Source organism: Lolium rigidum, chromosome 1 (genome assembly GCF_022539505.1).
Source record: "Lolium rigidum isolate FL_2022 chromosome 1, APGP_CSIRO_Lrig_0.1, whole genome shotgun sequence".
NCBI classification, from domain to species: Eukaryota; Viridiplantae; Streptophyta; class Magnoliopsida; order Poales; family Poaceae; genus Lolium; species Lolium rigidum.
In genome coordinates, this window is record NC_061508.1 from 32,073,564 (window position 1) to 32,145,652 (window position 72,089).

At 43.6% G+C, this 72,089-nt stretch overlaps 2 protein-coding genes across 2 annotated transcripts; one reads left to right on the top strand and one right to left on the bottom strand.

The window, feature by feature from the left end:
• Nucleotides 1-52,941: 52,941 nt before the first annotated feature.
• LOC124706372 (protein CDI-like) lies at nucleotides 52,942-53,766 on the top strand. The gene has a single exon (XM_047238042.1). It carries the CDS (start codon nucleotides 52,942-52,944, stop codon nucleotides 53,764-53,766), a length of 825 nt encoding a protein of 274 aa, XP_047093998.1.
• A 14,634-nt stretch (nucleotides 53,767-68,400) lies between these two features.
• LOC124706382 (NADPH-dependent aldehyde reductase-like protein, chloroplastic) lies at nucleotides 68,401-69,222 on the bottom strand. The gene has a single exon (XM_047238054.1). The coding sequence runs from the start codon at nucleotides 69,220-69,222 to the stop codon at nucleotides 68,401-68,403; it is 822 nt and encodes a 273-aa protein (XP_047094010.1).
• Between the last annotated feature and the right edge of the window lie 2,867 nt (nucleotides 69,223-72,089).

The window sequence follows — 72,089 nt, forward strand, 5'->3', positions numbered from 1 at the left end:
TTGTTGACTGCCAAAACCCACCGGCGGGCAGCGGCCTTGTCAACACTGTAGAGCCGGGGGGAGCCTAGAGCTGCGGCTGGCTGAGACCCCTCCGAGCGACGGCCCGCAATGCTCTTCTGGTCACACGCGGCGTTGCGAAGTGCAAGGGCGTGCCACCTGACCTATACCTGGTCGGGAAGGTGATGAGATTGCCTCGCTTAGTTTCTGCAGGGCATACATGTAAACGTTAAATACGAGCCTCGATCGGCTCTCAGGTTATCTCGTGAATCGGCTCAAAGAGCCGATCCACCCATGATCCGTACGGGGTGTACGAATACTTGGTGGTCCTGCTTGATCAAGATGAAGCTAATGAGATCTACGACGATTTAGGGTTTTCACCACATAATCGGATCATCCTACTCCGAGGTTGGGCCGGATGGCCACGCACGGTGCTCGTAAGCCGATCCTAAACAAGGCCAAAAAACCAACATGAAGTTGATCCTAGGAACATCCCGTTTAGGACTTGCGAACGCCACCCTACGTGCCACAGGATCCTCCCCCCTTTGTAAGGCCAAACTATTGCGGATATTAAACTAATCCTTGTAGAACAAGGAGCAATCGTAACGGATCAGATCTACTAAATAATGATCAAGCGGGGTGCCGCCCCCACACCTGAGATAGGCGTGAGGACGGCTAGATATGCAAGGGTTGCACTACGTAAGCATGCTTAAACGAAGAACAATGCTAACCCTAACACATCTAATGATAACTACGTTGCTCGCCATCAAAAGCGCTTCGAGTACGAGCAACGCATGAACAACGTGGGGCTTGTGCTGCCTAGATCGCAAGATGCGATCTAGGCAGCATGTCGCTTACCCGATAGAAACCCTCGAGACGAAGGAGTTGGCGATGCGCCGAGATTGGTTTGTTTTTGGGGTTGAACGTGAGTTGTTGTTTATTCCATAAACCCTAGGTACATATTTATAGTCCAGGGGACTTTCTAATGTGGGCGTGCACTAAACCGTGCACGACTAAGATTCTATCTCTTATAATAAACTACTAAGTAAAGATACACGGGCAATTCAGCCCAAGACCCTTCGTGCCAGGCCGCTTCATACTTCTTCCATATGTAATCTCCCAAGCCCATCTCGATCGCGGCCCACCTCCTGATTTAGCCAAAATCTGGTGATAACACATGCCCCCCTGGTTTTGGTGATGATAATTCCAAAACCACTCGTTTTTCCCCGGAGGGGTCGTGTCACGACGAGAGCGGAACCGTCGCAGCACGCCTTATCATGACGACTTGCCTTCCCAACTTCTCTCGCACGATTTGACAGTTTTGGCACCATGTCCTCGAGAACTCGCTCGGAAATTAAAACCCCCACCTCCTTTTATTTAGCCACAACGAACAGTTCTCTTCTTTACCCCTTCCGCAGTAGTGCTCCAAAAAACCCTCCCCGCAACCATGTCCTCTTCCTCTTCCTCTTCTTCTTCGTCGGATCCTTCCCACGTGTCTTCTCCCATCCGAGAGTCGACGCCCTCGTGGGGTACACAAGCGGCGTATGACATCCTTGCCCCGACGAAGTGGGACAAAGAGGACCATGACTCCTCCGTCTGGTCCGAGGATGACAAATCCCAAACCGACGGGGAGAGCGACCTCCGCTTCCTTGCTGACGAGGAAGTAGTGGAGGAGAGCGAAGACGACCGTCTCTCCTGGGCGGACTTCACCACCTCCGAGGAGGTGAAGGAAGAGGGAGAGGAGGAGGAGGATGAAGACAGCTCCTCCGACGAGCCGCCGGCCAAACGCCGCCACCTCTGGCCCGGGAACTTCAGCGACGTCGACAGTGACGACGACGCCGACGAAGAGGACGAAGACGACGAGGGTCCTATCGGCGGCCGCCGGAGCAGCGACGACGAGCCGGCGGGGAGTAGCACCGGCGGTGGCGGCGACGGTGACGACGACGACGACGAGTGCAGCAGCGGCCCCTAGATAGGGTCTTAGCATAGGACTAGCGATGATGAGACGGGGCAATGTATCCCCTGGTCTTCTCTTTTGAGGGCAATCAGCTCTTCTCTGTAAGAAATCTGGCTCATCAATGAAGAAATTCCCCAACTCGATTTTGCCGATTCCATTTATGATAATTTAGCCGATTGTCTCCCCTCCCGATTCCGCCGATTGCCACACTAGACCATGCCCAACAAGCCGATGGCATCGCACCGGCCTCCCACACTAGATTTCGAGATAGATCCATCTAGACCCAAACTCCTTGCCACACAAGTCCAAGCCTTATTCGCGCGAATCCACAGATCTCATTCAAGATGACATGTTGGACCTATCGGCAAGACTCCTGAAATAATGTCAGGTCTCCTCTTCCTTATTCTCTCCGAATTCTGCTCGTCCAGCTCCGACAGCTTCCCTCTACAATAAACACCGTCTTTTGAACGAGCCGACACGAAGAGCGGGCCCATTTTAACAGAGTTGGTTAGACCTCGAGGGCGAGCTGCCCCCCGAGCCTTAGCCACGGCGAGGGTAAAGGATGGATCATCACCATTGAGATTTCGGGGCGGGCCCAACCCTGTCCAAAAGAGTTATCCCGCGGGGCCACCAGCCGATCACCTCCCTTCCGTTGAGGGTCCATACAGCCGATCCAGCAAGCTATGATAATTTTGCAACATAGGCACCGTTCTTCAGGTAACTTGCGGTGCAGAGTTCGGCCGATCCCAACGAGATCGGCTCCCGGAGCAGAGACCTTCAAAGTGAGCTGCCCCCGGGCCTTCAAGGTGAGAATAGCAACGAGCTGATTACGTCAATCATCCTTGGTTTCTAACTCACAACGCCGTATCAACCGATTTAGAACAAATCGGCTCCTTTAGAATGGGGGAATTCCAGGACGAGCCGCCCTCCCCCGAGCTTCTTTAGTCCAAACCTTGCGCCTTGCTAATCAGATCAGCTCATCATCTTCGGCAGGCTGAAGCGACTTCCGGTGAGAACGTTTTCGTGTTTCTGACGCTCTCCAGACTCTTGGAGGGAACTACCCCCTCTGCTCTTAAGTCGATGCCTGCTGCATCGGCTATGCCTGAAATTTTTCGAACCCCCCTTTTTTTTTTTTATTTTTTCCGGCCGACTTGTATATCGGCCCCCCCCATGTTCCAATACCCATCAACAGAAGATGAAATGGTTCTGTTGCACACCCTCGTATTTTATATACCTGGGTGCCCCCCCGAGCCGATTCTGTCAAGAGAATTGATGGTATCGGCTCTGTTGGATAACATGTTGAACCCAGGCAGAATGGTGGGCGAGGATATTCCCGGCCGATTACTGGAATCGGCCTCCACGTTGTTTGCTCAGTGAAGGTCTTGTAATGCTCCTTCACAGATCCTTGGGGCCGATCACAAGGATCAGCCTCACCGACTTGCACATTGCTTGGCTTATACTACATGGTCAGGCCAGTGGATAAAACTAGCTTAACCCTTCCCTTCGTCACATCGATGCGCTCGCAGTCGTCCAATTTGATGCCTGAAAGGGGTTCTTGGCCTGCTGCTTCCCATGCGTTCATGCCAGCCGTTGAAACTTCGGCCGAGTCGTCGGCTTGGACGACCTCTACCTCATCCCCATCCCACTGTATTATGCATTGGTGCATCGTGGAGGGAATGCAGCGGTTGGCGTGGATCCAATCTCTTCCTAGCAAAACAGCATAACGCTCGTGCTATCAACGATAAAGAACGCCGTGGGGATGGTTTTTCTTCCTACGGTCGGATCCACATTCAGAACTCCTTGTGCTTCGGATGCTTGGCCGTTGAAGTCGCTCAACGTTACGTTGGTCTTGATTAGATCCGAACTCGAGCGTCCCGGCCGACGTAGCATAGAATACGGCATGATGTTAACCGCCGCTCCGGTGTCCACCGAGCATCCCGTTTACGGGCCTCCCATCAATATACCCTCGTAAGTACAGGGCCTTCGGATGCCTCGTAGCTCCTGTCTCGTGGCTTCTCAAAGATAACCGGCCGTGGGCCGCAGATCAAGTTGTGCCACGGAGGTCTCGTCTAACCCCGGGGCATTGAACTCCGAAGGGAGGATAAACACCATATTTGTGCCGGCCGATGTTTCATCATCGGCTTTTCTCTGTTCGGGGCGCCACTCTTTCCTTCGTGGCTGACCTTCCTCGTCCAAGGTTCGCAGAATTTTGGCGGCCAGATCGGGCCGTGCCCTCCTTAGCGTGCGCGGATATAATCTTTCGGTTTCTTTCAACCCTTGCGGACGCTGGACTCTTTGCTTCGGGAATGGCTGAGCCCATCGGGGTACCATCCGGATCGACGATATTTGTATTCTTCACTATCGTCCTCTAGCTCCTCGAGATCTTCCATCTGAGGGGACTCGGCACGCTTGTCCCGATGCGGGAAAGGCCCTAGCCGGCTGAACGCAGACACGTTAGCGGCACCCTTCTTTCTTTGTTTGCATTCTGGGCAGTCTTCGATTGTTGGCAATCGGCTCATCCCTGAGTCCCGGCAATGTTTGAAAAACGGGCAGTTCCGGTGCTTATCCATGTCACTCCGTCCCCTTGGCCTCCCTTCGGCGCGACGGCCGTACCTTTTGTTGCTTCTACCATGTTGGCGGTACCTTCCGACCTCGGCATCAGACCGGACATTCCTCTCATCGTCGGCGTCGTAGCTCCGACGTCGGTCTTGGTGTTGCTCGTATTTGCTGGGAGGGTGCTTGGAGTGTGGGCGTTGATACCGCATGCTTCTTATTCCCTTCCTTGCCAGGTAACGCATGTCCTCACCTCGGGGTTGGCCGCGCGGATCGGCCCCCTCTTCATCCTTGCCACGGGAGTGGCTGCTTCTGTTTCCCTTTGTCATGGCGGCTTGCGGATCCTGCCACATTGACACCAAAGGAACACTTTGGCCGATCTATGGGGTGGCTGAGATCCACCGTGTCGACGCCGGGCCCCGGCGTGGGTTCCTACCAAGCCCGATACCGTGCGGCCGGGTCTTCTCGGTGGAGCCGATGAGTTCGGCTCCAAGGGTTGCCTTGATCCCGTCATGTTCCCTTCGAGCTCCTTGGGTAGATCCCCATGCTTCAAAGACCCGGCGCGCTCCTCCAACGGGGTGGAGAGATCCCTCTCCTCAAGCGCGCCTTCGGGCGTGGAGCCCCTCCCCCGACGCCATGGGAGTGGGTTCGGTGGGAGGAGCCGAAGAGTGCGGCTTCGAGGATGGCTTTGATCTCGTCGCATGTGACCGGCGTGCCGTCCGCCATCTCGGATGTAGATGGCGATGTGGTTGATGTAGACGATAGTCCCACCGGGCGTGCCGGAATGTGTTGACTCGCCAAAACCCACCGGCGGGCAGCGGCCTTGTCAACACCGTAGAGCCGGGGGAGCCTAGAGCTGCGGCTGGCTGAGACCCCTCCGAGCGACGGCCCGCAATGCTCTTCGGTCACACGCGGCGTTGCGAAGTGCAAGGGCGTGCCACCTGACCTATACCCGGTCGGGAAGGTGATGAGATTGCCTCGCTTAGTTTCCTGCAGGGCATACATGTAAACGTTAAATACGAGCCTCGATCGGCTCTCGAGTTATCTCGTGAATCGGCTCAAAGAGCCGATCCACCCATGATCCGTACGGGGTGTACGAATACTTGGTGGTCCTGCTTGATCAAGATGAAGCTAATGAGATCTACGACGATTTAGGGTTTTCACCACATAATCGGATCATCCTACTCCGAGGTTGGGCCGGATGGCCACGCACGGTGCTCGTAAGCCGATCCTAAACAAGGCCAAAAAACCAACATGAAGTTGATCCTAGGAACATCCCGTTTAGGACTTGCGAACGCCACCCTACGTGCCACAGGATCCTCCCCCTTTGTAAGGCCAAACTATTGCGAGATATTAAACTAATCCTTGTAGAACAAGGAGCAATCGTAACGGATCGGATCTACTAAATAATGATCAAGCGGGTGCCGCCCCCACACCCGAGATAGGCGTGAGGACGGCTAGATATGCAAGGGTTGCACTACGTAAGCATGCTTAAACGAAGAACAATGCTAACCCTAACACATCTAATGATAACTACGTTGCTCGCCATCAAAAGCGCTTCGGTACGAGCAACGCATGAACAACGTGGGGCTTGTGCTGCCTAGATCGCAAGATGCGATCTAGGCAGACATGTCGCTACTCGATAGAAACCCTCGAGACGAAGGAGTTGGCGATGCGCCGAGATTGGTTTGTTTTTGGGGTTGAACGTGAGTTGTTGTTTATTCCATAAACCCTAGGTACATATTTATAGTCCGGGGACTTTCTAATGTGGGCGTGCACTAAACCGTGCACGACTAAGATTCTATCTCTTATAATAAACTACTAAGTAAAGATACACGGGCAATTCAGCCCAAGACCCTTCGTGCCAGGCCGCTTCATACTTCTTCCATATGTAATCTCCCAAGCCCATCTCGATCGCGGCCCACCTCCTGATTTAGCCAAAATCTGGTGATAACACTGCTATCTTATGGGAGAGACACCGCTAGTGAACTGTGGACCCCGGTCCTATTCTTTACATCTGAAATACAAACTGCTGCAATTGTTCTTTACTGTTCTTCGCAAACAACCATCATCATCCACACTATACATCTAATCCTTTGTTTACGAGCAAGCCGGTGAGATTGACAACCTCGCCGTTACGTTGGGGCAAAGTTCCGTGATTGTGTTGTGCAGGTTCCACGTTGGCGCCGGAATCCCTGGTGTTGCGCCGCGAGACACTCCTCCGCCATCAACCTTCAACGTGCTTCTTGGCTCCTCCTGGTTCGATAAACCTTGGTTTCTTTCTGAGGGAAAACTTTCTACTGTACGCATCACACCTTCCTCTTGGGGTTCCCAACGGACGTGTCGACTACACTCATCACCGCACTACACTCCTTCACCAACAACCTTCACGTGGCCTTCATCTCCTGCTGGTTCGATAACCTTGGTTTCTTACTGAGGGAAAACTTGCTGCTGTACGCATCACACCTTCCTCTTGGGGTTCCCAACGGACATGTGCTTCACGCGCTATCAGTGGCGGAGGAAGAGGAGGGCGCGGCGGCGGGTGGCGGAGCGGCTCGACCGGGAGGGACGGCGGCTGTGCGGGGGGGTGGGGGTGGGGGTGGGGATGAGTGGTGGATGAGGGCGCGCGTGTGTGGGTCTGACCATTATGGTCGACCCACATGTGCCGACGGTGACCGTCGGCACAAGTATTTTTTTTTTCCTTTTTTTATTTTTTATTTTTGAAATAAACATTGTCTCTATTTACTGCAAATAATAAGAATAGATTATCACACATGAGAATATTTTTTAAGTTCTATATTCCCGTCCTTTCCTGCTCCTTCTCTCCCGCCCACCCTTTCCCGCTCCTTCTCTCCCGCCATTGCTTTCCCGACCACCCTTTCCCGCTCCTTCTCCTCCCGCCCTTTTTTTCCCGCCATGATTTCCCGCCATTCTTCTCGCGCCCATTCTCCCCCGCTAAGTTTTCCCGGTGTTTCAGCCACTCCTCGTCCTATATATAGCCATGTCTTCTCCACTTACAGCACTAGCAATATTACTCCCCTCATCACTTTTCTCATCCAACAGCATCACAGAATCCTCTGAGCTCAGCTGCCGTTGAGATGGCTCCTCGTCACCGTAGCAACATGGGCTTCATCGGCGTTCGCCAACGGGCTGCGGGCAATTTCGCGACTAAAATCACCGCCGGTGGTGCGCGTGTGTGGCTTGTCACCTTCTACACGAAGGAGGCTGCTGCCTACTCATACGACGTTGTGGCTTGGAGGTTTGGCCAGTCGCGCCACGAAATGAACATCCCGGAGGTCACGTCTCTGACGGAAGCCCATAGTATCTCTACTGAGCCGCTACTTCGCTCATAGGGTGAATCGCGGTGGTACAGAGATGGTCAGCGGTGGATTGATACCACCGAGGCGGACGAGCAGTTCATGGCACAGTGGCACAGAGACCATCCCGGAGATGTCCAGGCCATGTGCGCATTCTGGAAGGAGAAGCAGTCGTATAGGAGAGATAGGAGGGCGGGAAAGCGGCAGAGCAGGGCCGAATATGAAGCGGAGTGCGCCAAAGGAGAGGCGTCGACATGGGGGGGAGGATGATGAATGGTGGTTGTGGAACCTCTGAAGTACCGCTTTAGAGGACACCCCCAGCGAGGACGAAGATTTCGACAACTGATTAGTATGTGTGTGTGTCGAGTCCGTGTGTCTAGCGGGTCATGTGTCGACCCAGTATTAAGTGCTTTGTTCGTGTGTGGGTGTAGTTATTTAAATATTTTGGTTCGTGTGTGGGTGTAGTTCTTTAAGTGTTTTGGTTCGTGTGTGGGTGTAGTTCTTTAAGTGTTTCGGTTCGTGTGTGGGTCTAGTTCTTTAAGTGCTTTGGTATGTGTGTGGGTCTAGTTATTTATGTGTTTTGTATCGTGTGTGGGCCTCAAGTTCTTAAGTGTATCATTATTTTGGGCATGCCATGTGGACACACATAAGTTTTGGGGCCATTCACACCCTCCGAGGCTCGATTTCTGACGAAACCCTACTTATGTTGACCGCGCGGTCTACCCCTTTGACTACATCCCAGCGGGGGACCGCCGGTGGGAATATGACTCCATTTGATATTGGTTAGGTTATAGGTACATGTGGTAACAAATATCATCCCATATGATCTCAAGGTCCCCTCCAGTTCACCGCCCAGGGAGTTAACCCCTACACGTCTAGAATCTGCCTAATTGTCGGAACCCCATGTCCGACAAGCCAGACACAACTAAGGGTAAGCTTGGATATAAAGCCATCTCAAATAATTTTTTTTGCATGCCATGTGGACACACACAAGTTTTTGGGTCCATTCACACCCTCCGAGGCTCGATTTCTAGGAAACCCTACATTAGTTGACCACGCGGTCTACCCCTTTGATTACATCCCAGCGAGGGTCCCCCGGTGGACATATTCCTCCATTTGAGCTTGGTTAGGTCATAGGTACATGTGGTAACAAGCATCATCCCATATGATCTCAAGGTCCCCTCCGGTTCACCGCCCAGGGTGTTCCCCCTATACATCCAGAATCTACCAAATTCTAGGAACCCCATGTCCGACAAGCCAGACACACCTGGTGGTAGCCTTTGATATAAAACCATCTCAAATAAATTTTGTGCATGCCATGTGGACACACACAAGTTTTGGGGCCATTCACACCTTCTGAGGCTCGATTTTTGGGGAAACCCTACTTATGTTGACCGCGCGGTCTACCTCTTTGAGTACATCCCAGCAGGGCCCCCCGGTGGGAATATGCCTCCATTTGAGCTTGGTTAGGTCATATGTACATGTGGTAACAAGGATCATCCCATATGATCTCAAGGTTCTCCCCGGTTCACCGCCCAGGGTGTTCCCCCTATACATCCAGAATCTGCCTAAGTGTCGGAACCCCATGTCCGAGAAGGTAGACACACCTGGGGGGTAGCCTTGGATATAAAACCATCTCAAATCACTTTTGTGCATGCCATGTGGAAACACACAAGTTTTGGGGCCATTCACACCCTCCGAGGCTCGATTTCTGATGAAACCCTAGTTCTGTTGACCGCGCGGTCTACCCTTTGACTACATCCCAGCGGGGGTCCCCCGGTGGGAATATGCCTCCATTTGAGCTTGGTTAGGTCATAGGTACATGTGGTAACAAGGATCATCCCATATGATCTCAAGGTCCCCTCCGGTTCACCGCCCAGGGAGTTCCCCCCTACACGTCTAGAATCTGCCTAAGTGTTGGAACCCCATGTCCGAGAAGCCAGACACACCTGGGGGGTTGCCTTGGATATAAAACCATCTCAAATCAGTTTTGTGCATGCCATGTGGACACACACAAGTTTTGGGGCCACTCACACCCTCCGAGGCTCGATTTCTGGGAAAACCCTACTTCTGTTGACCGTGCGGTCTACCCCTTTGACTACATCCCAGCGGGGGTCCCCCGGTGGGCATATGCTTCCATTTGAGCTTGGTTTGGTCATAGGTACATGTGGTAAGAACGATCATCACATATGATCTCAAGGCCCCCTCCGGTTCACCGCCCAGGGTGTTCCCCCTATACATCCAGAATCTGCCTAAGTGTAGGAACCCCATGTCCGAGAAGGCAGACACACCTGGAGGGTAGCCTTGGATATAAAACCATCTCAAATCAATTTTGTGCATGCCCTGTGGAGACACATAAGTTTTGGGGCCATTCACACCCTCTGAGGCTCGATTTCTAGGGAAACCCTAGACCGGGGTCCCGGGGATCTATACCGCCCTTATACATAGGTTTCCGCAAATGGGTTCGCCAAAATAGTACTGAGGAAGAAATAAACAAATAAAAATGATTGGGATTAACAAATTATATGGGTAAAAATTATCTTTATATTTAAACAAAGTGTAAAAGTAAAAAAGGTACATAAGTTGTGCCGACGGCCAGGTTCTATGCCGTGGGTAGCCGTCGGCACAACAAGAGGGGGCCCAGCAATCAGTTGTTGTGCCGACGGCCGTGTATGTGTCGTGGGCCACCATCGGCACAGCCTGAACGGCGCCGTGACGGAGTAACGGCTGGGCCCGCCTGTCAATCGGTGTGCCGACGGCTGCCGTTGTGCTGACGGTGGCCTTCGTTCACCACCTTGTTGTGCCGATGGCCGAAGTTGCGCCGAGGGTGGCTGTCAGTGTACCATGCGGTGTGACGACCGGCCTGTGCCGACGGTCAGCTCCGTCGCCGGTCGACGAGGGCCTCTGTGCCGACGGCCCCGACATTTGGCCGTCGGCACATCGGCTGGCCGTCGGCACACGCGAACTCTCCCGTAGTGATACTAATCTGTATGGGCCTATATATATTAATTTTATTTTTAGACCCTATTGGTAACTCGCTTCCTATACTTAGCTAGTGTCTAGTTATTATTTCCTTTGAACTAACCTTTTTTGACGGACATAGCTCATGTATTTTTTTTTATAAACATAGCTCGTTCCCTATAGGGTAGGGTTTTTTTAACTGTCCTTTTTAATGGACATAACAGGATAAACATTTAAAAATCTGATAGAGGTGATCTAATTGCATGTGTACGTATATTTTCTAGGACTCTTTTCTTGTATTGTATTGGCACATGACACTGCTGCATGTGTCCGTTTCTTTCCTTTCGTTGATGATGTCTGTTAATGTATTCTGTCAATGAGCTAACGCTAGTTAGCGTGTCCAAAAAACTCAGGAGACTTAACTATTCGTTTAATCAGTACATGATTCCATGTCCAAACCATAATTGGATCGCCTCATTGCTTACCACCTCTTCATCCCGTGTGCTCCTCGATGGCATCGCCGGTAAGCGCATTGTGCATGGATGTGGCCTTTGCCAAGGAGATCCGTTGTCCCTGCTACTCTTCGTCCTCGCCATCGACCCGCTCACCCAAGTCCTTGATGGGGCTACCTCCCACGGCCTTCTTCACAAGCTAAGTGGCCACGGAAACATCCTTAGAACCTCACTCAATGCGGATGATTCGGCGATCATTGTCGCCCCGATCAAAGAGGATATCCACAACTTGGCAAACATTCTTCAGAGCTTTGGGGAGGCCACCGAGTTGTGTACAAATTTCCAAAAGAGCACAGTGGTTGTAATGTCCCAGGTTTAGAGACGATCGAGGGGTAGATTTTAGAAAGGGATGTGCATTGCATTGAAAATTACGGGGAAATTTTGGGCTTTTATAACAAAACTGCATCGAAGGGGGACAGGTTTCTCTCTCGACACCTTACAGGGTTAGGGTTTCGAGAGTGCGACAAACTTGTTCCTACTCAACTACATTAGGGTTTTTGAGAAGAGAGATGAGATATTACATCACAATCTTAAGTTGCATGATTGAATTCTAAATTAAGTTGTATGATTGAATTCAAACCAAATTTGAATTTGAATTTCAAATTCAAACATCAAATGGATATCACATAATTCAAACTTGAGATAATTTAATAAACAATTATCATTAATCAAGATTATAAATAATACAACAATTATGTAAAGCTCATTAAGGAAAACTTGAGCTTTATTGATAATCACACATAATACATTGTCAATTACAATATCCAGAATAATAATATGAAATGTTACAACTCATTACATAAATGGGCAGAATAGAAGAAAGAAAATAAAGGAAAATTACAAGGTAAGATTCTATCCTAATTACTACAAAGTAGTCGACATTTGATCTTGGACTTGGTAATCTTCAGGTCCATCTTGATCAATTGCTTGATCCCTGCACACAAACAAAACCAACACAACATTATGCCAAGTGGCAATGCCACTTGGCAGGTTAGCAAAAATAATGAATCAGGAGAGGATATGAACAAGGCTGCCGAGCTGATCCATCTCACCACCAAGTTCCAAGCCAAGTGCATAGTATCAGGTTACACACACACACACAACCTGCTCACAAGGCTGTGTGCATGGAGCACAACACACACACACACAGCTAGTGAGTCACCCAAGTATGCCAGGCTCAGCTGTCGACCATGTGAGCAAAGCAAAGATGGTATAAAACATTTTCCACCGCCAGAACCCACAGATCATCGGCAGAATTCACTGGGTAAGTCCACCAGAAACCAAGAACTAGCAAGAACAGCTCAAGAACACCAAGAACAGGTGAACAGCTAGAGCTGTTCCACCTATTCCCCAATCACCAGAAAGTAAACCAAGATATCAAGCTTGCAAGGAGGAGCAGGGCAAGCCAAGAACTCAATCAGCAGCTGAACCTCTACACCAACACCCATTTCTAGGAGCTGGAGTGAGGTATACACAAAGAATCATGAGCAAGCATCTGTCTTGCTCATAAATAAGTATGAGCATCAATCACACACAAGCAAAAGGGTGTGAGTACCCAGTTTGTATCATCATCTGGCTACTAAGCCTTTTGGTGCAAGCAAACTAAAGGACAGTCAGAAGGAAATTACCAAGGGAACAGTGGTATGTCAACATGGTGACATACCAGAGAAATCTAACCTGGATAAATCCCTAACTAGCCATTCAAAAACATCTAGCACCTAAAGCCAAGCAAGCCATCAGACAGATAGACAGACTATGTCTATTCTTGTTGTCAACAGCAAAGGTAACTGGAAAAGCAACAAGGTTTCTTCCAGTGAGATATTCACCAAATCACAGCAAGCCAACAAAGGTGGGAGCTACCCTAACAGCAAGGAATTGCTGTCAGGGCCACCTCAACCACTTTACCAAACCCAACAGAGAAGCCATGCACAGATATCATTACCCAGATGGGTTCAAATGGAGCTAGGGTTCCCAACAGATGTTGGCATCCCTCTAGCTCAATCAATTTAACTGTAAGATGATCACAACTGCCAGCCAGTTCACATCATTTATCCACTTAGCCAAGCAAGGAATTACAGATAAATGAAACAGATAAGTAACCCAAAGCACTAACATCTTGTCAGTGACTCAATAGCTCACTGCAAGCATCAGATGATGCCTGAGCAAGCATCAACACACACCAGCACAGGTATGTGTGTCACACAGACACCAGGATGAGCCCCAGATAGGCACAGGCACTAGATAGTGAGCAAACAACATACAACTGATGATCACTGGATCATCAGTGCTTGACAAATTATGCAAGTGCTTGTCAGAGACAAGCCTGGCATCAATTCATGAATTACAAAAATGAAATAGCCCAATTAAACAATAGATGCTTCACAGATAATCACATAATAACTCATGATTGTATCCAGAGCACATCAAAGGCTTGATGAACCACTGGATCTTGCTAAACAAATAAAGCACATATCACTATTCACTGAATCATACAGTTAAGCCAACAGCAATGCTCAATTGAGCATGCTCATGAATTTGAGCACAAGGAACAGCACACCATTGCTCTGGCACTTGCAAATTTGCAAGTAATACACACAGAACTCAAGCCAGAGCAACATACATGAATACACTTGATATCTGGCAAGCTTATTAACAAGAACAGAGGCACAGAGATAGAGCTAGACAAGGAATGCAATCATAGCCAGCACTAAAACTAGAAATTCTTGCACAGAGGCATGGCAGGGCTGCACACAGCAGTAACATAAGCTTGGCATGGTCCTGGCAGCAATGGCCAAGATCATCAGATACAGCAGCAGCTCATGAACAGGCAAGCAAGGCACAGCAGCAGAGCATGAGCACGGCAGGCCTCTCCACAAGGAGGAGAAGCCGTGACCAGAGCTAAGGGAGGAGGAAGAAGAACAGGCACAAGAGAGAGAGGGAAAGGTGGCGAACGTACCCGGGGTCGAGCAGGCAGACACAACCATGGCGGCCACGGCAGCACACGCCAGGGCGTGGCGGCGCCAGGCCAAGCCAAGCCATGGCGGCGCCACATCACCACCCACACCACGGTAGCGCAGCCACGGCGGCGCCATCACGCCAGGAGCTCTGGGAGCAGCGGGATCACGCGGATCCCGTAACCCTAGCCATGGCGAAGGGGGTCGAGGACGAGCGGGAGCAGCGTCTGCTCCAGATCGACGCGGATGGAAAGGATCGCCGTCACATGGCGGTTCGATTGTGCCCCATGGCGAGGGCCATGGCGGCCGGAGACCGCCGGAATCGACCGGCGAGGGCGACGCAGGTCGCCAGAGAGAAAGGGGATTAGGGTTTCGTCGAGTCGGCGCGGGGTGGGGAGTGAGTGAGCGACCGCTCGGGTCGGTTGGACCCGAGCTGGTCTAACCCAACCCGCTGGGCCGCACTGACATGTGGGCCCAGGGGCAAATGTGCCATTTCATAATTCCTTAAAATGCTGAATCTTTGAAAATACATAATAAATGTATAATACCTCTAAAAAATAATTAAAAATATGAAAACCACTCAGTATAAAAAACTCTATCATAATAAAATATGAAATAGAATTTTTGAAGACAAATAAGAATAAGTCTTAATTTGATGATTTAAATAATCATTTAAATCACACATATTATTTTCAATAATGAAAATAAGTCCATAAATGTCTTTGGATTTTAAAAACACCTTGACAATATTTCAAGGTTGTATATTACCTAAATAGGGTATCTCCAAATCAATCTTAGTATTAACCTCTTACATGAAATAATAATGTCATCGGAAGGGGGGAACAAACCCTAAAACTGAATCATGCATAATTGCTTCTTTAACCATTGCCCTTATCGGACAATGATGCTATTTTTCAGAACCAGAGGACAAGGGTCAGTCCACACCATCCAACTGCAAAACTTTGCAGTGTTCAGGCAAGTTCATCGCTTGCTCATGTCATTTGAGTATCTTTATCAAATTACTTGCAAAGTACTATGATTACCACTATTGCATAAAAACCAAAACCACTACTTTCATAACTATGAATATGACTATGTGGTTGGCAATGAAACCATGGATTGTGTTGATATGGTGGAGGTTCCATTGCAAGGGTTTATATCCATCTAGGATTAAACAACAAATGTCGTCCAGTGATTCTTGTGCCGTAATACCCGTGTTAACCATAAGATCTGGAGTGGGACGGAATAATCAATCGTATTTCCACCTCTTGTACATCAACGGATGCGCTTGCCGTAGACACTTGTATCCTGAGGGAAAAGCGGTAGGCTGGGGAAGCCTAAAGTCCCCACGGTAATGCGGTCTATGATGGATTGTAAGGTGTCCGGAACGGTCTATCTATGGTTGATAGGGCAGGGCATATAAAAATTGTTCGGAACGGTCTACCTTAATTGGTATAGGGGAGAACAAATGCCTGGGTCGGTCTCACCATAGATATAGGGGAAGACAATCTTACAAAAGGGTGGGTGTACAAGGTAGCGGAGGAATATGATTGACTATGACCTTATACCGGGCCTCACACCGAAGGAAGTGTGGACGGAAAAGCTGCCCGGTTGGCACCAAGGTTAAGATCTCTTATGGGTAAAGCAACACACCTCTGCAGAGTGTAAAGAACCGTGACCTGTCACTCCCTGTTCCGGGATATGGAAGTGCGAACGCGGCCGGAAAGGAGCTCCATGAAGTTCTAGTAAACCGGTGAAGGCTGACGGACATAGCTCTTTGAAATAAAAGCAATCTCTTGAAGAAATGTTTATCGCATTGGTATTAGACTTTCTGGTCTAATATCGTAGTTAGTGCATTAAACACCTCTTATCTATAATGAACTTGTTGAGTACGCTCGTACTCATCCCACTCTTAAATCCCTTGCTTAGATTGTCTGAATCGTCTGGAGGAGGACTACGACAGCCCTGAAGGAGCCGAGATCATCGGCTATGAAGAACCAGACCTCTCTGGAGGTATTGAAGGCGTAGACTACCTCATAGTCTACGGAACCGGGGAGGCTTCAGGAGGAAATCAAGCTTAGAAGTATCGAGTAGTAGTAGTAGTAGCCGAGCAGCACGAACTCTTAATACTTAGCTGCTCGAGAGAATAAATGTATAACTTAATGAGACTTCTTTATTGTAAGCTAAGTCGGGTTCGTCTCGAACCCAGGAGCATCCCTCTTAGGACCCAAGAGGAGCTCCGAGACGATATGTGTATTATGCTTGTAATAATAAATGAATGAGTTATGGACCTGCTATGTTCTGTTGTACTACTCTGAGGGATGTAATATTTGCGGAATGGTACTTCGTGAATGTTATATCAACGACTGGCATACTACAACATGCAGTGGTATGCAGGGTCACCACAGTGGTCCCCATTCGGTGTGGTGGAATGAACCTCGATGACATCCTCCATGGCATCCCAGCTAAGAAGTATACCTTCCCTTTCAAATAACCCAGGCTTCCTCTTTCGGTGTGGCAACTACTAAAGGCGATTGATTTTCAACACCTTGGAGCCAAATGTGCTAGCAAGCTTCCATCTTGGAATGGCAAGCATGTGACCACGGCCGGCCGCACGACCCTTGTGAACTCTGACATCTCCTCACAAGCCACCTATTGTCTCACCCCTTTTGTCGTGCCTCCGGCAGTGGTGGCGCCAGGAAAATGCTGGTGGGTATTCCCACCAGCCAAAAAATGTTCTCAAAGCAAAGAAAAACACTAGCAAACGCCTATAATTTTCACAAACTTAGAAAAACACAAACAAAAGCCTATATAGGCTATATTTTGAGTAGGACAATAATTTCAGTAGGACTATAACAATTATTCCAGTACAATACATAATACAAAAGTGCATAAATCCATACAAATCGAAGTACAACAACAAATTTCAATGGAAAGAGGCAGTACCTCTTACAATATAACTTTGCGGGCACCCTTTTGGAAGAGATTGATGACGTCCTCATCCTTCACTTGATTGAATAATTCTCTCTCAACAAATGTAACCATGCAATTGTTCAAGTAATCATCAGTCATCTTGTTTCTTAGCTTATTCTTCACATAATTCATGGAGGAGAATACCCTTTCAACACTGGCAGTAGCTACTGGCAAAATCAGTTCCAACTTGAGAAGCTTGTAAACAATAAAATAATGTGCATGCATATTTGTCTCCACAAGAATAACTGAAAGCTCAACTATATTCTTCAAGTTTTTGAACCTTTCATCTCTGCGCACATGAGTAATATACATGTCTAGTTGCCATGGAAGTCTTACCAATTCATCAATTGCAAAATCAGTAGCATAAAATTGTGAAGCAAGCAGCAAATGAGCGAACGGGAGATGATGGCGTGTATTTCACACGTTCGTTGGGCAACCCCAAGAGGAAGGTATGATGAGCACAGCAGCAAGTTTTCCCTCAGAAAGAAACCAAGGTTTATCGAACCAGGAGGAGCCAAGAAGCACGTTGAAGGTTGATGGCGGCGGGATGTAGTGCGGCGCAACACCAGAGATTCCGGCGCCAACGTGGAACCTGCACAACACAACCAAGCTACTTTGCCCCAACGAAACAGTGAGGTTGTCAATCTCACCGGCTTGCCGTAACAAAGGATTAACCGTATTGTGTGGAAGATGATTGTTTGCAGAGAAAACAGTAGAAACAAGTATTGCAGTAGATTGTATTTCAGTAAAGAGAATTGGACCGGGGTCCACAGTTCACTAGAGGTGTCTCTCCCATAAGACGAACAGAATGTTGGGTGAACAAATTACAGTTGGGCAATTGACAAATAAAGAGAGCATGACCATGCACATACATATCATGATGAGTATAGTGAGATTTAATTGGGCATTACGACAAAGTACATAGACCGCCATCCAACTCGCATCTATGCCTAAAAAGTCCACCTTCGGGTTATCATCCGAACCCCTCCAGTATTAAGTTGCAAGCAACGTGACAATTGCATTAAGTATGGTGCGTAATGTAATCAACAACTACATCCTTAGACATAGCATCAATGTTTTATCCCTAGTGGGAACAAGACAACACAACCTTAGAACTTTCTCGTCACTCGTCCCGGTGTCAATGCAGGCATGAACCCACTATCGAGCATAAGTACTCCCTCTTGGAGTTAAAAGCATCTACTTGGCCAGAGCATCTACTAATAACGGAGAGCATGCAAGATCATAAACAACACATAAGCATAACTTTGATAATCAACATAACAAGTATTCTCTATTCATCGGATCCCAACAAACGCAACATATAGAATTACATATAGATGATCTTGATCATGATAGGCAGCTCACAAGATCCGACAATGATAGCACAATGGGGAGAAGACAACCATCTAGCTACTGCTATGGACCCATAGTCCAGGGGTAGACTACTCACTCATCACTCCGGAGGCGACCATGGCGGTGTAGAGTCCTCCGGGAGATGATTCCCCTCTCCGGCAGGGTGCCGGAGGCGATCTCCGGGATCCCCCGAGATGGGATCGGCGGCGACGGCGTCTCGCAATGTTTTCCGTATCGTGGCTTTTGGTACCGGGGGTTTCGTCACGGAGGCTATTTGTAGGCGGAAGGGCAAGTCAAGAGGCGGCACGGGGGCCCACACCACGGGCCGCGCGGCCAAGGGGGGCCGCGCCGCCCTAGGGTTTGGCCACCCCGTGGCCCCTCTTCGTCTCTCCTTCGGACTTCCGGAAGCTTCGTGAGAAAATAGGCCTCCGGGCTTTTATTTCGTCCAATTCCGAGAATATTTCTTTACTAGGATTTCTGAAACCAAAAACAGCAGAAAACAAAGAATCGGCACTTCGGCATCTTGTTAATAGGTTAGTTCCGGAAAATGCACGAATATGATATAAAGTGTGCATAAAACATGTAGATAACATCAATAATGTGGCATGGAACACAAGAAATTATCGATACGTTGGAGACGTATCAGCATCCCTAAGCTTAGTTCTGCTCGTCCCGAGCAGGTAAAACGATAACAAAGATAATTTCTGGAGTGACATGCCATCATAAACTTGATCATACTATTTGTAAAGCATATGTAGAGAATGCAGCGATCAAAACAATGTGTATGACATGAGTAAACAAGTGAATCATAAAGCAAAGACTTTTCATGAATAGTACTTCAAGACAAGCATCAATAAGTCTTGCATAAGAGTTAACTCATAAAGCAATAATTCAAAGTAAAGGTATTGAAGCAACACAAAAGAAGATTAAGTTTCAGCGGTTGCTTTCAACTTGTAACATGTATATCTCATGGATATTGTCAACATAGAGTAATATAATAAGTGCAATAAGCAAGTATGCAAGAATCAATGCACAGTTCACACAAGTGTTTGCTTCTTGAGGTGGAGAGAAATAGGTGAACTGACTCAACATTGAAAGTAAAAGAATGGTCCTCATAGAGGAAAAGCATCGATTGCTATATTTGTGCTAGAGCTTTAATTTTGAAAACATGAAACAATTTTGTCAACGGTAGTAATAAAGCATATGCATCATGTAAATTATATCTTATAAGTTGCAAGCCTCATGCATAGTGTACTAATAGTGCTCGCACCTTGTCCTAATTAGCTTGGACTACCTGGATTATCACCGCAATACATATGCTTTAACCAAGTTTCACAAAGGGGTACCTCTATGCCGCCTGTACAAAGGTCTAAGGAGAAAGCTCGCATTTGGATTTCTCGCTTTTGATTATTCTCAACTTAGACATCCATACCGGGACAACATAGACAACAGATAATGGACTCCTCTTTTAATGCTTTAAGCATTCAACAACAATTAATTCTTTTCTCATTAGAGATTTGAGGATGTTTGTCCAAAACTGAAACTTCCACCATGGAACATGGCTTTAGTTAGCGGCCCAATGTTCTTCTCTCACAATATGCATGCTCAAACCATTCAACTCGGTGTAGATCGCCCTTACTTCGGACAAGACGAACATGCATAGCAACTCACATGAAATTCAACAATGAGTTGATGGCGTTCCCCAGTAAACATGGTTATCGCACAACAAGCAACTTAATAAGAGATAAAGTGCATAATTACATATTCAATACCACAATAGTTTTTAAGCTATTTGTCCCATGAGCTATATATTGCAAAGGTGAATGATGGAATTTTAAAGGTAGCACTCAAGCAATTTACTTTGGAATGGCGGAAAATACCATGTAGTAGGTAGGTATGGTGGACACAAATGGCATAGTGGTTGGCTCAAGTATTTTGGATGCATGAGAAGTATTCCCTCTCGATACAAGGTTTAGGCTAGCAAGGTTGTTTGAGGCAAACACAAGGATGAACTAGTACAGCAAAACTCACATAAAAGACATATTGAAAGCATTATAATACTCTATACCGTCTTCCTTGTTGTTCAAACTCAAAACTAGAAATTATCTAGACCTTAGAGAAACCAAATATGCAAACCAAATTTTAGCATGCTCTATGTATTTCTTCATTAATGGGTGCAAAGCATATGATGCAAGAGCTTAAACATGAACACAACAATTGCCAAGTATCACATTACCCAAAACATTTATAGCAATTACTACATGTATCATTTTCCAATTCCAACCATATAACAATTTAACGAAGGAGAAACTTCGCCATGAATACTATGAGTAGAAACCAAGGACATATTTGTCCATATGCTACAGCGGAGTGTGTATCTCTCCCATAAAGTGAATGCTAGGATCCATTTTATTCAAACAAAACAAAAACAACAATAAACCGACGCTCCAAGAAAAAGCACATAAGATGTGGCCGAATAAAAATGTAGTTTCAGGGGAGGAACCTGATAATTTGTTGATGAAGAAGGGGATGCCTTGGGCATCCCCAAGCTTAGACGCTTGAGTCTTCTTGATATATGCAGGGGTGAACCACCGGGTGCATCCCCAAGCTTAGAGCTTTCACTCTCCTTGATCATGTTGCATCATACTCCTCTCTTGATCCTTGAAAACTTCCTCCACACCAAACTCGAAACAACTCATTAGAGGGTTAGTGCACAATATAAATTGACATATTCAGAGGTGACACACTCATTCTTAACACTTCTGGACATTGCATAATGCTACTGGACATTAGTGGATCAAAGAAATTCATCCAACATAGCGAAAGAGGCAATGCGAAATAAAAGGCAGAATCTGTCAAAACAGAACAGTTCGTATTGACGAATTTTAAAATGGCACCAGACTTGCTCAAATGAAAATGCTCAAATTGAATGAAAGTTGCGTACATATCTGAGGATCATGCACGTAAATTGGCATAATTTTCTGAGCTTCCTGCAGGGCAGTGGACTCAGATTCGTGACAGCAAAGGAATCTGGAACTGCGCAGTAATCCAAATCTAGTACTTACTTTTCTATCAACGGCTTAACTTGGCACAACAAAACTCAAAACTAAGATAAGGAGCGGTTGCTACAGTAGTAAACAACTTCCAAGACACAAAATAAAAACAAAGTACTGTAGGTAAAAACATGGGTTGTCTCCCATAAGCGCTTTTCTTTAACGCCTTTCAGCTAGGCGCATAAAGTGTGTATCAAGTATTATCGAAGGGTGGTGCATTCTCAGCGAGGTGTGGAGTTTTCTCAACTAGGCATATTATATTAGATACATAAGTTTTAACATCTCCCTTTTCATTAGTCTTAGGTGTGCTACTCTCATCAAACAAATTTTCAGGAACAAGCCAAGCATAATTATTTTCTAGTGCATCATTCATAGCTAGGAGCTTGCATGGTATTGGTGCTTTGATCTCCTCACCATCATCAATATTATTAGTGTATCTTATTCTATCCATATCCATCTTTTCAAGGAGACTAGCAAAATTAGTAGGAGAACCAAGCATATTGAATTTAGCAAACACCTTTCTAGCTTCTCTTGCTAGACCACCAAATTCTCTAAGAAGGGTTTCTAAAACAAAATCTTTCTTTTCCCCTTCTTCCATATCACCAAGCGTGAAAAACATGTGTTGGATTATAGGATTAAGATTAACAAATTTAGTTTCCAACAAGCGAACTAAATGCGCAGCAGCAATTTCATAAGTAGGCGCAAGATCTATCAAGTGTCTATCTTCAAAATTTTCAATGGTACTAACATGGTTGAAGAATTCTTCTATATTATTTCTCCCAACTATAGACCCACGTCCTACCGGTATGTTCTTTGTGGTAAAATTAAAAGGAAACATGATGAAATAAGTAAAGTGAATGCAAGTAAACTAATTTTTTTGTGTTTTTGATATAGCAAACAAGATAGCAAATAAAGTAAAACTAGCAACTAATTTTTTTGTATTTTGATATAGTGCAGCAAACAAAGTAGTAAATAAAATAAAGCAAGACAAAAACAAAGTAAAGAGATTGAGAAGTGGAGACTCCCCTTGCAGCGTGTCTTGATCTCCCCGGCAACGGCGCCGTGAAAATATGCTTGATGGCGTGTATTTCACACGTTCGTTGGGCAACCCCAAGAGGAAGGTATGATGAGCACAGCAGCAAGTTTTCCCTCGGAAAGAAACCAAGGTTTATCGAACCAGGAGGAGCCAAGAAGCACGTTGAAGGTTGATGGCGGCGGGATGTAGTGCGGCGCAACACCGGAGATTCCGGCGCCAACGTGGAACCTGCACAACACAACCAAGCTACTTTGCCCCAACGAAACAAGTGAGGTTGTCAATCTCACCGGCTTGCTGTAACAAAGGATTAACCGTATTGTGTGGAAGATGATTGTTTGCAGAGAAAACAAGTAGAAACAAGTATTGCAGTAGATTGTATTTCAGTAAAGAGAATTGGACCGGGGTCCACAGCTCACTAGAGGTGTCTCTCCCATAAGACGAACAAGCATGTTGGGTGAACAAATTACAGTTGGGCAATTGACAAATAAAGAGAGCATGACCATGCACATACATATCATGATGAGTATAGTGAGATTTAATTGGGCATTACGACAAAGTACATAGACCGCCATCCAACCGCATCTATGCCTAAAAAGTCCACCTTCGAGGTTATCATCCGAACCCCTCCGAGTATTAAGTTGCAAGCAACGGACAATTGCATTAAGTATGGTGCGTAATGTAATCAACAACTACATCCTTAGACATAGCATCAATGTTTTATCCCTAGTGGCAACAAGCACAACACAACCTTAGAACTTTCGTCACTCTGTCCCGGTGTCAATGCGAGCATGAACCCACTATCGAGCATAAGTACTCCCTCTTGGAGTTAAAAGCATCTACTTGGCCGAGCATCTACTAATAACGGAGAGCATGCAAGATCATAAACAACACATAAGCATAACTTTGATAATCAACATAACAAGTATTCTCTATTCATCGGATCCCAACAAACGCAACATATAGAATTACATATAGATGATCTTGATCATGATAGGCAGCTCACAAGATCCGACAATGATAGCACAATGGGGAGAAGACAACCATCTAGCTACTGCTATGGACCCATAGTCCAGGGGTAGACTACTCACTCATCACTCCGGAGGCGACCATGGCGGTGTAGAGTCCTCCGGGAGATGATTCCCCTCTCCGGCAGGGTGCCGGAGGCGATCTCCGGGATCCCCCGAGATGGGATCGGCGGCGACGGCGTCTCGGCAATGTTTTCCGTATCGTGGCTTTTGGTACCGGGGGTTTCGTCACGGAGGCTATTTGTAGGCGGAAGGGCAAGTCAAGAGGCGGCACGGGGGCCCACACCACGGGGCCGCGCGGCCAAGGGGGGCCGCGCCGCCCTAGGGTTTGGCCACCCCGTGGCCCCTCTTCGTCTCTCCTTCGGACTTCCGGAAGCTTCGTGAGAAAATAGGCCTCCGGGCTTTTATTTCGTCCAATTCCGAGAATATTTCTTTACTAGGATTTCGAAACCAAAAACAGCAGAAAACAAAGAATCGGCACTTCGGCATCTTGTTAATAGGTTAGTTCCAGAAAATGCACGAATATGATATAAAGTGTGCATAAAACATGTAGATAACATCAATAATGTGGCATGGAACACAAGAAATTATCGATACGTTGGAGACGTATCAGGAGAGAATGCTACCATGCAAGTAAGTAGTTCTGTGTTTACCTCATCAAATCTGCCATTTAGTTCTGAAAGTTGCCTATCAATGACACTCACAAACATATCAACATGGAAGCGATGGTAATTATCTGCACCATTAAAGAGATCACCTCTTCTAGGTCGACCAACAGGATAGTAACGCGCCTTCATATCAACCACTTTGATCATGTGTGCTTTGTACAGAAAGGTGTTATCTTAATGAAGAAATCGTCCCATCCAGGATCAGACCTCAAGCCCGCCAAGTGATACTTCATATTCTCAAGTAGCTGAATAGCATGAACAATATGGTCTTTTGTTTGCAAATTAAGCTCTGCTCAAGTCATATGTGTATCCAAATATTTCTTGCAACAAGTGTGCCATGAAAACAAACTCAAATGACAAAATTGATGTCTCCACTGATAGAGCAGCTTGAGTCTCTACACCATGGTACTCTTTTCCAATCTTATTTAGGACTCTCTTTATTGCAGCATACAGAGAGAGGACACGGTTCACTATCCTGAAGTGTGAGCCCCAACGTGTATCACATGGCCTTCCCAAACCCATTTCCTGATTTTGCCCAGTCCCTGTTTGTACTTCTTCCAAATCCAATGCATCACTCAGTTCCTCGGCTTGAGCAATCCGAAGCATCCTCATCTTTTTGCAAGACATACCAAGAGCAGTTAACAAGTGTGCAAGCTACTAAAAGAACCAAGTACAATCTCCACTCTCCTTAGCAACAACTACAAGAGTTAGCTGTAGTTGATGAGAAAAGCAGTGCACATAATAGGCTGAAGGAGACTCATCCATAATTAATTTTTTCAGGCCATTGGCATTACCTTTCATGTTGCTAGCTCCGTCATATCCTTGCCCACAGGCCATGGCAAATGTCAAGTTGTACTCCACGAGAATTTCTTGAATTGCAGCTTTAAGTGCCAAAGAGGTAGTATCCTTAACTGCCCTTCCTTTCTTATCAACATAGCGCAAGCAAACAGCCAACTGCTCATTCTGATACACATCACTAGATTCATCTGCAAGTATTGCAAACTGACCACCATCAAGTTCTTCAATGAGTAGTTTAGTAGTATCCCGCGCACAACATTTGATCAGCTCATGTTGTATGTCATGGTGAGTCATCGTGCAATTCTGTGGAGCATTGTTGAGAACCACCTTGTTAACCTCTTCAAAATTTCCTGCAAGCCAATTTACGAGCTCAAGGAAATTTCCTTAATTTAGTGAATCTTCACTTTCAACGTGTCCTCTAAATGCCAAGCCTTGATGCAATAGAAACCTCAAACACTTGAGTGTCCATGTCAAACGCTGTGATGCGTGCAGTTGACACACGTCCGTTGGGAACCCCAAGAGGAAGGTGTGATGCAGACAGTAGCAAGTTTTCCCTCAGAAAGAAACCAAGATTTATCGAACCAGGAGGAGCCAAGAAGCACGTTGAAGGTTGATGGTGACAGAATGTAATGCGGCGCAACACCAGGGATTCCGGCGCCAACGTGGAACCTGCACAACACAACCAAAGTACTTTGCCCCAACGAAACAGTGAGGTTGTCAATCTCACCGGCTTGCTGTAACAAAGGATTAACCGTATTGTGTGGAAGATGATTGTTTGCAGAAAACAAGTAAAACAAGTATTGCGATAGATTGTATGCGATGTAAAGAATAGGACCGGGGTCCACAGTTCACTAGAGGTGTCTCTCCCATAAGATAAAAGCATGTTGGGTGAACAAATTACAGTCGGGCAATTGACAAATAGAGAGGCATAACAATGCACATACATGACATGATAAATATAGTGAGATTTAATTGGGCATTACGACAAAGTACATAGACCGCTATCCAGCATGCATCTATGCCTAAAAAGTCCACCTTCAGGTTATCATCCGAACCCCTTCCAGTATTAAGTTGCAAAACAACGGACAATTGCATTAAGTATGGTGCGTAATGTAATCAATAACTACATCCTTAGACATAGCATCAATGTTTTATCCCTAGTGGCAACAAGCACATCCACAACCTTAGAACTTTCCGTCACTCGTCCCAGATTTAATGGAGGCATGAACCCACTATCGAGCATAAATACTCCCTCTTGGAGTTAAGAGCAAAAACTTGGCCAGAGCCTCTACTAATAACGGAGAGCATGCAAGATCATAAACAACACATAGGTAATAACTTTATAATTAACATAACATAGTATTCTCTATCCATCGGATCCCGACAAACACAACATATAGAACTACAGATAGATGATCTTGATCATGTTAGGCAGCTCACAAGATCCAACAATGAAGCACAATGAGGAGAAGACAACCATCTAGCTACTGCTATGGACCCATAGTCCAGGGGTGAACTACTCACTCATCACTCCGGAGGCGACCATGGCGGTGAAGAGTCCTCCGGGAGATGAATCCCCTCTCCGGCAGGGTGCCGGAGGAGATCTCCAGAATCCCCCGAGATGGGATTGGCGGCGGCGGCGTCTCAGTAAGGTTTTCCGTATCGTGGCTCTCGGTACTGGGGGTTTCGCGACGAAGGCTATTTGTAGGCGGAAGGGCAGGTAAAGAGGCGGTACGAGGGGCCCAGACGACAGGCCGGTGCGGCCAGGGCCTGGGCCGCGCCGCCCTGGTGTCTGGCCACCTCGTGGCCCCACTTCGACTCTCCTTCGGTCTTCTGGAAGCTTCGTGGCAAAATAGGACGCTGGGCGTTGATTTCCTCCAATTCCGAGAATATTTCTTTACTAGGATTTCTGAAACCAAAAACAGCAGAAAACAAAGAATCGGCTCTTCGGCATCTTGTTAATAGGTTAGTGCCGTAAAATGCATAAATACGACATATAATGTGTATAAAACATGTAGATATCATCAATAATGTAGCATGGAACATAAGAAATTATCGATACGTCGGAGACGTATCAGCATCCCCAAGCTTAGTTCTGCTCGTCCCGAGCGAGTAAAACGATAACAAAGATAATTTCCGGAGTGACATGCCATCATAACCTTGATCATACTATTTGTAAACATATGTAATGAATGCAGCGATCAAAACAATGGTAATGACATGAGTAAACAAATGAATCATAAAGCAAAGACTTTTCATGAATAGTACTTCAAGACAAGCATCAATAAGTCTTGCATAAGAGTTAACTCATAAAGCAATAAATCAAAGTAAAGGTATTGAAGCAACACAAAGGAAGATTAAGTTTCAGCGGTTGCTTTCAACTTGTTACATGTATATCTCATGTATAATTGTCAATATAGAGTAATATAACAAGTGCAATATGCAAGTATGTAGGAATCAATGCACAGTTCACACAAGTGTTTGCTTCTTGAGGTGGAGAGAAATAGGTGAACTGACTCAACATTAAAAGTAAAAGAAAGGTCCTTCAAAGAGGAAAGCATCGATTGCTATATTTGTGCTAGAGCTTTTATTTTGAAAACATGAAACAATTTTGTCAACGGTAGTAATAAAGCATATGAGTTATGTAAATTATATCTTACAAGTTGCAAGCCTCATGCATAGTATACTAATAGTGCCCGCACCTTGTCCTAATTAGCTTGGACTACCGGATCATCGCAATACACATGTTTTAACCAAGTGTCACAATGGGGTACCTCCATGCCGCCTGTACAAAGGTCTAAGGAGAAAGCTCGCATTTTGGATTTCTCGCTTTTGATTATTCTCAACTTCGACATCCATACCGGGACAACATGAACAACAGATAATGGACTCCTCTTTAATGCATAAGCATGTGGCAACAATTATTATTCTCATATGAGATTGAGGATATATGTCCAAAACTGAAACTTCCACCATGATTCATGGCTTTAGTTAGCGGCCCAATGTTCTTCTCTAACAATATGTATGCTCCAACCATTAAGGTGGTAGATCTCTCTTACTTCGGACAAGACGGACATGCGTAGCAACTCACATGATATTCAACAAAGAATAGTTGATGGCGTCCCCGTAAACATGGTTATCGCACAACAAGCAACTTAATAAGAGATAAAGTGCATAAGTAAATATTCAATACCACAATAGTTTTTAAGCTATTTGTCCCATGAGCTATATATTGTAAAGGCGAATGATGGAATTTTAAAGGTAGCACTCAAGCAATTTACTTTGGAATGGCGGAGAAATACCATGTAGTAGGTAGGTATGGTGGACACAAATGGCATAGTGGTTGGCTCAAGGATTTTGGATGCATGAGAAGTATTCCCTCTCGATACAAGGTTTAGGCTAGCAAGGTTATTTGAAACAAACACAAGAATGAACGGTGCAGCAAAACTCACATAAAAGACATATTGTAAACATTATAAGACTCTACACCGTCTTCCTTGTTGTTCAAAACTCAATACTAGAAATTATCTAGACTTTAGAGAGACCAAATATGCAAACCAAATTAGCAAGCTCTAGGTGTTTCTTCATTAATGGGTGCAAAGTATATGATGCAAGAGCTTAAACATGAGCACAACAATTGCCAAGTATCAAATTATCCAAGACATTTTATCAATTACCACATGTAGCATTTCCCGATTCCAACCATATAACAATTTAACGAAGAAGATTCAACCTTCGCCATGAATACTATGAGTAAAGCCTAAGGACATATTTGTCCATATGCAACAGCGGAGCGTGTCTCTCTCCCACACAATGAATGCTAGGATCCATTTTATTCAAACAAAAACAAAAACAAACCGACGCTCCAAGCAAAGTACATAATATGTGACGGAATAAAAATATAGTTTCAGTGGAGGAACCTGATAATGTTGTCGATGAAGAAGGGGATGCCTTGGGCATCCCCAAGCTTAGACGCTTGAGTCTTCTTAGAATATGCAGGGGTGAACCACCGGGGCATCCCCAAGCTTGGAGCTTTCACTCTCCTTGATCATATTGCATCATACTCCTCTCTTGATCCTTAAAAACTTCCTCCACACCAAACTCGAAACAACTCATTAGAGGGTTAGTGGACAATAAAAATTAACATGTTCAGAGGTGACACAATCATTCTTAACACTTCTGGACATTGCATAAAGCTACTGGACATTAATGGATCAAATAAAAGAGGCAATGCGAAATAAAAGGCAGAATCTGTCAAAACAGAACAGTCCGTAAAGATGGATTTTGTTGAGGCACCAGACTTGCTCAAATGAAAATGCCCAAATTGAATGAAAGTTGCGTACATATCTGAGGATCACGCACGTAAATTGGCTTAATTTTCTGAGCTACCTACAGGGAGGCAGGTCAAAATTCGTGACAGCAAAGAAATCTGAAACTGCGCAGTAATCCAAATCTAGTATTCACTTTACTATCAAAGACTTTACTTGGCACAACAAAACACAAAACTAAGATAAGGAGAGGTTGCTACAGTAGTAAACAACTTCCAAGACTCAAATATAAAACAAAGTACTGTAGTAAAAACATGGGTTGTCTCCCATAAGCGCTTTTCTTTAACGCCTTTCAGCTAGGCGCAGAAAGTGTGTATCAAGTAACATCAAGAGACGAAGCATCAACATCATAATTTGCTCTAATAGTAGAATCATAAGGTAACTTCATTCTCTTTCTAGGGAAGTGTTCCATACCTTTCTTGAGAGGAAATTGATATTTAATATTACCTACCTTCATATCAATAGTAGCACCAACGGTTCGAAGAAAAGGTCTTCCCAATATAATGGGGCAAGATGCATTGCTTTCAATATCCAAGACAACAAAATCAACGGGGACAAGGTTATTGTTAACCATAATATGAACATTATCAACTCTCCCCAAAGGTTTCTTTTTAGCATTATCAGCGAGATTAATATCCAAATAACAATTTTTCAATGGTGGCAAGTCAAGCATATCATAGACTTTCTTAGGCATAACAGAAATACTTGCACCAAGATCACATAAAGCATTACAATCAAAATCATTGACCCTCATTTTAATGATGGGCTCCCAACCATCTTCGAGCTTTCTAGGAATAGAAGTTTCAAGTTTTAGTTTCTCTTCTCTAGCTTTTATGAGAGCATTTGTAATATGTTTTGTGAAAGCCAAGTTTACAGCGCTAGCATTGGGACTCTTAGCAAGTTTTTGTAAGAACTTTATAACTTCAGAGATGTGGCAATCATCAAAATCTAAATCATTATGAGCTACAGCAATGGGATCATTGTCCCCAAGGTTGGAAAAAATTTCAGCAGTTTTATCACGAGCAGTTTCAGCAGTTTTAGCAGTTTCAGGTAATTTTGCGCGCTTTGCACTAGGAGTAGAAACATTGCCAACACCAATTATTTTACCATTAATAGTAGGAGGTGCAGCAACATGTGAATCATTAGCATTGCTAGTGGTGGTAATAGTCCAAACTTTAGCTACATTTTTCTCTTTAGCTAGTTTTTCATTTTCTTCTCTATCCCACCTAGCACGCAGTTCAACCATTAATCTTATATTCTCATTAATTCTAACTTGGATGGCATTTGCTGTAGTAAAAATTTTATTTTCAATATCCTCAGGTTTAGCAGCCATTTTATTGATTAAAGAAGATTGTGACGCAGACATGTATGAGATTCGGTTTCCAGCATTTGCAAGTTTAGTTTGCAACCCAGAAATCTCCATATTCAGATTTCCAAGTTGATTTCCTATATTCTTCAACAAGGTAGATTGTTCATTCATAGTTTTAGTAAACAATTTGTTTTGCTCATATTGTGATTGCATAAAGCTCTTGGTGGATCTTTCAATTTCTAACATCTTTTCCTCATTAGGTGAAACATATCTACCATAAGAGTTACCATTAGCAGGATATGGCCTAGAATTTTGAGCAACCAATGAAGCTAACGGAACATTATTAGGATCAACATTAGTCCTACCATTCACAAGCATAGACATAATAGCATCAATCTTATCATTCAAGGAAGCGAATTCTTCAACAGAATTTACCTTTTTACCTTGTGGAGCTCTTTCCGTGTGCCATTCAGAGTAATTAATCATCATATTATCAAGAAGCTTTGTTGCTTCACCAAGAGTGATGGACATAAAGGTACCTCCAGCAGCTGAATCCAATAAATTCCGCGAAGAAAAATTTAGTCCTGCATAGAAGGTTTGGATGATCATCCAAGTAGTCAGTCCATGGGTTGGGCAATTTTTAACCAAAGATTTCATTCTTTCCCAAGCTTGAGCAACATGTTCATTATCCGATTGTTTAAAATTCATTATGCTACTTCTCAAAGATATAATTTTAGCAGGGGGATAATATCTACCAATAAAAGCATCCTTGCATTTAGTCCAGGAATCAATACTATTCTTAGGCAGAGATAGCAACCAATCTTTAGCTCTTCCTCTTAATGAGAAAGGAAACAATTTCAACTTAATAATATCACCATCTACATCCTTATACTTTTGCATTTCACATAGTTCAACAAAATTATTAAGGTGGGCAGCAGCATCATCAGAACTAACACCAGAAAATTGCTCTCGCATAACAAGATTCAGTAAAGCAGGTTTAATTTCAAAGAATTCTGCTGTAGTAGCAGGTGGAGCAATAGGTGTGCATAGGAAATCATTATTATTTGTGGTTGTGAAGTCACACAACTTAGTATTTTCAGGGGTGGCCATTTTAGCAGTAGTAAATAGAGCAAACTAGATAAAATAAATGCAAGTAAACTAATTTTTTTTGTGTTTTTGATATAGAGTGCAAGACAGTAAATAAAGTAAAGCTAGCAAATATTTTTTTTTTGTGTTTTGATATAATGCAGCAAACAAAGTAGTAAATAAAATAAAGCAATACAAAAACAAAGTAAAGAGATTGGGAAGTGGAGACTCCCCTTGCAGCGTGTCTTGATCTCCCCGGCAACGGCGCCAGAAAACAGTCTTGATGCGTGCAGTTGACACACGTCCGTTGGGAACCCCAAGAGGAAGGTGTGATGCAGACAGTAGCAAGTTTTCCCTCAGAAAGAAACCAAGGTTTATCGAACCAGGAGGAGCCAAGAAGCACGTTGAAGGTTGATGGTGACGGAATGTAATGCGGTGCAACACCAGGGATTCCGGCGCCAACGTGGAACCTGCACAACACAACCAAAGTACTTTGCCCCAACGAAACAGTGAGGTTGTCAATCTCACCGGCTTGCTGTAACAAAGGATTAACCGTATTGTGTGGAAGATGATTGTTTGCAGAAAACAGTAAAACAAGTATTGCAGTAGATTGTACGATGTAAAGAATAGGACCGGGGTCCGCAGTTCACTAGAGGTGTCTCTCCCATAAGATAAAAGCATGTTGGGTGAACAAATTACAGTCGGGCAATTGACAAATAGAGAGGGCATAACAATGCACATACATGACATGATAAATATAGTGAGATTTAATTGGGCATTACGACAAAGTACATAGACCGCTATCCAAGCATGCATCTATGCCTAAAAAGTCCACCTTCAGGTTATCATCCGAACCCCTTCCAGTATTAAGTTGCAAAACAACAGACAATTGCATTAAGTATGGTGCGTAATGTAATCAATAACTACATCCTTAGACAAAGCATCGATGTTTTATCCCTAGTGGCAACAGCACATCCACAACCTTAGACCTTTCTTCACATCGTCCCGGATTTAATGGAGGCATGAACCCACTATCGAGCATAAATACCCCCTCTTGGAGTCACAAGTATCAACTTGGCCGAGCCTCTACTAGAAACGGAGAGCATGCAAGAACATAAATAACATATATGATAGATTGATAATCAACTTGACATAGTATTCAATATTCATCGGATCCCAACAAACACAACATGAAGGATTACAAATAGATGATCTTGATCATGATAGGCAGCTCACAAGATCTAACATGATAGCACAATGAGGAGAAGACAACCATCTAGCTACTGCTATGGACCCATAGTCCAGGGGTGAACTACTCACACATCGATCCGGAGGCGATCATGGCGATGAAGAGACCTCCGGGAGATGATTCCCCTCTTCGGCAGGGTGACGGAGGCGATCTCCTGAATCCCCTCAGATGGGATTGGCGGCGGCGTCTCTGGAAGGTTTTCCGTATCGTGGCTCTCGGTACTGGGGGTTTCGCGACGAAGACTTTAAGTAGGCGGAAGGGCAGGTCAAGGGGCGTCACGAGGGGCCCACACAACAGGCCGGCGCGGCCAGGGCTTGGGCCGCGCCGCCCTAGTGTGTGGCCACCTCGTGGCCCCACTTCGTTTCCTCTCCGGTCTTCTGGAAGCTTCGTGCAAAAATAGGACCCTGGGCGTTGATTTCATCCAATTCCGAGAATATTTCCTTACTAGGATTTCTGAAACCAAAAACAGCAGAAAACAAGAATCGGCTCTTCGGCATCTCGTCAATAGGTTAGTGCCGGAAAATGCATAGTATGACATATAATGTGTATAAAACATGTGAGTATCATCATAAAAGTAGCATGGAACATAAGAAATTATAGATACGTTTGGAACGTATCAAGCATCCCCAAGCTTAGTTCCTACTCGCCCTCGAGTAGGTAAACGATAACAAAGATAATTTCTGAAGTGACATGCTATCATAATCTTGATCATACTATTGTAAAGCATATGAGATGAATGCAGCGATTCGAAGCAATGATGAAGATAATGAGTAAACAAATGAATCATATAGCAAAGACTTTTCATGAATAATACTTTCAAGACAAGCATCAATAAGACTTGCATAAGAGTTACTCATAGAACAATAGATTCAAAGTAAAGGCATTGAAGCAACACAAAGGAAGATTAAGTTTCAGTGGTTGCTTTCAACTTCAACATATTTATCTCATGGATAATTGTCAACACAAAGTAATATAACAAGTGCAATAGGTAAACATGTAAGAATCAATGCACACAGTTGGTACAAGTGTTTGCTTCTGGGATAGAAAGAATAGGCACACTGACTCAACAATAAAGTAGAAGATTGGCCCTTCGCAGAGGGAAGCATGGATTACTATTTTTGTGCTAGAGCTTTTCATTTTGAAAACAAGAAACAATTTTGTCAACGGTAGTAATAAAGCATATGTGTTATGTATAAGATATCCTATAAGTTGCAAGCCTCATGCATAGTATACCAATAGTGCTCGCACCTTGTCCTAATTATTTTGGATTAACACAGATTATCATTGCATAGCATATGTTTCAACCAAGTGTCACAAAGGGGTATCTCTATGCCGCCTGTACAAAGGTCTAAGGAGAAAGCCCGCATTGGATTTCTCGCTTTTGGTTATTCTCAACTTAGACATCCATACCGGGACAACATAGACAACAGATAATGGACTCCTCTTTAATGCATAAGCATTCAACAATAGTTAATATTCTCATAAGAGATTGAGGATTGATTGTCCAAACTGAAACTTCCACCATGAATCATGGCTTTAGTTAGCGGCCCAATGTTCTTCTCTAACAGTATGCATACTCAAACCATTTGATCATGAAAACCGCCCTTACTTCAGACAAGACGAACATGCATAGCAACTCACATGATATTCAACAAAGGTAAAAGAGTTGATGGCGTCCCCGTAAACATGGTTACCGCTCAACAAGCAACTTATTAAGAAATAAGACACATAAGTACATATTCTTCACCACAATAGTTTTTAAGGCTATTTTCCCATGAGCTATATATTGCAAAGGCAAAGAATAGAAATTTTAAAGGTAGCACTCAAGTAATGTACTTTGGAATGGCGGAGAAATACCATGTAGTAGGTAGGTATGGTGGACACAAATGGCATAGTATTTGGCTCAAGGATTTGGATGCATGAGAAGAATTCCTCTCAATACAAGGCTAGGCTAGCAAGGTTGTTTGAAGCAAACTCAAGTATAAAAGGTGCAGCAAAGCTCACATATGAACATATTGTAACTATTATAAGACTTTACATTGTCTCCTTGTTGTTCAAACACCTTAACTAGAAAATATCTAGACTCTAGAGATCAATCATGCAAACCAAATTTTAACAAGCTCTATGTAGTTCTTCATTAATGGGTACAAGGTACATGATGCAAGAGCTTAAACATGATCTATATGAGCACAAAAATTGCCAAGTATCACATTATTCAAGACATTAAACCATTTACCACATGCGGCATTTTCCGTTTCCAACCATATAACAATGAATGAAATAGTCCAATTTTCGCAATGAACATTAAAGATAAAGCTAAGAACATATGTGTTCATACGAAACAGCGGAGCGTGTCTCTCTCCCAAACAAAGAATGTTAGGATCTGATTTTATTCAAACAAAAACAAAAACAAAAACAAACAGACGCTCCAAGTAAAGCACATAAGATGTGACAGAATAAAAATATAGTTTCACTAGAGGAACCTGATAAGTTGTCGATGAAGAAGGGATGCCTTGGGCATCCCCAAGCTTAGACGCTTGAGTCTTCTTAAAATATGCAGGGATGAACCACGGGGGCATCCCCAAGCTTTGACTTTTCACTCTTCTTGATCATATTGTATCATCCTCCTCTCTTGACCCTTGAAAACTTCCTCCACACCAAACTCAAAACAAACTCATTAGAGGGTCAGTGCATAATTAATATATTCAGAGGTGACATAATCATTCTTAACACTTCTGGACATTGCACAAAGCTACTGGAAGTTAATGGAACAAAGAAATCCATCAAACATAGCAAAACAGGCAATGCGAAATAAAAGGCAGAATCTGTCAAAACAGAACAGTCCGTAAAGACGAATTTGTAAGAGGCACCAGACTTGCTCAGATGAAAATGCCCAAATTGAATGAAAGTTGCGTACATATCTGAGGATCACGCACGTAAATTGGCAGATTTTTTTAAATTTTTTACAGAGACTACTGCTCAAATTCGTGACAGCAAGAAATCTGTTCCTGCGTAGCAATCCAAATCTAGTATTGACTTTACTATCAAAGACTTTACTTGGCACAACAATGCAATAAAATAAAGATAAGGAGAGGTTGCTACAGTAATAACAACTTCCAAGACTCAAATATAAAACAAAGTGCAGAAGTAAAATAATGGGTTGTGTCCCATAAACGCTTTTCTTTAACGCCTTTCAGCTAGGCGTAGAAAGTGTGTATCAAGTATTATCAAGAGATGAAGCATCAACATCGGTGTTGGGAGTTTTCTCAACTATGCATTTTATCTTATCTATGTGAGTTTCAGAGGCTCCCTTTTCATTATTCTTAGGTTTGCTATCCTCGTCAAACAAATTTTCAGGAACAAGCCAACCATAGTTATTTTCTAGAGTGTCATTCATTCCTAGGAGCTTACAAGGTATTGTTGTCTTAATATCCCCACCATCATTAACATTATTAGTGTACCTTATTCTCTCCATGTCCATCTTCTTAAGGGTACTAGCAAAGTTGGTATAGGAGCCAAGCATCTTATATTTAATAAAGACCTTTCTAGCCTCTCTTGCTACTCCACCAAATTCTTTAAGAAGGGTTTCTAAAACAAAATCTTTGTTTTCCCCTTCCTCCATATCACAGAGTGTGAGAAACATGTGTTGGATTATAGGATTGAGATTAACAAATTTAGTTTCCAACATGTGTACTAAAGAAGCAACAGCAATTTCATAAGTAGGAGCAAGTTCTACCAAGTGTCTATCTTCAAAATCTTCAGTGGTACTAACATGAGTGAAAAAATCCTCTATTTTATCTCTTCCATTTATAGACCCTCGTCCTACCGGTATGTCTTTTAGGGTGAACTTAGGAGGAAACATGATGAAATAAACTAAAGGTAAATAAAGTAAATGCAAGTAACTAATTTTTTTGTGTTTTGAATATAGAGAACAAGACAGTAAATAAAGTAAAACTAGCAACTAATTTTTTTGTGTTTTTGATATAAGAAGCAAACAAAGCAGTAAATAAAGTAAAGCAAGACAAAAACAAAGTAAAGAGATCGGATGTGGGAGACTCCCCTTGCAGCGTGTCTTGATCTCCCCGGCAACGGCGCCAGAAAAAGAGCTTGATGCGTGCAGTCGACACGTCCGTTGGGAACCCCAAGAGGAAGGTGTGATACGTACAGTAGCAAGTTTTCCCTCAGAAAGAAACCAAGGTTTATCGAACCAGTAGGAGCCAAGAAGCACGTTGAAGGTTGATGGCGGCGGAGTGTAGTGCAGCGCAACACCAGGGATTCCGGCGCCAACGTGGAACCTGCACAACACAATCACAGAACTTTGCCCCAACGTAACAGTGAGGTTGTCAATCTCACCGGCTTGCTGTAAACAAAGGATTAAACGAATTGTGTGGAAGATGATGATTGTTTGCGAAGAACAGTAAAGAACAATTGCAGTAGATTGTATTTCAGATGTAAAGAATTGGACCGGGGTCCACAGTTCACTAGTGGTGTCTCTCCCATAAGATAAACATATGTTGGGTGAACAAATTACAGTTGGGAAATTGACAAATAAAGAAGGCATGACAATGCACATACGTATATCATGATGAGTACTATGAGATTCAATCAGGGCATTACGACAAAGTACATAGACCGCTATCCAGCATGCATCTATGCCTAAAAAGTCCACCTTCAGGTTATCATCCGAACCCCTTCCAGTATTAAGTTGCAAACAACAGACAATTGCATTAAGTATGGTGCGTAATGTAATCAACACAGATATCCTTAGACAAAGCATCGATGTTTTATCCCTAGTGGCAACAACACATCCACAACCTTAGAACTTTATGTCACTGTCCCAGATTTAATGGAGGCATGAACCCACTATCGAGCATAAATACCCCCTCTTGGAGTCACAAGTATCAACTTGGCCAGAGCCTCTACTAGCAACGGAGAGCATGCAAGAACATAAATAACATATATGATAGATTGATAATCAACTTGACATAGTATTCAATATTCATCGGATCCCAACAAACACAACATGAAGGATTACAAATAGATGATCTTGATCATGATAGGCAGCTCACAAGATCTAACATGATAGCACAATGAGGAGAAGACAACCATCTAGCTACTGCTATGGACCCATAGTCCAGGGGTGAACTACTCACACATCGATCCGGAGGCGATCATGGCGATGAAGAGACCTCCGGGTGATGATTCCCCTCTCCGGCAGGGTGCCGGAGGCGATCTCCTGAATCCCCCGAGATGGGATTGGCGGCAGCGGCGTCTCTGGAAGTTTTTCCGTATCGTGGCTCTCGGTACTGGGGGTTTCACGACGAAGACTTTAAGTAGGCGGAAGGGCAGGTCAAGGGGCATCACGAGGGGCCCACACAACAGGCCGGCGCGGCCAGGGCTTGGGCCGCGCCGCCCTAGTGTGTGGCCACCTCGTGGCCCCACTTCGTTTCCTCTTCGGTCTTCTGGAAGCTTCGTGCAAAAATAGGACCCTGGGCGTTGATTTCGTACAATTCCGAGAATATTTCCTTACTAGGATTTCTGAAACCAAAAACAGCAGAAAACAGCAACTGACTCTTCGGCATCTCGTCAATAGGTTAGTGCCGGAAAATGCATAATATGACATATAATGTGTATAAAACATGTGAGTATCATCATAAAAGTAGCATGGAACATAAGAATTATAGATACGTTTGGGACGTATCAATGCACGAGAAGCATTCCCTCTCAGTACATGTCTTTGGCTAGCAAGGTTGGGTAGCAAGCATAAGAGTTGAGCAAATAAACAAATATACATGTGATAGAAAACAATCATGCAATTTTCCTTGGAAGTACAAATGATTAAATCTTAAGAACATTAAGATTATGAGCCAACAAGAAAGAAAGATAATGGAATAATGTATCTACATGTACTTCTCTCTTTTCTACTTAAGCCTCAAAGTAATGTTGCTACTGACCAATGCTAAGTTTGCCAAGACCAACTAGAATTACTTAATGCTCCCAAAGTGATACCAATATTAACCAACAAGATTAATCATATGATAGAAGTTACAAACTAAGATAAGATGTGCAGAAAGTAAATGATAAAAACTTCTCATTAATATTCCATAACGGCAACTCACACCAAGGGATACATAGATAATAAACTAAAGTGGAGATATTTCCACACTGCAAACTATCCTATATGATAACTTCGCTACTCATGATATGACTCTACTGAAAAGTAAATAGGTACAAGATAGTAGTATGACACCGCGGCACTCCCCCGAGCTTGGAACAAGCCAAGGGGATGCCAATACCGATGATGAATTACTCCTTCGGTGGTGGTGCATCCTTAATAAGCTTATCAACCAGTTCCTTCAAATCATCAATCTTGTAGGGGAGAATACAAATCAACTCCATGTTGTGATCAATACTATTCATGAATTTGTCAGACTGTGAATCCCAGCTCTTTGGAATTATTCCCACATCCTTCCTCGGACTCGGAGCTTCCTTTCCCCGCATGGTTAGAACGATCTGGAGATGACATCCTTTCGACCAGGATGTGATGTGGAACTCCTCCTCCAGTGCGTATCCATGCTCCTCTCTTGAACTTGAGAGGGTCTTCCACCACTCCGATGCTTGCAATGATGGTGCGAGGAGGTGAGCTTCGGTCTTCTTCTTCCTTTTCAGCTTCACTCTTGACCTCATCCTCTAGCTTGGTGTTTCGGAGATCATCTTCCGGCAGCCCCTTGCCCTAGTTGTTGGTGGAGACCATGATGCCTCTAAAACCTAGAATAAATCCTGACAGAAACAGATCGAAATGAAAACACGATGAGAACATGATATACGGACCTCGGGGGATCCGGGGGATTATATAGCAAAAAGTTTCATAACAAATGGAAGAGAACAATGCGAAACCGGGTCGGAAAGGGGCTCCAGGGAACTCAGACCATGCCTAGGCGCGCCCTGGAGTTGGCCCGCGCCTAGGGGTGGTCTTGTGCCCCTGGGCACCTTCTCCTACCCGTTTCCGTCTCGTAATTTTTCATATTTAGTAAAAACAAAAAATATAACCTGGAAGGTTTAACACGAACTTTTTCTTACTAAAACTGTTACCTATTCGAAAAAGGACTCTGCAGATTCCTAGATTTGCTCCTTATTGAATTCCTCTGGAGTCACCACTTGAATAATATCGATGTCTTCATTATAAGAATCTCCAGAAATATAATGCTTGAGTCTTTGCCCATTCACCACTTGTGTAGTGTTATCCTTCAATGAAGCAATTTTTATTGCACCAGAACGCTACACCTCTTCGATAATGAAGGGTCCTTCCCATTTTGAGAGTAATTTTCCTGCAAAAAATATGAGACGAGATGTATACAATAGATCTTTATTGCCTACATGGAACTCTCTCTTAAGAATTCTCTTATCATGCCACTTTTTAACCTTATCTTTAAAGAGTTAAGCATTTTCATAAGCTTCATTCCTCCATTCATCTGAAGAACTCAAGTCAAGCAACCTTTTCTTACCGGCTAGTTTCAAGTCTCTATTAAGTTCTTTCACTGTCCAATAACCTTCCCATTTTTTTTTTGGTTCAATGGATTCATCCTCTATGATATCAGCGGATTCATCTTCAATATATGCTTCATATTTAATGGCCTAATCTTCAATGTGGATTCATCTCAAATACTTTATCTTGGATTCATCTTCAATGCTTTATCTCTCATGGCGTAATCTTCAATGGCTTCATATTCAAATGGCTTCAGCTTCAATGGGTTCGACAATTTCATGGAATTATCTAGCAGCACTCGGGGGCTCCACGACATCTTCAGCAACGATTTGGTGACTTCTACGCACACCCGCTACTTAGCTGTTTTTGTTTCGACATGATTTCTTCGCTGCACCCGACAACATCATAGACTCCAGAGGTTCCGTGAGGCAAGCTTAGAGATGGTGAGATTGTTTCCGGTGAGCTCTTTGGTGTCTTCAAGAGACAAGATAGTGGAATCAGCACTCAACAACACCAACGCTGCCGGTTCCAGTACACGGTGTTTCCTTCCATCAGTGAAAATCTTCAAGTCTCCATGACTCAATCTGTTCCACATCACGTGGGATTGCAGGACTGTTTACTGCCAAAATCATAAACGACCAACATTCGATCGGATCAGATCAATCTCCATGGTTTATTACCTCAACAAGGAAAGAAAAGGATGAAGCAGCCAAGACTGACATCAACTCCAACAACTCTACCTGCTACTCACGTGACCCAAGTTCCATGAAGAGAGAGCTGCGTACATGTTGATTTCAAGCTAAACCAGCAAATCACCAATCAACCAATTCATGTGCCGAGTACTACTGCTCCAACGATCAAATACAAGTGCAATGAAGAAAGAGCCTATGATGCATGGATTTAGCGTCCGGGTCCCTAATCGCATGAATGATTACCAATCAGCAAGTGCTACTATTCCACGTGATGCAAATCAGTAAATAGAGGTCAGTCTAAAGTATATTACACCGACGAGTCACCGGACTACGTAAACAACTCAAAAAAAATACTTCGCCTTCGCTGTGGTCAATTTCGTCTTCGCCATGTCCGCCAATAACTTCAACTACGGATAACTTTGTCGCCACCAAATTTGAAGAAACTGTCATTGCCATCAACCTCGACACGTGCAGTCTGACACTCGGGGGCTCGACAACGACTTCTCCCCGGATCACAACTGCGGCACGCGTCTAAGCAACAATCATGACATCACCCTAGTAGCGCTCGGGGGCTCGGCTATTTTTTCATCAAGCAGCTTGGCGACCTCCACGTCTGGTACTCGGTGTTTTCTACTTCAATACCATTTTTTCGTCGCATTTGATGACTTCATCAACTCCGCCGCATCGATCTACTTTGCCATGACGACTGCGTCCGCCGCATGACCTGCTTCCACGTCGACTATGTCGCACAAAATAAGCTAAGTATTCTTCAATTCGGAATCAATTATTGTTTACTCTCACCGCACCCGACACTCGGGGGCTGCGCTAAATAATTTTCTTCAAATAAAGGACGCGACAAAATAGGGATGGAAAAATCTTGGAGGCCGCAGACTCGTCATTTATTTCAATCGCATACTCGACGAAAAAATTTCTTAAAGTAAGTTGCCAAAAGAATTCTTCAAATAAGACGACAAAATAGAGATGGATAAATCTTCGAGTCCACAGACTCGTCATTTATTCTCAGCAAGACTGCCGGCGGCGTACCTGGCAAAAATATAGAAGAATCCGATAAATTTGGCTACTGCACAAAAATATAGAAGAATCCGATAAATTTGGCTACTGCATCGCTCCCGATGAAAATATAGGAGCCCAACATATAGGTCATTCCATGAGCCGAACAAAGGCACTTGACAATATATTCTCAGAACGCGTCTGTCGCGGTAAAAACTCTGAATACCGTGATTTGTAAAAGGGCCACGAAGGTAAGACCCCAGATCCATCTTGTGTGGCGTGGCATCGCACCCGAATGCGCTCTCCCACTTTATCAACATCAATAGATGTGAAGAAAATCCCAGCGAATGCGTTGGGTACCCGATAACTTAGCTGGAATTCAGTTTTTGATAAGTCCTAAAGCGACACTTCCTGAATTACGCCAGTATCCCAGGTTCAAGTACGGGGACTCGAACTTGAAGTAGGTTATGCGAATTTTCCACCAGAGCAATTAACTGGTACCTGATCTGTCAGATAAACCAATCTCATTTACCAATATCCCTGTACAGTATAGATATCGAATAAAAATAATAATGACCTCGAGTCGAAAAAATCAAGAAGAAAAGTCAGGGTTCAGAGATTCAACCAGATTTTGCGATCCAATATGTCCATGGTAAATATATCAAGATTTGTAGACTCAACTCGACTCTGCGACTCAAGTGGAGCCTACTCCCATCGGGAGCACATGGATTTCATCAAGTCCTCTAATAGGACTCGACAATTATATCCAGTCCACTAGTAGGAGTCGATAAAAGAGGGGCTGGGCCCAGGAATATAGTCAAGTTCTTCATCGAGTAGTACAACTTGAGTCTTTGCCCATGTGGAAACACCTTCCCATAGACTCGGGGGCTACTCCCATCGGGAGCGCTGGTCGTGCACCCGATAGAAAAATTACTTCGAAAATCGTCGACAACGTCTACGCTACACATGATCCACGACATTGACCTGTTATATTTCCGGATCAATAGCCTCACCTTGTATTTCTTCCACTTCGAAGATGATTCTGATTGGAGTCTGTACGCAAGTCCTCAACTTCCCTAGACACTCGGGGGCAACTATCATGGGCATACCTTTCGGGTACCCATTATTACCATACCTGGCTCAGCCCAGTATAGAGATGGCCCAAGAAGGCAACCGAATAAGTAGTCGACTATGACTCTTGTAAAACCCTAGGCTAGTTGCATATATAAAGCCAGCCAGGATACCCTGATGAGTGCAGATTGCACACCGTTGGGGAAACCCAAGAGGAAGGTATGATGAGCACAGTAGCAAGTTTTCCCTCAGTAAGAAACCAAGGTTTAATCGACCAGTAGGAGAAATGAGTGACTTCTGAAGGTGTTGCTAGCTGAATTATGGCAGGGCGCACTACCGGCGTCAGCAACAACAGCAGAAGTGTTGAAGTTTATCAATTAGTGTATAATATAGTACTTCCAGAAGTGTAGTACCAAGCAGTTTCGTTCAGAATAATACCTTCAATTCAAAGTAGACAGCTGAAGCAAATAGAGAAGTTCTAAGTGTGTAGTTTGTTGTGTAGAAAGTTTGAGTTTGAATAACTAGCGTTAAAGCCTGCATTAGCCCCTTCACTTGCTTCATAAATAGTGGAACCTGCACACGACCAACCAAAATACTTTTCCCCAACTTGCAGTGAGGTTGTCAATCTCACCGGTTTTGCTGAAAACAAAGGATTAACCGTATAGTGTGGAAAGAGATGTTTGTTTGCAATGGAATTAAAGAGAACAATGTTTGCAGTAAGTAAACAGAACATGATGATTTTATCAGTGCAAAAGAAAGTACCGGGGTCCACAGTTCACTAGAGGTGTCTCTCCATAAAGATAAATAACATGCTGGGTGAACAATTGCAGCTGGACAATTGACAGAATAAAGACCATACATGACAATATGATTACTATGAGATTCGTTTGGGCATTGCAACATAATACATAGACCGTAATCCAACCACGTCTATGATTAATAATCCACCTTCCGATTATCATCCAAATACCTTCCAGTACTAAGTTGCAAGCAACAGATTATCGCATTAAGCAATGTGTGTAAAGTAAATAATAGAATTATCATTAGACAAAGCATTGTTATTTTGTCCCTAGTAGCAACAACACATCTACAATCTTAGAAGTTATAGTCACTCTGCCAGATTACTAGAGGCATGGACCCACTATCGAGAATAAATACTCCCTTTTGGAGTTACAAGCATATACTTGGCCAAAGCATCTACTAACAACAGAGAGCATGCACGATCACAACTAAAATATGACAAGTATATAATCTATCTCAATCATAGTATTCGATATTCAATGGATCCCAGCAAACACAACATGTAGCATTACATAAAGATGATCTTGATCATGATAGGCAGCTCGCAAGATCTAAACATGAAGCATAAATTGGAGAAGACAATCATCTAGCTACTGTTATGGACCCGTAGTCAAGAGATGAACTACTCACGCATCACTACGGAGGCGGGTATGGCGATGTAGAGGCCTCTGGTGATGATCTCCCTCTCCGGTAGGGTGCCGGGAAGAGCTTCAGAACCCTCCCGAGCTGTCGGGGATGGGGTCGCGAAGGATTTTTCGTGGATGGAGGCTTGGGTATTTAGGTTTTTGCCGAACAGGTGAATAAATAGGCGGAAGGGCGAGGTCGCTGGGTGCCCGGGGGGCTCACACCACCCCATGGCGCGGCCAGGGCCTAGGCCGCACTATGGCCTGGTGTGGCCGCCTCGTGGCGCTTCTCCTCCTCTCCTCCGGACTCCGTCTTCGTTACAGTACAATAGGAACTTCAGCTTTTGTTTTGTCCAATTCCGAGAATATTTCGTGTACAACTTTTCTGAAATACAAAATAGCAGAAAATAGGGAACTGGCACTGTGGCATCTTGTCAATACGTTAATTCCGGAAAATGTACAAAAGTGCAACAAACTATAAACAAAACATATAGAAATTGGTGTAAAACAAGCATGGAGCATAAAAAATTATAGATACATTTGCAACGTATCAGCATCCCCAAGTTTAACTCCTGCTTGTCCTCGAGTAGGCAAATGCTAACAAAAATAATTTTTGAGGTGACATGAAGCCAACACAATCTTGATCAAGTTTATTGTAAAAGCATTGTGAGCTGGGATCAAAATACTCTAAACATAGACATGATAGATATAATTATAACAATAGAACTTAGCAACTATGTTATAACATGATAAGTAACTCAAACAAAGGATCATGAATAATAGTGCAGTGAAAGCAACTGTTTGTGTTTGAGCATAGAGAAAACATAGCAAAGTGATACTCAGCTTGTCCTTTACGAAGTAGGAAAACATAAATGCAAGGACACCTTTAAAGTTCAAAAGGGTGACTAGATACAAGTAATTTGGGAACACACAATAGCATAATAATCAATGAATCAATAATAAATTTTGGGACTATGCACATTATACTCAGAATAACAACTATGCTCTCTTAATTGATGCATGAAGTAAGAAGGTGAAGACACAACATAAAAGCAAAAGAAATACCCTACGCAGAGGGAAGCAAGATTACTCATGTGCTAGATCTTTTTATTTTGAATGCAATAGAGGTGTTGAAAATATATTTTGAGAGGTATGCATGTCTATGTCAACGAATGGCATCAAATAATCTATCATCCTTTCATGTTTAATGGCTTCAAGAGAGGCTCCCATAGAGAGAACAATAAAGTTCCTCTTCTCCTTTGTTTGAACAAGCTAGATTCATGATTTCTCATGTACATAGTGTTAGGAGATTTAGATTATCGGTACAGTTTATATTTTGTGGGTGGGCACCCGCGCCTGCTCTTTTGCAAAATTAAGGACCAGCACATGATGCATGCTAGTCAAAGTGTGAAGTCATAATAAACATGAAAAAGATGAAAAGGCATTCAACACTTCCTCGTGAGCTAAAACAAAACACAAAACAGGTAATAGTTCTTGAAGATTTAAAGGTACCAAACAAGCAATTCACTTTGCAGTTGCGGTGAAATACCACATATAGGTATGTATGGTGGACACCAATTGGCAAACTTTAGTTTTTGGTAGTTGGATGCACGAGTAGAGCTCATACTCAGTACAAGTGAAGGCTAGCAAAAGACTACGAGCGACCAACTAAGAGAGCAATAATGGCCATAATCATGCATAGCGACAAAACATTATTAATCAAAGCATAAAGTGATATTATAAGTCAAAAACTAAATGATCATAGAAGCTTTAGGTGACTGGTTTGTAGTCATAACATGATGTAAACATGTGCCAAGTCAACCCAATAAAATATCAAAAGAGAATACCACCATATTATGCTTTTTATGATGAAAACAACACATGATTATTTCAATGGCACATTAAGAAATCTCAGCTGTTTGAGACAAGTCATGCTACAACAATAACTACTAAGCATATGCTTAATATAACATCCAAGATGACATGCCAAAGCCTATGCCATAGTCTAAGCAACCTTCCTTTTGCACCACTATAAACATGAAACATTTTACTCGTCTCCAACACCAATCAACTTATTTGAAACAACTGTCATAGATAAAAATCAATAAATACCACAGAGCTAATCGTACCTTACTAAATAAAACTAACAAGCTCTGAACAAAGTACGAGAGAAAAACCAAGAGCTAAACGCAGTACTAGCAAAAGAGAAGACTCATGGAACAATATAAGTGAAAACTAGAGTGTTCTATGCAATTAAAACAGAGTGTGTCACTCTCCAAAACAAATATTCTGGGATCCAACCATATGCTACAGCAAACAAAACTAAACAAAACTAAAAAAATAAAGATGCTCCAAGAACAAAACATAGCATATGAAGCAATAAAAATATAACGTCTAGAAAGATGACCTGATGATTTGTTGATGAAGACGGGATGTCTTGGGCATCCCCAAGATTTGACGCTTGTAACTCTTGCATATTTTTTGGGGTGACATGGGCATCCCCAAGCTTGAGTTTTTGTCCATACTTCATCTCATTACATCATTCTTCTCTCTCTACACTTGAAAATTTCCTTCATACAAAACTTCACACAATTCTCATTAGCAGCATTAGTGTAATAAAAATAACAAATCCACTTGGATTCAGTTCTAACATATATCAAAAATCCATTACAACATTATCTACTGTATCAAATTCTTCAAAAATCTCTTCTCTCAAAAGAACTCAAAAAGAAAAGAGATTAAGAGGCAAATGCAAATAGTGGTAGAAATCTGTCAAAACAGAACAATAGGTAAAGATCGATTTTTCCGAAAATCTTCTGTTGCTCAGATCGAAAAGTGCTCAACTAATAAAAGTTAGATAATAACCTGGGTCATATGTTAAAAAATTGGAAGATCAAAATTACGTTCTGTCTGGGAATATAAATTTTTATGGTGACATCACAGAATCTGTTTCAGGACAACAACTTCCCCAAATCTTACTTTCTTTCTATTAGAGGCTATTCTTGGCACAAAAATGAAATAAAAATGATAAGGAGATATTATTACAGAGGTAATAAATTCCAAGACTCAACAAAAGAAAAATTACGTAAATAAAACATGAGTTATCTCCCAAGAGTGCTTTTCTTTAACGCCTTTCAGCTAGGCGCAGAAAAAGAGTCCGCATCAAGTATTTTCAAATGAAGAAGCACCAACATCATAAATGGCAGGAGCCTTACGACTACCTATCTTAACTTTACCCTTTTTCTTCGGGAAAGAATGAGAAGTATCTGGTGGGGAGGTGAAAGTCATGATGCCTTTCCCCACATCTATATTTGCTCCCATGAGTTTTAGCAGATATCGCCCAAGTGTGATTTGTTCCTTTCCTTCACATTCCATGACAAGATAATCAGTATATACCATCCTTCCTAGGATTCTTGTATACACTCCTTCAACCAGTCCAATGGTTAATATAACGACATTATTGGTAAGAGATATTTCTTCTCCACCCACAGAAAGTTCCCAAAGATTTAAAGACTCATAAATATCTTTAGGCATAAGATAGAACTCAGACATAATACCGCAACGAGCATAAAAAAATTCACCATTTATATCAACTTTTATTGTAGGGAGTCAACTTGAGGTTTCAAAATTTATTGAAACATGATCATAATTTTCACGAACCAGATTATTGCATTCTTTTAAGCAAGTTGTACTTGTCTCAAGAGTATTTAGTCTAGCATAAATGCTCACAAGGGATGAATCAAAATTAATAGGTGAGCTATATGTTGCAATCAACTTCTTTATGGCATTAAAAGCTTGATCTCCGTCACAATGAAGGAAATCTCCTCCTACTATAGTGTCCAAAGCATATCTAAAACAACGAACAAGACCGAAGTAAAAACTACTAAGAAGTAGGTCTAGAGTCATTTTAGGTTCAGTTTTATCATAAGAATTATTAATTCTAGACCAAGCTTCTTTAAAACTCTCATCACTTCATTTTAGGTATCTAGGGAAGATTCACTTGGAAGTAACTATTTCCGAGATACCTATGCACGGTACTTTACGGTTGAATAAATCACAAAATACCTAAAAAAAGGCCTAAAGTTAAAGATTTATCAATGGGTAATGTTGCTCCAATACCCAACCAAAGAGCTACTGCAGTACCAATTAAAAAAACGGTCGTAGCTACTGGGCGGCGAAAGGGATTTTGGAATTTATTGACATTCTCTAGAAAGGGTACTGTCAATAAGCCTGTTGGCAAAGAAACCATTAAGAGAACGCCCAATAACTTATTGGGTACCGTACGGAGTATTTGAAACACGGGAAAGAAGTACCACTCAGGTAATATTTCCAAAGGAGTTGCAAATGGATCCGCCGGTTCACCAATCATTGATGGCTCGAGAACCGCTAAACCTACATTACATGCAATAGTACCTAGAATTACTACTGGAAAAATATATAAAAGATCGTTGGGCCATGCGGGTTCCCCGTAATAATTATGTCCCATCCCTTTAGCTAATTTAGCTCTTAATACAGGATCATTTAAGATCATTTCCTCAGGTGACATAGTAACATGATTAGACATAGAAGCAACTTAAAATAGGAACAATTTTTTGTGTTTTTGATATAAAGAAGCAAACAAGACAAAGTAAAATAAACTAAGCAAAACAATAACAAAGTAAAGAGGTTGGAGATGAGAGTCTCCCCTTGCAGAAATCCTCTTTCTCCCCGGCAACGGCGCCAGAAAAGTAGCTTGATGAGCGCATATTGCACACCGTTGGGGAACCCCAAGAGGAAGGTATGATGAGCACAGTAGGAAGTTTTTCCTCAGTAAGAAACCAAGATTTAATCGATCAGTAGGAGAAAGGAGTGACTTGTGAAGGTGTTGCTAGCTGACTTGTGGCAGGACGCACTACCGGCGCCAGCAACAACATGGAACCTGCACACAACACAACCAAAATACTTTGCCCCAACTTGCAGTGAGGTTGTCAATCTCAACGGTTTTGCTGAAAACAAAGGATTAACCATATAGTGTGGAAAGAGATGTTTGTTTGCAATGGAATTAAAGAGAACAGTGTTCGCAGTAAGTAAACAGAACATGATGATTTTATCGGTGTAAAAGAAAGGACCGGTGTCCAAAGTTCACTAGAGGTGTCTCTCCATAAAGATAAATAACATGCTGGGTGAACAAATTACAGCTGGAAAATTGACAGAATAAAGACCATACAAGACAAGATGATTACTATGAGATTCGTTTGGGCATTACAACATAATACAAAGACCGTAATTCAACTGCGTTTATGACTAATAATCCACCTTCCGCTTATCATCCGAACCTCTTCCAATATTAAGTTGCAAGCAACAGATTATCGCATTAAGCAATGTGTGTAAAGTAAACAATAGATTTGTCCTAGACAAAGCATTGTTGTTTTCTCCCTAGTAGCAACAACACATCTACAATCTTAGAATTTATTGTCACTCTTCCAGATTACTAGAGGCATGAACCCACTATCGAGCATAAATACTCCCTCTTGGAGTTACAAGCATATACTTGGCCAAAGCATCTACTAGAAATGGAGAGCATGCAAGATCACAAATAACATATGACAAGTATATAATCGATCTCAACCATAATATTCAATATTCAACGGAGAGCATGCAAGATCACAAATAACATATGGCGCTTCTCCGTCTCTCCTCCGGACTCCATCTTCGTTACAGTAAAATAGGAACTTCGGCTTTTGTTTCGTCCAATTCCGAGAATATTTTATGTACAACTTTTCTGAAATACAAAATATCAGAAAATAGGGAACTGACACTATGGCATCTTGTCAATAGGTTAGTTCCAGAAAATGTATAAAAGTCCAACGAAGTGTAAACAAAACGTATAGAAGTTGGTGTAAAACAATCATGGAGCATCAAAATTTATAGATACATTTGCAACGTATCACACCCATATAGAGGAGAGGGCAATAGAGACAAGATAGACAACACAGTTCCGCCTATGGCGGCCCCTGTAAACATACTTGTGATCATATACTTGATTGCTAGCAGAACGTATGGATCCTCCACCGAGGGGACATGAAGCTGGGTATATTGTGTGCCCAATCTCGCTCGCAGAATCTCCATCGTCTCTCTTCCCCAAAACCCAAGTCTACAATCCATAGGCATTGGCGAGGTGATCCTTCGTCACTGGCGGCTGGGGGTGTTTCTCCTTGCATCCTCCTTTGGCCTAGGTGCGTGGTTAAGTTCTTAGATGACTTTTATCACGTAAAATACCATAACAATGATAGTTATCGATATGTTAGCATTTTCTTAATATTTTGAAACAAGCAAAAAAGGAGCACGGAAGCGCAGTGAAATACCAAAACCCTATTGCTACATAAGGATATCTATATGAAATAAGGGAGTAAAAACACTCTAAAAATGCACTCATCAGGTACTCCGGTGAGGAGAGAGGGGAGAGAGTGGGGGAGCCATAGGGCTAGGAGTTACCGGGATGGGGTAACACAAGTTACCCAGCTTCAGAACTTAAAATATCGTGGAGATCCTAAGTGTTGCTATAATTCACTATAAGGCAACAAGTGGGGGATTACAATGAGTTGTGTTCTGCCCCAAGGGCTCCCAGGATCCGGCTTATAAAGGCTTCAGATCTAGGGTTTACAAAGTAGAGATCCTACCCGATACAAGCAAGCCTAAACTTCGCAAATTGTTCCTTGTCATGCACATAACGGATCGAACCGACCTTCATCATGCGCCGGATTCTAAATCTTGTCTCCGGACTGGATCCCTCCTTCGCTGATTTTCGACAACCGGGTCGCCCGGTTGGGCCATAGGCCTCCCCACCATCTTTGGGCCACCCGGGCTTACCGGAATCAAGGGACTATCGCGGTATACCTGGTTAGCGTATCCACAACAGTAGCCCCCCGGAGTTCTCCGAGATTCACCATTCCTTCATTTAGCTCTAGCATCATCTTGTTTGGAGAGAATCTTGAAGGACTCCCAGAAATCTTGCCACCGACGAAATTCCCGTCGGAAACTTCATACCAATGAACCTAACGGTCATATTTCATGCTAACGGTAACTTCGGTAAACTTGCGTTTCTTCCATGATACTACTTGTACTGAGATGCTCCCTAAATTTACGGACCTAAAACCTAGGACACGTGGCGGAAATCTAACGTTGCAACCGCTGAGTTCCTACCGTAGGATCCGGCGTACGTATCTCAGCGTCATTGGTATAAATATCCAGGGGGAGCGGTAACTTCCCCATTTCTCACTGCTCTCCTTCACTTCATATTTAACCTCCCGCCCGCGCCTCCGCATAGATATAGATCTCCGGGGAGCTCTCGGTCGACCTCATCGATCCGGCACGACAAGGCTCGCTTCTGGACGAGTTTGACGCGGTTGATCAAGAAAACTCCTCCTCTTCTAATGTCTTATTTCCAGTAGCTAGGCCGCCATATTGGGCCATACGCCTGACCACCATCTTCGGGCCACCCGGGCTTACCGGAATCAATGGCCTATCACGGTATACCTAGTTAGCATATCCATGACATCACTGCTCCTAAGGTGACCTATGAAATCAATGGCAATGCATATGACAAGCCATATTATCTTGATGATGGCATTTATCCTGTAATCCTCAAAAGAAAAAGATAAGAGGTTTGCCAAGGTGCAAGAGACTTGTAGGAAAGATGTAGAGCGGGCATTTGGTGTGCTCCAAACTCAGTGGGCTATTGTTCGTCACCCAGCTAAACATGGTCTATTCAGACCATGCTTGAGGTGATGACATGTTGTGTGATCATGCACAACATGATCGTCGAGACAGAGCATCCTGATGGCCGCAATGGATGGGACTATCAGAGCCAGTTGGTTGAGCCAAACCCTGGGACGGAAACTTGGGATGATTAGACGGTTTGGATGTCTTCAATTTTTTACATCAAATATTTTTGACGACGTACGGACTGCAATATAATGGTAAAGATTTAGGCAAACACATTCAACTCTCGTTCAAAATATGTTGTCACAAAAACGGTGTGCAGTCGAGGCATCAACGCCCTCCTATAAGAGGCCAGCTGATAACCCGGGCAAGCTATATCAATAACACAGCATCAACTTATCTCGCTCATACGTGACAGCATCCGCACATGTCGTCTCCAGCAGCTCTCCACCTCACCGGCACCGACGCGGTGGCGGAGCCATTCCGCGTGTTCGTGGGCTACGACTCCCGCGAGGACATCGCGTATCGCGTGTGCCGTCGCTCGCTGCTGCACCGCTCCTCCGTGCCGCTGGAGGTGATCCCCATCGTCCAGCAGGAGCTCCGCGAGGCGGGGCTGTACTGGCGGGAGCGCGGGCCGACGGAGAGCACCGAGTTCTCCTTCACCCGCTTCCTCACACCCCACCTGGCCGGCTACCGCGGCTGGGCACTCTTCGTGGACTGCGACTTCCTCTTCCTGGCGGACGTGGCGGAGCTGGCGCGCATGGCGGACCCTCGCTACGCCGTGCTGTGCGTGCACCACGACTACGCGCCCAAGGAGGCGACCAAGATGGACGGCGCCGTGCAGACGCTGTACCCGCGCAAGAACTGGTCCTCCATGGTGCTCTTCAACTGCGGCCACCCCAAGAACCGCGCCGCGCTCACGCCGGAGGCCGTCAGCACGCAGACCGGCGCGCACCTGCACCGCTTCGCGTGGCTCGACGACGCCGACGTCGGCGAGGTGCCATTCCCGTGGAACTTCCTCGTCGGCCACAACCGCGTCGACCCGGACGATGTCGCCGGGACCACGCCGCGCGCCATACACTACACCTCAGGCGGCCCGTGGTTCGAGCGCTACAGGGACTGCGAGTTCGCCGACCTCTGGCTCCAGGAACGCGACGCGTGCGTGTCCGAGGAGAATGGAGACGGCCAGATTAAGACTGCGGGGGCATCAGCAGCGGTGCCACCACCGTCTGCGGTTGCCGTCGACGCATGACACCTTGATCACTCCCGATGGCCCTGTCTGTCGCGACGTACGTACTGCCAACGTAATAATGATCGAGTCTCTGTAACATTTTATGTTCCTCCTGTTATTTTCCTTCTCGGTGTCGGTCGTTCTACTAGTATTTGCTTTGATCGTTCTACTAGTATTTGCTTTGATCAGTAAGATTATGCTTTGATAAATAAAGTGAGCTGGTCCATATACCGCTCAAGCCGGATTGCAAATGTTTGATGCTTGCTTACTGCCGCAAAGCGACATTCTTTTTTAGTCATTTTGTTTGCTTCAAATATTGTATGAATCATGCCCCGTTAAACGACACGTATGCACATCAGTCAAAACATATATTGCTGTAGGGATCATCATAACAGTAGATAAGGAGCAATGAAAGTGATTCGAAACCTCAAAGTGTCATTTTCCATCAAGTCAACACACGGCCAAAAGAAGTCAACACAAAAATCTCAAACATTAAAGGGAATTGATACGGAGAAGCGCTGCACAAACGAGCGAACCGTGCGGTGCCCCTAATAAGCGATGACATCTCATCCACAACACCTTATCCACTCACGTGCGCCCTCGGCCACAAAATACATCTCTTCAGAACCAGAATGGAAAGCAGAGTCCAGAGGGAGCAGCGGGGGAGCTCGCAGCCACCCCGGAGCACAGAGCCGCGGGGGATGCCACCGCCGCGCAGCACGGAGCAGCGGGAGAGGCCGACGACGCCGAACACGGAGCACCGGTCGTTGCCGCGGAGCACAGAGTACCGGTGGAGGCCACCGTCGCCGCCGAGCACGGAGCCACGGGACAGGTCGCCGCCTCCACCGAGCATGGAGCACCAGGGGAGCCCGCCGTCCCCGCTGAGCACAGAGTGGGGTGGCGCCGGCCGGTGAGCACGTCGAGCCACGGTCGGGAGAGTTCCTCTAGTATGGAAAAATGCGGCAATAGGAGCTCGCCCCACGAGAAGAGTTCGTCGGCCGGTAGAGGTAGGGGATGCATTTTTGCGTCTCTACCATGCCTCTCGTGATGGAGCTGTTAGAGCAAGTACAATAAGATACAGTCAGCTAAGAGATAAAATATTATAAGTTTGCTTAGTTGGAGGAGAGAGATTAGGAGAGAGAAAGGAAGTTGGCTCTTATCTAGCCAGTTCTAGCACGTGCTCCTAGGCATGTGAGACTAAAAGGTTGGCCATGTATTATAAAAGTACTACACTTTTATAGCTTACTATTGTACATGCTAGCTATAAATTGACTATAGATGATATAACAAATTATTGTACCTGGCTGTCGGCTACACTATTGTTCTTGCTCTTAGAGCAAGTATAATAGATTCTAATCAGCAGGCTACAAGCTATTTTATATTAGAAAAATCCTATGTGGAGGAAATAGAAAAAAAAAAGAGAATGAAGCGGGTGCTTCAGCTATAGCCGGCTTCAACGCGAGAAACAAGATGATGGGCATATAGCATCCCATCGAGCGATACAGCAGGCTCCTTGGATCGAGCGATACAGCAGGCTCCTTGGATCTATTCAATCGTGCATGCTATTAAATGTGCATGTCACATTAAATAATAAAATATTCACTAGAGCCTACATAATAGCCTGCTTATTGTATGGATGGATGTTTACGATAGTATATGTGACTTGGCAGAGGTATACAGCCGGCAGCCGGCTCTATTATTGCCATTACTCTAAGAGCAATTACGAGGTTGAGTCTGACATTTAGTTTAAACTAACCTGGCAAACACAGTATCTTGCAAGAGTAGTATAGAACCTAACAATTAGGCCCAACTAATTGAGGGTTAACCTGTCAGCCATGCCTAAATAATCAGGCAGCCAGACACTAATAATATGGGAGTTAGTAACCTGTCAACCATGTCTAAATAATCAGGCAGGCAGAAACTACTAATATGGCAGTTAGTAACCTGTCAACCATGCCCAATTAATCAGGCAGCAAGAAACTAATATTATGGCAGTTATTAGCAAATGAACAGTCAACTAAGCCTAACTAATCTTGACTATGTACGGGATGATAAAGTCTTTTTCAAATGTTCTCATGCTTAACTAGGAAAAAAAGTTGAAACGGGTCTATATGAAATGTATTAACGGTTGACGGGGTGTGTAGCTACCCCTGCATAGCATATTGTCTCTCTTCTTTTATTTCACCTGATCTCTCACCGAGGCTTTGTTTCCTGAATAATTATTTTAACCGGAGGGAGTAACTAATTCGAAGCACGATGTATGTGTTGGTTACTTAGTGGCCACTTCTTGATGGTATGACCTACCACCAAGAGCACATCAAGGATCAAACACTGTCCTCGCACAGCTTTAATTTGCTAGGACATGGGAGGATACATCTAGCGCAGCTTAGCCCGACGCCCAACATGGGTTCACCCGACCCCTGTGGCCCCGCCACCTCCCCTCCTCCATGCCCTGCCGCGGACCTCTTATCCTACGGGTGGTGCTGCTTGGGAGGCAAGGGCGCAGTTTCACGGCTGAAGAGTGAAGCCCCATTTGGTCCATCGGTGGGCCGTCCTACCCGTGACGACGTAATTTCCATGAGCTGGTGGCGACGGGAGCTCGAGGTTGGGGATGGTGGCAACGGCGGACGACCTGTTGCAGCATGGCAGCGGGGTTTACGAGCTTGATCTGCGCCCGAGTCGGACCCTCTTGGGACTGGTGTGTCGCCGCGAGGGCTTTACGGGTCTACTGGGCCGGGCCAGACCCAACTGGGAATGGTGTGTCATGTTGTCGCGCCCGGTGGAGGAAATTCCCTCTCACGCGGCACGATACTGTTGATGACGGTACCTTCGGTGAGACGACGATGGCGGCTTTGTGACCGTATTGACGGATGCTGCTGGGAAGAAAGTTTGGTGGTGTTGACGCTTCGACCTCGTGGGGCTCTGATACGTCCAATTTGCATCACTATTTTATATCATAATTTGCTGTTATTCATTGATATATTTCATATTGGGACACAATACTTATGTTATTTCATCTATTTTGCATGTTTCATCATTATTGGAGGATCAAGCACCGGAGCCGGGATTCTCGCTGGAAAAAGCACCGTCAGAAAGCAATATTTCGGAAGATCACCCGTGGAAGAAAATTATACCAAAAATCCTATTTTTCAAGATGACGAAGGAAGCCAGAAGGAGGAGCCAGGAGGAGCCAGGGTGGGCCCACACCCTAGGGCGGCGCGGCCCAAGCCCTGGCCGCGCCGCCACGTGGTGTGGAGGGCCCACAACCCCTTTCGCCTCCTTTTCTTCGCGAAATCTTTCGTCCCGAAAACCTAAGCCAGAAGGGGTACCTCGCGAAGAGTTACAGCCGCCTCTGCGGGGCGGAGAACACCAGAGAGAAAAGAGCTCTCCGGCGGGCAGGAATCCGCCGGGGAAATTCCCTCCGGAGGGGGAAATCGACGCCATCGTCACCGTCATCGAGCTGGACATCATCTCCATCACCATCATCATCATCTCCACCATCATCACCGCCATCTCCTCCGCAGCACACCGTCACCGCCGTAGCAATTTGGGTTTGATCTTGATTGTTTGATAGGGGAAACTCTCCCGGTATCGATCTCTACTTGTTGTTGATGCTATTGAGTGAAACCATTGAACCAAGTTTATGTTCAGATTGTTATTCATCATCATATCACCTCTGATCATGTTCCGTATGATGTCTCGTGAGTAGTTCGTTTAGTTCTTGAGGACATGGGTGAAGTCTAAATGTTAGTAGTGAACTATGGTTGAGTAATATTCAATGGTGTGATATTTAAGTTGTGGTGTTATTCTTCTAGTGGTGTCATGTGAACGTCGACTACATGACACTTCACCATTTATGGGCCTAGGGGAATGCATCTTGTATTCGTTTGCTAATTGCGGGGTTGCCGGAGTGACAGAAACCCGAACCCCCGTTGGTATATCGATGCGGGAGGGATCGCAGGATCTCGCAGTTTAAGGCTGTGGTTAGATTTATTCTTAATTACTTTCTTGTAGTTGCGGATGCTTGCAAGGGGTATAATCACAAGTATGTATTAGTCCTAGGAAGGGCGGTACATTAGTATAGGTTCACCCACACAACACTTATCACAACAATGAAGATTAATTAGCCGTATGTAGCGAAAGCATTAGACTAAAATCCCGTGTGTCCTCGAGAACGTTTGGTCATTATAAGTAAACAAACCGGCTTGTCCTTTGTGCTAAAAAGGATTGGGCCACTCGCTGCAATTGTCACTCTCGCACTTTACATACTCGTACTTTATTCAACTCGTTACATCAAAACCCCCGAATATTTGTCCGTGAGCATTTACGATGAATCCTTCATCGAAACCGCTTGTCAACACCTTCTGCTCCTCGTTGGGATCGACATTCTTACTTATCGAAGATACTACGATACACCCCCTATACTTGTGGGTCATCAAGACTATTTTCCGGCGCCGTTGCCGGGAGTGAAGCGCTATTGGTAAGTGGGATTGGTAAGGAAAACCTTTACTGTTGTGCTGATTTTATTTCTGCTTGCTGCTATAAGTCATTATGGAGAGATCTTCTCTTCATTTTCTATTTGGGAAATCTACTACTACTGCAACGGTAGTAGATGAGGCGCCAGGTGAGGAAGTAATACCATATAAAATACCTATGAAAATTATTGAACGTGTTATGGATAACCGCTATGAAGGGGATGGAACTGTCCACCCCGGTGATCATTTACTGTTTTTGCATGAATTATGCGGGTTATTCAAATGTGCAGGTATTGCTATGGATGAAGTGAGGAAGAAATTATTCTCCTTATCGCTGTCCGGTAAGGCGGCGCATTGGTATAAATTACTCGGATAATGGGGATTCTCTTGAATGGAATGATATTGTGCCCCGGTTTTATTCTAAGTTCTATCCTCCAAGTGAAATTCATAAGGATCGGAATCGCATATATAATTTTTGGCCTCATGATGGAGAGAGTATTGCCCAAGCGTGGGGGAGATTGAAGTCTTTAATGCTCAAATGCCCCATTCATGAGCTTCCTGGTAATGTTATTATTGATAATTTTTATGCAAGACTTTCTTTTCAAGACAAGACCTTGCTGGATACTTCATGTTCTGGATCATTTACACGCAACAAAGAAGAGTTTAAAAGGGACCTTCTTGATCGAATCCAAGAAAATACTGAAGGATGGGAGAACGACAAGGATAGAGAATCAGGTATAATTTATGATTATAAATGCATTGAAGCTTTTATGGATACTGATTTATTTCGTAATATGAGTGCTACATATGGTCTTGATTCTCAAGTCGCTGTAAATCTTTATAAAGCTTTTGCCTCTCATTATGAATTGCCAAAGAAGAATTTTGATAAGTATCATGAACCGTATAAAGATAAAATTGATTCATCTATTAATAAATGTGCTGTAGTTGAAACTGCTGAGCATGTTATTCCTGAAGTTTATATTGAAAAAACTCTTTTCCCTGCTAAAATGAAGGAGTACTCTGTTATAAATAGTGCGGTTCATAAAAGTGAAAAGAAACCTGTAGAACCCGAAGAACAAATAAAAGTTGAACTCTGCTTGTTGCAATAGTTAAAGATCTTGTGACTGAAAATGTGGAGGATGGTCATATTATTTTCTGTGAAGATGCTTCTAATATTGTTTCACATCCTAATAAACCCAAACAAGCTAGTGTTCCTATGATGTCTGTTAAAATTGGTGATCATTGCTATTATGGATTATGTGATATTGGTGCAAGTGTTAGTGCTATTCCGTATGAGCTTTACACGGAGATTATGCACGAAATTGATTCTTGTGAACTTGAAGACATTGATGTGGTCATTCAGCTGGCTAATAGAGAAACTATTTCACCAATTGGTATTGTTCGAGATGTGGAAGTCTTATGCGGTAAGATTAAATATCCTGCTGACTTTTTGGTACTTGGTTCTGCTGCTAGTGATTATTGTCCTATTATTTTTGGTAGACCTTTTCTAAATACTTGTGGAGCTATTATAGATTGCAAGAAAGAGAAAATTTTGACTAAATTTGCTGGTGAATCTTATGAGTTTAACTTCTCTAAATTTACTAAAACTCCTTATAAAGCTGATTTGCCTAGTAATGATTTTAAAATGGAGCAATGTGCATCTATTGTTCTTGTTCCTAACAATCCTTTGCAGCAACATTTGGAGGATAGCGAGAGTGAAATTTTTAGGAAAGAAAGAGATGAACTTGAGGAAATTTTTCTTCGCCAACCTATTCTCAAGCATGATTTACCGGTGGAAGATTTGGGTACAACACCGCCACCAAAGGAAGATCCTGTTTTTGATTTAAAGCCTTTACTCGATAATCTTAAATATGCTCATATTGATGATAAGAAAATATATCCTGTTATTATTAGTTCTAAGCTTTCGGAGTTTGAAGAAGAAAGGTTATTGGGAATATTGAAGAAACACCGAGGAGCTATTGGCTACACTCTTGATGATTTGAAGGGGATTTCTCCATCTATTTGCCAACATGCTATTAATATGGAAGATGATGCAAAGCTCGTTGTTGAACCTCAGCGTCGTCTAATTCCGAAGATGAAGGAAGTGGTAAGGAATGAGGTATTACGACTTCTTGAAGCTGGTATTATATATCCTATTGCTGATAGTAGATGGGTTAGTCCCGTGCATTGCGTTCCCAAGAAAGGAGGTATGACTCGTTGTGCCTAATGATAATGATGAGCTCATTCCTCAAAGAGTAGTTGTAGGGTATAGAATGTGCATTGATTTTTGAAAAGTTAATAGAGTTACTAAGAAAGATCATTACCCTTTACCATTTATTGATCAAATGCTAGAAAGATTGTCTAAAAATACTCATTTTTGCTTTCTTGATGGATATTCTGGGTTTTCACAAATTGTCGTTAAAGCTAAAGATCAAGAGAAAACCACCTTTACTTGTCCCTATGGAACTTATGCTTATAGGCGTATGCCTTTTGGTTTATGTAATGCTCCTCGCTACCTTTCAAAGATGCATGTCCGCTATTTTTCATGGTTTTTGTGAAAGTATTGTAGAGGTATTCATGGATGATTTTTCCGTTTATGGGAATTCTTTTGATAGTTGCTTGCGAAACCTTGATAAAGTTTTGCAGAGATGTGAAGAGACTAACCTTGTTCTTAATTGGGAGAAATGCCACTTTATGGTTAATGAAGGAATTGTATTGGGACATAAAATTTCGAGAGAGGTATTGAAGTTGATAGAGCTAAAGTTGAAGCAATTGAGAAGATGCCCTATCCGAGGGATGTTAAAGGTATCCGTAGTGTTCTTGGTCATGCTGGGTTTTATAGGAGATTTATTAAAGATTTCTCCAAGATTTCAAAGCCTCTTACTAATCTTCTTCAAAAAGATGTACCATTTGTTTTTGATGATGATTGTAAGGAAGCTTTTGAAACTCTTAAGAAAGCCTTAACAACTGCTCCTATAGTTGAACCCCCTGATCGGAATTTACCATTTGAAATTATGTGTGATGCTAGTGATTTTGCTGTAGGCGCTGTTCTTGGACAGCGAGTAGATAAAAAACTGAATGTTATTCATTATGCTAGTAAAACCCTTGATGCTGCTCAAAGAAATTATGCTACAACTGAAAAAGAATTATTAGCTGTAGTCTTTGCTTGTGATAAATTCAGATCTTATATTGTTGATTCAAAAGTTACTATTCATACTGATCATGCTGCAATTAGATACCTTATGACAAAGAAAGATGCTAAGCCGAGGCTTATTAGATGGGTACTTCGTTGCAAGAATTTGATTTACATATTGTAGATAGGAAAGGTGCCGATAATCCTGTTGCTGATAATTTGTCTAGATTGGAAAATATTGCTTATGATCCTGTTCCCGTTAATGATAGTTTTCCAAATGAACAATTGGCTGTGATAAAGGTGAGCTCGCGAGACAGTCCTTGGTATGCTCGATTATGCTAACTTTATTGTTTCCAAGTACTTGCCTCCAACCTTTTCAGCTCAAGCAAAGGAGGAAATTCTTTTATGATTTGAGGCATTATTTCCGGGATGACCCACACTTATATAAAGAAGGAGTGGATGGTATTATGCGAAGGTGTGTTCCCGAATATGAACAACAAGAGATATTGAGTAAATGTCATGGCGAGTGCTTATGGAGGACATCACGCCGGAGAAAGAACCGCGCAAAAGGTTTTGCAATCAGGTTTTTATTGGCCAACTCTCTTCAAGGATGCGAGAAAGTTTATTTTATCTTGTGATGAATGCCAAAGGGTTGGTAATATCTCCGGACGCAATGAAATGCCAATGAATTATACTCTTGTTATTGAACCGTTTGATTGTTGGGGATTTGACTTCATGGGACCTTTTCCGTCTTCGAAGGTAACACTCATATACTTGTTGCTGTTGATTATGTTACTAAATGGGTGGAAGCTATACCTACAAAAAGTGCTGATGGTGAGACCTCTTTAAGAATGCTTTTAGATATTATTTTTCCTAGATTTGGAGTGCCTAGATATATTATGACTGATGGAGGTTCTCACTTTATTCATGGAGGTTTTAGAAAAACTCTTGCTAAGTATGGTATTAATCATAGAATTGCTTCGCTTATCATCCTCAAACTAGTGGTCAAGTAGAATTATCAAATAGAGAGATTAAATCTATTTTGCAAAAGACCGTTAATAAAACCAGAAAGAATTGGGCTAGTAAATTGAAGGATGCACTTTGGGCTTATAGAACTGCTTATAAAAATCCCATGGGAATGTCACCTTATAAAATGGTTTACGGAAAAGCTTGTCATTTACCTTTAGAGCTAGAACACAAAGCTTATAGGGCTGTTAGAGAATTAAATAAAGATCCTAAACTTGCCGGTGATAAGAGGTTGTTACAATTGAGTTCTCTAGATGAATGGAGAAGTGAAGCTTATGAAAATGCTAAACTCTTTAAAGAAAAAGTTAAAAAATGGCATGATAGGAGGATCATCAAAAGAGAGTTTAATATTGGGGATAAAGTCCTATTGTATCGGTCTCGTCTCGGATTCTTTGCGGGAAATTACTCTCGAAATGGGAAGGACCATATGTTGTTGAGGAGGTGTATCGTTCAGGAGCAATTAAAATTAGCTCTCTCCAAGGCAATGCTACGCAAGTGGTGAATGGACAAAGACTCAAGCATTATATCTCGGGTGATTCTTATAATGTTGATGTTGATATTATTCAAGTGGAAACACCGGAAGCTTTCATCAAAGGACAAATTGACAATCCGCCGAACTCGACTTTGAATAGGTAACAGTACTGGTAATGAAAAGTACGCAATTTATTTTCCGAACTATATTTTTGTTGTTTTTGGAAAATATGAGAAATTACGAGTTCGAAACGGAGTGGAAAGGACGCACGAGGGCGTGGCACCATAGGCCGGCGCGGCCTGACTCGGGCCCGCGCCGACCTATGGTCCGGCCGCCCCGTCGCTCCTTTCCGACTCGGTTCGATCCGGTACTTTCCGTTTGTCGAGAAAATTTTTGCTATATAATCCCCCGGACTCCCGGAGGTCCGTATATCGTGTTCTCGACGTGTTTTGTTTCGAGTTGTTTCGCCAGGATCTGTTTTTAGTCTAGAAGCACCATGGCCTCCAACAACAAGGGCAAGGGGCTTTCGGAGGAAGAAGTGAAGGAGGTGCCATCAAGACAAGAGCAGCAAGCCGGAGGGAGCAAGCAAATCTTGGTGGGATCTGTTGACACTCGACGTTCTTTTTCTCATAACCTGCAGGGACCTTTACCACCCGCTCTTAGCCTCGACTCCTTCCCCATGATGGAAGAAGTTCTACGGGTTACCGATGAGTTTTGTGATCAATATCGGGCTCGAGAAGAGAAGTGGAGATACTCCAGGAGGAGAACTGCCGTCTCCGAAGATTGATTGAATACCACTCGATTCGCGTCACAAGGTCGTCATCGCCAACTTCGGATAACAATGAATCTCTTCAAATCTTAGTGCAGAATTATCAAGCTGAGAAACTGAAGACGAAGGAGCTTATTAAGAAGCTCGGGAAGAATTCATCACCACCATCTCCGCAGGAGTAATTCATCATCGGTATTGGCATCCCCTTGGTTTGTTCCAAGCTTGGGGGAGTGCCGCGGTATCACATTATCACTACCTTTTACTTTTATTGTCAAGTAGTGTCATATCATGAGTAGGGAAGTTATCATATGAGATGGGTTGCGTTTGGAAGTATCTCTCCTTTAGTTGTCTATGTATCCCTTGGTGTGAGTTATCGATATGGAATATTAATGAGAAGTCTTATCATTTACATATTGCACATCTTATTTTAGTTTGCATTCTCTACTATATGATTCGTCTTGTTGTTAGTATAGGTATCACTTTGGGAGCATTGAATAAATCTATTTGGTTTTGGCAAACTTAGCATTGGTCAATAACAACAACACTTTGAGGTTTAAATAGAAAAGAGAAATACATGTAGATGTTTCATTGTCTTTCTTGTTAGCTCATAGCTTATTATTCCGAAGTTAAGATTGTTTGTGCTTACAAGGAAGATGCATGATTGTTTCTATAACATGTATATTTGTTTGTTTCCCTCGACTCTTATGCTTGCTAATTAACCTTGCTAGCCAAAGACTCGTACTGAGAAGGAATACTTCTCGTGCATCCAAACCTTCAACCAAACCTATGTCATTTGTGTCCACCATACCTACCTATTACATGGTATTTTCTCGCCATTCCAAGTAAATACTTCATGTGCTACCTTTAAACAATTCAAAACTTAGTATCTCTTATTTGTGTCAATGTTTCATAGCTCATGAGGAAGTATGTGGTGTTTTATCTTTCAATCTTGTTGGGCAACTTCCACCAATGGACTAGTGGCTTCATCCGCTTATCCAATAATTTTGCAAAAAGAGCTGGCAATGGGATTCCCGAGTCCCAAATTAATTAAACTAAATAGACACTCCTCCATGGTATGTGATTGATGGACGGCACCCGAAGGATTCGGTTAGCCATGGCTTGTGTAAGCAAAGGTTGGGGGGAGTGTCATCATCATCATAAAGCTAAAATAAAAAGGCGCTCCTTCATGGTATGAGATTGTTGGCGTGCACCCGAGGATTCGGTTAGCCATGGTTTGTGAAAGAAAGGTTGGAAGGAGTGCCACACAAAATGAAAATATTATGGGAGCCGCTCTTAGGAGGTTGTCCGGCAAGGGGGTTAGAGTACCCGCTACCAATCGTTGACAACAACAAACACCTCTCAAAATGTTACTTTTATTATCTCTATATGATTTCAAAACTGAAAGAGCTCTAGCACATGATTTAATCCCTGCTTCCCTCTGCGAAGGGCCTGTCTTTTACTTTATGTTGAGTCGATAAACCTATTTCCCTCCATCTCAAGCAGGCATTTGAGTAGTTGTGATCAAACCATTATATTGTGATTTGCTTCATCATGTCTTTTATTCTTCCTTGTTTAGTACAAGTTTTATCTGAATGAATATAGCTTTGCAAGTTATCAATGATCATGAGAGGACCATTATGATTGAGTATGCAAGTTGTGCCTTATAAACTTTAGTATGAGAGCGCTGCTCAATGAGATAAATATAATCAGTTAATTGTTCTCTGACCAAGAACGAAGTTTGCCATCACCAATGATGATTTCTTATGCACCTTTACTTGTGATTACCTTATACTTGTTTCAATATGAGTTATAAGAGATTGTTTACTATAATGTCCTGTGTGAATGAATATGATGCTTCTTGTCCGTATTTTATTTATCGACTCTTCACTCCATAAACATGTGGTCATGTCTATCGAGTTCGGTTTCGCTTGGGGACAAGCGAAGTCTAAGCTTGGGGGAGTTGATACGTCCAATTTGCATCACTATTTTATATCATAATTTGTTGTTATTCATTGATATATTTCATATTGGGACACAATACTTATGTTATTTCATCTATTTTGCATGTTTCATCATTATTGGAGGATCAAGCACCGGAGCCAGGATTCTGCTGGAAAAAGCACCGTCGAAAAGAAATATTTCGGAAGATCACCTGTGGAAGAAAATTATACCAAAAATCCTATTTTTCAAGATGACGAAGGAAGCCGAAGGAGGAGCCGGGAGGAGCCGGGGTGGGCCCACACCCTAGGGCGGCGCGGCCCAAGCCCCGGCCGCGCCGCCACGTGGTGTGGAGGGCCCACGACCCCTTTCGCCTCCTTTTCTTCGCGAAATCCTTCGTCCCGAAAACCTAAGCCAGAAGGGGTACCTCGCGAAGAGTTACAGCCGCCTCGCGGGGCGGAGAACACCGAGAGAAAAGAGCTCTCCGGCGGGCAGGAATCCGCCGGGAAATTCCCTCCGGGAGGGGAAATCGACGCCATCGTCACCGTCATCGAGCTGGACATCATCTCCATCACCATCATCATCATCTCCACCATCATCACCGCCATCTCCTCCGCAGCACACCGTCACCGCCGTAGCAATTTGGGTTTGATCTTGATTGTTTGATAGGGGAAACTCTCCCGGTATCGATCTCTACTTGTTGTTGATGCTATTGAGTGAAACCATTGAACCAAGTTTATGTTCAGATTGTTATTCATCATCATATCACCTCTGATCATGTTCCGTATGATGTCTCGTGAGTAGTTCGTTTAGTTCTTGAGGACATGGGTGAAGTCTAAATGTTAGTAGTGAACTATGGTTGAGTAATATTCAATGGTGTGATATTTAAGTTGTGGTGTTATTCTTCTAGTGGTGTCATGTGAACGTCGACTACATGACACTTCACCATTTATGGGCCTAGGGGAATGCATCTTGTATTCGTTTGCTAATTGCGGGGTTGCCGGAGTGACGAAACCCGAACCCCCGTTGGTATATCGATGCAGGAGGGATCGCAGGATCTCAGAGTTTAAGGCTGTGGTTAGATTTATTCTTAATTACTTTCTTGTAGTTGCGGATGCTTGCAAGGGGTATAATCACAAGTATGTATTAGTCCTAGGAAGGGCGGTACATTAGTATAGGTTCACCCACACAACACTTATCACAACAATGAAGATTAATTAGCCGTATGTAGCGAAAGCATTAGACTAAAATCCCGTGTGTCCTCGAGAACGTTTGGTCATTATAAGTAAACAAACCGGCTTGTCCTTTGTGCTAAAAAGGATTGGGCCACTCGCTGCAATTGTCACTCTCGCACTTTACATACTCGTACTTTATTCAACTGTTACATCAAAACCCCCTGAATATTTGTCTGTGAGCATTTACAGTGAATCCTTCATCGAAACTGCTTGTCAACACCTTCTGCTCCTCGTTGGGATCGACATTCTTACTTATCGAAGATACTACGATACACCCCCTATACTTGTGGGTCATCAGGCTCCTGAGCAACAGATCGCCTCGGGTTTGTTAATAGGGTTTTTCGGGGAGAAATCCTTGTCGCCTCGCCCGACACCGACGCGGTGCCGCCTTCGGTGGCACCATTCCTTCCTGGAGGGCGTTGTGGCCACACTTCTTCCACTTCCCTCTATGTGTCGGGGGAAACCATAGGATCAGTAAGTTGGTTTGGGCAGCATCTTCATCGATTCCCTTCTTGAAGGAGTTGTTTTATACTTGATGCGCCGATGCTAGGAGTGTGGTGGAACATCTTCGGAGGTTGCAACGGTTGCGGATCAGCTTCGCTTAGTCGATCCTCTTCTCTCTACATTTGTTTCTTCTCTTTTCTTTTCGGCTTGTATTTGTTGCTGCCCCAATATTTGTTTATTTCGAAACTCGTTGTATCATGCAGTTGCTATATTAAATTATTAATATAGCGGGTAAAAGTCCGGAAAATACAAAGGAGCTCTTGGGTGCCACACACCCCTATACTTGGAAAATTAAAAAAACTTAAAAAAAGTTTTAAAAAATTAAACTTTTTTGGAAATCAAAGATGATTAGGTATTGTACTAGAAACAAAATATTTTCGTAGGAAATTACTTTTATTCTATCCTGAAATTACCTATTTTCGTAGGTATTGTACTAGAAACAAAATATTTTCGTAGGAAATTACTTTTATTCTATACTAGAAACAAACTCGAAACCATGACCAGGTACTATTCACTTTATATTCGTCATAATTTTGTCTTTTTTGCCTTGGAGTTCATGGGAATCATTTCGTGTCCAAACATTTTTTTTAGAGTACAAATTTGATCATTCGTGGTTTTCAGGAAGATTCAACTTTTTTTTACTTTTTCAAATTACTATAATATTTTTGGTCTATGGGGTGCGTTGTACCTGAGAGCCGCAGGTCGGCTTCACTAAAAGCCCGTTTCAAGGAAATCAACATGTTTGTGGTCCTTCGAGGACTCTGCATGCTTCAGCAAGACCACGCGAGAGCGTATTCAGATTTCAGATTCAAACGCTTCATACTCATTTTCTTCAAACTCAAACACTTCATACTCGTTTTATTAATTCAAGGATTTAACTACGCCTGAGTCGACTCGGATTTTCTTGTGACTTATACATAACAAATCTGCTTATTCAAACCCAAATCTTCATACTAGTTTTATTCAAAAACTCCTCCATAACAAACGTCAACATAAGTCTGCTTTGTGCTTAACCTAGCATGCTGAACTCTCTTCTTGTTCTAGACTTTCACATACTTTCATGTCGATGTCGAACCTCGAATGGAAATTCCATGCATTTGCTTTTACACGTACCCGCCATTAGCCCGAATCACCTGGCCGTTGATCCACCCAGCAGCGTCGCTACAGAGGAAGCCGACCACCGGCGCCACGTCCGTCGGCTCGCCGATGCGCTTCATGGGGCACTGGCTGGCAACAACCTTCACGCGCTCCTCGGACTTCCCAGCATAGAACATGGGTGTGGCAACCGGCCCCGGCGCCACGCTGTTGGCCGTGATGCCCGTCCCTGCGAGCTCCTTGGCCAGCACCTTCGTCATCGCCTCCACGGCCGCCTTCGTCGCAACGTACGCGCCGTACCCCGGCCGGAGCGACGCCACGTTCGACGACGAGAAGGTGACTATCCGCCCGCCGCCGCCGCGCACTAGCCGCTGCGCCGCCTGTCGGCAACACAGGAACGTGCCGCGCGCGTTCACGGCGAAGGCGCGGTCCCACTGCTCCGGCTCCGTGTCGGCGATGGCCGGGTACGCCGCGTCCTGGACCCCGGCGGCGGTCACCAGGATGTGGAGGTTAGGGCCGAACGCCGCCTGCGCCGCGTCGAACAGCCGCTCGACCTGCGCCGGGTCCGACACGTCTGCGCACAACGCGATGGCGCGCGTCCCCATCCCGGGCACGGCCGCGCTGTTCAGTGACGCGACGAGCTGCTCCGCGGGCGCCGGGTCACCGATGTAGGCGACAACGACGCGGGCGCCGAGGGTGGCGAGGTGCGTGGTCACCGCTTCGCCGATGCCGCCAGCGCCACCGGTTACGATGGCCACTCGGCCGTGAAGCGGCAGCTGGCCGGCAGCTGCCTGGAGCGAAGGCACATCTGTCCGAGGTGGATTGCTCATTGGGAGATTCAGACTGAGACAGATTGCCGGCCTGTGAGAGAGCACCGCGCGGTTATAAAAGCAACATGTACGGGACGGGCGTGCAAGCACGAGGAGCACGGATGGGAGTAAATTAATAGAACTCCTGCTGCAGGAATAATTGACTATTTTTTTCCAAATGGGAATCAAAGGCCCAGCCTCTGCATCAATTGATGCAAACAATTATTTTAGTACATAGTATCAAAGTTTAAAAGTATTACAGTTTATGGATCACATAATGTGGACATAAAGATTAACCAGCGGAAAAAGAAACTTATATCCTTTGTGCATCTTGTATCCTTTTAGAAAGCCGCCAACCAACCTGGTTGTAAATATCCCGAATAACAATCTCCAGTCAGCTGCATCCAGAATCCATATGCGTTTGTTGCGTCACCGGTAGAAGATAAGATCACTCGTGGATCCAATGTGTAACCATACAGATGACTTGTAGATAATGAGCATTGGTACTCTTATTAAAAACAATATCATTACGACAGTTCCAAATAGCCCACATCAAAGCACAAATACTTGTTCGGATCTGTTCTTTAGATGCTTTATCAACCCTATTTAACCAATTTTCAATCATATTTGTAACATCGGTTGGTGGGGGAACACTAAAAGTGAGATTAACCGAGATTAGGCGATGCAACAAATGCAATCAAAGTTCATACTTGTTAGCGGATAAAGTTGTCTAAATTCGATTTTATGGGAACTCCCGATAACACATCTGCAACCAAAACGTTTTTTCGGCGCACGATGGTATAAAGAGTTGGATATTGTTGCGCTAAAGATTGCTCTCTCCTAACCAGACGTCGTCCCAAAAGCATGTTTTCTGCCCATCGCCTACTTTAAATGAACCACGTGCAAAGAATTCGTCTTTCACACCCATCAACCCTTTCCAAAATTAGGATTCTGTGGGTTTAGACGTCACTTGTGATAGAGTTTTATTTTGGAGGTATTTATTATGCAGTAATTCATGCCATCCGTGGTAATTGCCTGCTTTGCCATCCGTGCTCCCCCACATCCGACGGCTGATCTTCCTACCCAAAAACTGGCAAGTCGATTATTCTACAAACGACACAAAAAACTATGGTGGCCGCCCCCGATTTTTCAAAAAATTGAAATACGTTTTCTTTTATTTTGTTGAAGATTTATTTTTGTAGTTCCTCCCTTAAATAAGTCACTCAGTTTTATCTAGACATTTTTCTATTTTATTATTCGTGACAGGTTCCAACGGCGCAATCCAGAACCAAAATTCCGCATCCTATTCTTCATGCCCTAGTAATATGTACGGATGTACGGATATTCTTCATAGTTTCAGAACCAAGTCATAACATGGTGGCTTGTGCTCTGGTGCTGAGTCGAGCCAATCCGGGTTTCAATTTCCTCCATAGCGGTAAATTCACTTGATAGGGGCGGACTAAAACATGTCATCATCCTAGCGGTAATTTTACTGGGAGAGTCTTATCCTATTTAACAACATATAGCCAAATGAGGGCATTCACAGTGTATGCCAAAAAGTATTTCCAAACTGTGAATTTAGCTTTTGGCATTGGTTCCCTCCATTGTGGAGGGTATTACCATAGCTAAATATTATAGCATGGGAGCAAGTAGATGCTCCTACATCCAAATTTTCTTTCCCTCTCTCTCCTCCCTCTAGTGTCTCTCTTTATTATGGGTCATGTAAAGTTAAGGAGAGAGGATGTAGCTTTCTTTGGCAATCTACACACTGTAGGAAACTTGGCTATTTGCCATAAATCCATTTTCATTACGTGGCATATTTAGCCTTTAGCAACACAGTGGATGCACAATTCCAAACTTCCTAGTAAACACTCAATTCATTTCTAGTTGAAACGATTTCTATATCCGCTTCCTCAATCCCGCAAATCCAGAAGGTGAACTGCCTCCTAGATTAGCGGAATGAGGGAAGCTAGCACTAGCTAACTAAGGGCATGTACAATGGTAGATAAGGCATGATTTCCCTTACCTCGTCAGATCATCTAGAGAAGGAAATAGATATAAGTTATACAATGCATTATCTCTTACATCTCCAGCAATTAATATTAATAATTAAATTTTGGTTGGATTTTTTGCTAAGGAAATACATATGTGACACAATGGAGAAAACAGCCTTCCCTTATTTCCCTTAGATCACTCATAGTGCGAGTAACCTTAGGAGTAACTTTGTGTCCAACTCAGCAAATGTCCATATGTGGTAGTGAGTTAATGAGTAGAGATGAGAATGGAGTAACGTAGCTAGTTACTATAACATCATATTTTTCAAGGTACAATAAATCTACAAGCTAATTAATAAAGTCATCTATGATACTACTTTGATGTTATTAACCACTATAAAGTAGTAATATAGAGCAGAAACGGAGTAGTAACTTGTGCATGTTACTACTCTATGTTACTTCCCACTATGACTAGTATTAGCTAAGAGAAGACAACCTTTCCTCTCTTCATTCTCTCTCCTCCAACTAAGAAAAAAATATGACGTGCCATCGTTACGGGAAGGCTGACATCACCCCGTTGTGCATGCCCTAATGGGTGTTCTCATTTCCTTATTTTGTTTGCGCAACTTATTTATGTGAAAAGAACCTAAAAGCTCAAACAAAGATGCTCTTATATCACAACTAGGGAATAGCCTATAGCCTAAGAGTTACCGTCAGAGAACCAAATAAGTTGTACGTCGCCGCTATTTGAGCATATTATTACTAAGTTAAAGAAGTATGTGAATAGTTATGCAGAAAATAACTTAAGTGGAGCAGCGAGCGAAATGTTGGTGAATTTGTTTTCCAAGCAATTCCAATATATTCAATAAGCTACTTACAGTTGTCAAAGAGGAT

Excerpts from the sequence above, each read along its gene's own strand:
- LOC124706372 (XM_047238042.1), top strand. The coding sequence starts at position 52,942 with ATGTCGTCTCCAGCAGCTCTCCACCTCACCGGCACCGACGCGGTGGCG.
- LOC124706382 (XM_047238054.1), bottom strand. The coding sequence starts at position 69,222 with ATGAGCAATCCACCTCGGACAGATGTGCCTTCGCTCCAGGCAGCTGCC.